Raw genomic sequence first — 72089 nt, 5'->3', positions numbered from 1 at the left:
TGTACCGTACTGCTATATATTATATACTGGTGGTCAGCAAACTGTGCAAAACTGAAATGCACCACAGGTATGGATGGATGGATAGTATACTTGACGACACAGAGGTAGGTAGAGCAGTGGCCTACTGTACCGTACTGCTATATATTATATACTGGTGGTCAGCAAACTGTGCAAAACTGAAATGAACCACAGGTATGGATGGATAGTATACTTGACGACACAGAGGTAGGTAGAGCAATGGCCTACTGTACCGTACTGCTATATATTATATACTGGTGGTCAGCAAACTGTGCAAAACTGAAATGCACCACAGGTATGGATGGATAGTATACTTGACGACACAGAGGTAGGTAGAGCAGTGGCCTTCTGTACCGTACTCCTATATATTATATACTGGTGGTCAGCAAAATTATGCACTGTACTCCTACTATATACTACAATGCAGCACAGATATGGAGCGTTTTTCAGGCAGAGAACGTATAATACTGGTGGTCACTGGTCAGCAAAACTCTGCACTGTACTCCTCCTATATAATACTGCTGGTCCCCAGTCCCCACAATAAAGCAGTGTGAGCACAGATATATGCAGCACACTGAGCACAGATATGGAGCGTTTTGCAGGCAGAGAACGTATAATACTGGTGGTCACTGGTCAGCAAAACTCTGCACTGTACTCCTCCTATATAATACTGCTGGTCCCCAGTCCCCACAATAAAGCAGTGTGAGCACAGATATATGCTGCACACTGAGCACAGATATGGAGCGTTTTGCAGGCAGAGAACGTATAATACTGGTGGTCACTGGTCAGCAAAACTCTGCACTGTACTCCTCTTATATAATACTGCTGGTCCCCAGTCCCCACAATAAAGCAGTGTGAGCACAGATATATGCAGCACACTGAGCACAGATATGGAGCGTTTTTCAGGCAGACAACGTATAATACTGGTGGTCACTGGTCAGCAAAACTCTGCACTGTACTCCTCCTATAATACTGCTGGTCCCCAGAATAAAGATATTTGCACTGCAGCCCCCTGAAACAAAGTGAGAGGACGCCAGCCACGTCCTCTCACTATCATTTTCAATGCACGAGTGAAAAATGGCGGCGACGCGCGGCTCCTTATATAGAATCCGAATCTCGCGAGAATCCGACAGCGGGATGATGACGTTCGGGCGCGCTTGTGTTAACAGAGCAAGGCGGGAGGATCCGAGTCTGCCTCGGACCCGTGTAAAAAGGGTGAAGTTCGGGGGGGTTCGGATTCCGAGGAACCGAACCCGCTCATCACTAGTAATAATGTGGTGGCTATGTATATAATCAGGGGCGGATTGGCTACTTGGACAGATTCCGGACCTCTGAGGAGTGACCCTGCCCTTTTGACAGACCCCTCCCCCTCAACAGACCCAGCCCCCATTAGGGCTGCTTCCATAAATTTCCCGGGCTGGTGTTCGATCCCAATCCGCCCCTGCCGAGGAGACGGACATACTTCGAGAGAAGGAAATACACAAATAGTAGTGAGATTCAAACCAGCTCAAACATAACAAGGCAAACCAAGCTAACTAGCTTGAACAAATCAGCAACAGCTGAACAATAGTACTTAGCCAAGTAACAATGCAGTTCTTAACCAAGTAACAAGGTAGTACCAAACCAAGTAACAACTGCAGGAGAACGAAGTGCTGGGGCGGGCGCCCGGCATCCTCTACGGACTACGAGAAAAGGATTTACCGGTAGGTAATTAAAATCCTATTTTCTCTTACGTCCTAGAGGATGCTGGGGACCACGTTAGTACCATGGGGGGTAATTCTGAGTTGAAAGCAGCAAGAACTTTGTTAGCAGTTGGACAAAACCATGTGCACTGCAGGGGAGGCAGATATAACATGTGCAGAGAGAGTTAGATTTGGGTGTGGTGTGTTCAATCTGCAATCTAAATTGCAGTGTAAAAATAAAGCAGCCAGTATTTACCCTGCACAGAAACAAAATAACCCACCCAAATCTTACTCTCTCTGCAAATGTTATATCTGCCTCCCCTGCAGTGCACATGGTTTTGCCCAACTGCTAACAAACTTACTGCTGCGATCAATTCAGAATTACCCCCCAAGTAACAACGCAGTACAAAACTAAAAACAAAGTCGTACTGAATCAAGTAAACACTGCAGGATAACGAAGCGCTGGGCGGGCGCCCAGCATCCTCTACGGACTACGAGAAAAGGATTTACCAGTAGGTAATTAAAATCCTATTTTCTCTTACGTCCTAGAGGAAGCTGGGGTCCACATTAGTACCATGGGGATGTACCAAAGCTCCCAGAACGGGAGGGAGAGAGCGGAGGCTCCTGCAGAACTGATTGATCAAACTTTAGGTCCTCAGAGGCCAAAGTATCAAATTTGTAGAACTTAGCAAACGTGTTCGACCCTGACCAAGTAGCCGCTTGGCAAAGTTGTAAAGCCGAGACACCCCAGGCAGCCGCCCAGGAAGAACCCACCTTACCAGTAGAGTGGGCCTTAATAGATTTTGGACACAGCAATCCAACTGTAGAATACGCATGCTGGATAGTGAACCTGATCCAGCAAGAAATCGTCTGCTTAGAAGCAGGACCCCCAAGTTTCTTGGGATCATACAGGACAAACAGAGAGTCCGATTTTCTGTGACGAGCAGTCCACTTTTCAAAGCCCTCACAACATCCAAGGACTTAGATGTAATTGAGGAGTCAGTAGCCACTGGCACCACAATAGTTTGGTTGATATGAATAGCCGACACAACCTTTGAAAGAAATTGCTGACGCGTCCTGAGCTCAGCTCTATCTTCATGAAAAATCAAGTAGGGGCTCTCACACGACAAAGCCCCCAACTCCAACACATGTCTAGCAGAAGCTAAGGCCAACAAAGTGACAGCCTTCCATGTGAGAAACTTGACCTCAACCTCCTGTAGAGGCTCGAACCAAGCTGATTGGAGGAACTGCAACACCATGTTAAGATCCCAGGCTGCCGTAGGTGGCACAAAGGGAGGCTGGATGTGCAGAACCCCTTTCAAGAAAATCTGAACCTCAGGGAGGGAAGCTAGCTGTTTCTGGAAAAAATAATGGATAGGGCCGGAATCTGGTCCTTTACAGATCCCAACCTCAGGCCCATATCCACACCTGCATGCAGGAAGAGGAGAAACCATCCCAGTTGAAACTCCACTGTAGTAAACTTCTTGGATTCACACCAAGAGAAATACTTTTTCCAAATGCGATGGTAAAGTTTAGACTTTACTCCTTTCCTAGCCTGTATCAGGGTAGGAATATCTTTGTTCGGAATGCCTTTCCGAGCTAAAATCTGGCGTTCAACCTCCATGCCGTCAAACGTAGCCGCGGTAAGTCTTGTTAAGCAAACAGCACCTGTTGCAGTAGGTCCTCCCGAAGAGGAAGAGGCCTCGGATCTTCCAGCAGAAGACCCAGAAGATCCGCGTACCAAGCCCTTCTTGGACAGTCCGGAGCACTGAGGATTGCCTGAACTCTTGTTCTCCTTATGAGTTTTAGAACTCTTGGAATAAGTGGAAGTGGAGGAAACAAATACACCGACTGGAACACCCACGGAGACACCAGGGCGTCCACCGCCGCGGCTTGCGGGTCCCTTGACCTGGAACAATACCTCCTAAGCTTCTTGTTGAGACGGGAGGCCATCACGTCTATTTGAGGTACACCCCAAAGATCCGTCACCTCCGTGAACACCTCCGGATGGAGCCCCAACTCTCCTGGATGGAGATTGTGTCTGCTGAGGAAGTCCGCTTCCCAGTTGTCTACTCCCGGAATGAAGATTGCTGACAACGCCAACGTGTGTTTTTCTGCCCATAGGAGGATTTTTGTTACCTTTGACATTACAGCTCTGCTCTTCGTTCCGCCCTGACGGTTTATGTAGGCCACCGTCGTTACATTGTCCGACTGTGCTTGAATGGCTCGATCTCGCAGAAGATGAGCCGCTTGGAGAAGACCGTTGTAGACGGCTCTTAGTTCCAAAATGTTTATCGGAAGACTGGATTACAGGCTTGGCCACCTTCCTTGGAAGGTTATCCCCTGAGTGACAGCGGCCCAGCCCCTGAGACTTGCATCCGTGGTTAGGAGGATCCAATCCTGCATCCTGAACCTGGGCCCTCCAGAAGGTGAGGTAATTGCAGCCACCATAGGAGTGAAATCCTTGCTTTCGGCGACAGACGTATTCTCTGGTGCATGTGGAGATGAGAACCCGACCACTTGTCCAGGAGACCCAGTTGGAAAGACCGAGCATGAAACCCTCCGTACTTTAGAGCCTCGTAAGAGGCAACCATCTTCCCCAGAAGGCGAATGCACTGATAAACCGATACCCGGGTGGGCTTCAGGATGTCCCGGACCATTGTTTGAATCACCAATGCTTTCTCCTCTGGTAGAAACACCCTCTGTACTTCCGTGTCGAGAATTATTCCCAGAAAAGACAATCTCCTTGTCGGCTCCAAATGTGATTTTGGAAGGTTCAGGATCCAACCGTGTTCCCTGAGCAGATGAGTCGTGAGAACAACGGACTACAACAACATCTCCCTGGACGATGCCTTTATCAGCAGATCGTCCAGATATGGGATTATGTTCACCCCCTGCCTGCGGAGAACCATCATCTCTGCCATCACCTTGGTGAACACCGTCGGTGCTGTGGAGAGGCCGAATGGTAGTGCCTGGAACTGAAAGTGACTGTCTAACATGCAAATCAGATAAGCCTGATGCGGCGGCCAAATCGGAACGTGGAGTTACGCATCCTTGATATCCAGGGATACCAGGAACTCCCCCCTCCTCCAGATCACCGCTCTCAGAGACTCCATTTTGAATTTGAACTCCCTCAGAAAGGGGTTTAGCGATTTCAAGTTCAAAATTGGCCTGACTGGACCATCTGGTTTCGGTACCACGAAAAGGTTCGAATAATAACCTTTGTTCTGCATATGAGGTGGAACTGGGACAATGACTTGTGACTTTTCCAGTTTTTGGATGGCTTCCTTTAGGACAGCCCTGTCTGTAAATAAAGCTGGCAAGCCTGATTTGAAGAAACGGTGAGGCGGGAGTTCTTGAAACTTCAGTCTGTACCACTGGGACACAATATCCTGTACCCAGGGATCCAGACCGGACGACACCCAGACTTGACTGAAACGTCTGAGCCTCGCCCCCACCGGCCCCTCCTCCAGACTGTGTGGTCCACGTCATGCTGAGGATTTTGATGTACCAGAAGCAGGCTTCTGTTCTTGGGAACCTGCAGTAGCAGGTTTTTTGGATTTTGCCCGACATCCTCTGAAGGTGTTAGAAGGCTTGGTCCTCTTTGTTTTAGCTGTCCGAAAGGACTGCGATGTAGATGAAGAAAAGGGTTTCTTCGTAGCTGGCGAGGCTGAGGGAAGAAAAGGTGACTTACCCGCGGTTGCCGTGGAAATCCACGCATCCAACGCCTCCCCAAATAGAGCCTGACCTGTATAGGGTAGGTTCTCCACACCTCTCCGGGATTGCGCGTCGGCAGACCATTGGCGTAGCCAGAGTCCCCTGCGAGCCGAGACAGACATGGAAGATATCCCTGCAGCCATCGAACCCAGGTCTTTCATGGATTCCAACATAAATCCTACAGAATCCTGTAAGTTACGTAAAAACAATTCAACGTCACTTTTAGCCATTGTATCCAAGTCCTCAAGCAACACGCCTGACTACTTTACAATAGCTTTAGAAATCCATGCACAGGCAATAGTAGGTCGCAGTATCGCCCCTGAAACCATGTATATGGATTTGAGCGTAGTGTAAATTTTGCGATCTGCTGATTCTTTTAATGCGGTAGATCTCGTAACAGGTAAAACCACCTTCTTTGACAGTCTGGAAACAGATGCATCAACTATGGGTGGGTTTTCCCATTTCTTTCTATCCTCAGGGAAGGGAAAAGCAATCGGAACCTTTCTGGGGATCTGGAATTTTTTCTCAGGGTTTTCCCAGGATTTTTCAAAAATAGCCTTTAATTCTTTAGCCGCTGGGAAGATTAGCGAGGCTTTCTTATTATCCGTGAAGTAAGCCTCCTCAACCTGCTCAGGTGTTGTCGCAGCAATATTCAACACATCTCTAATGGCCTCAATCATCAACTGCACTCCTTTTGCAAGAGATGACGCCCCCCCGCAGCACAGCCCCATCTGCCGGTCAGAATCGGTATCCGTGTCATCTTGTATAATCTGGGCAAGAGCACGTTTTTGAGGGTGTACGCTAGAGGCCCCAGAAGGAACAGAACCGGACCAAACCGCCATAGAATTCTGTAAAACCTGAGTTGCAGTCTCAGTCTGTGCTACCCTAGTAGAAATATGAGAAATCATACCCTTAAGAGAGGCTAACCACTCAGGCTCCCTTGCAGGGATCTGTGATAAAACAGTACAATCCTGATTACATGGAATGGGATCATCCTGACAGGAATTATCCTCTGCAGCATGTGACAGAGTCCCTAGACATGGCTTTTAGAGACATCAAAGACCACACACACACACAGACACACACACACACACACACACACACACACACACACACACACACACACACCAGATAGTTTCCCCCTAAGAATGCCAAGAGAGCCACAGAGATTGAAGCCAACCCACACACAGCTCTTTTCTAGATAGAGGGAAGCCACTACCCAGCGCTTACTGTGCACCTTAATAGGCTACACAGCATTTACACAGCCCCCCCCCCCCTCCTCTACAACCCCCTGGTACCGTACAGGATAGCTGGCGTTGATTTGGAGGAACAGCTCTCCCTGTCACCGTCTCCACAGTGATCTGCAGGCAGGAAAAATGGCACTGAACGCTGCTGGGTCCGCTCTGAGAAGCTCCGCCCCCTTTCATGGCGCTGCTTCCCGCTCCAGTTTGTTTACACTGGCCTGAGGATTTTACTGGCATAGGAACTGGGGCCCCTGAAAGACTTCAACACCAGTATAGGGTACAGCGCTGGCTCAGGGCACCCCTCACAGCACCGCACTAAGTACCGATGAGCCTCCGGAGCGCAGTTAGTACTGCACTCCCACCCTGTTGCCGCCATCTTCACAACGGCTCCCCGCTTACTAGGGGGGCTGGTGACTCACTCGCCACTTGAATCTTCTGGCTCTGTAAGGTGGTGGCGGCATGCTGCGGGGGTGAGCGATCACCTGTGGTGGCGAACGATCATTCCCCTCAGGAGCTTAGTGTCCTGTCAGCGGAGATAGTGGCTCAGAGGCCCCAGGGCGGACACTACTCCCCCCTCCAGCCCCCCCTTTAGTCCCACGAAGCAGGGAGGCTTTTGCCAGCAGCCTCCCTGTGCCTATACTCTAATAATATAATAAAACCAGAGACACTCCTATGGAACTCTCCCAGCTGTGACTGGCTCCTCCGGGCATTTTCTAAACTGAGTCTGGTAGGAGGGGCATAGAGGGAGGAGCCAGCCCACACTTTCAAACTCTTAAAGTGCCAATGGCTCCAGGTGGACCCATATATACCCCATGGTACTAATGTGGACCCCAGAATCCACAAGGACGTAAGAGAAAATACATTTAGAAAAAATGTGGGACCACACATCGGCATCGCAAGCTGTATATATAGACTGTGCTATATATGCACTATGTTTTCATGCGATATAGATTATACAGTCTATATCGGTAGGTCATAACGCATTGTGGGGCTGATCTGCGCACAGCAGCGATCAGGCCTCAACAGCGCATGTCAGACAGCCGACAGCTGTCTTTGCCCTGCGATCACATCTGCCTGATTGACAGGCAGAAGTGGTCGCTGGGTGGGCCTCGGTTAGAGGGCGCAGTCCGCACAACACAGGCGTGTCCAGACCGTTGGTGGGGGCGCAGCAGCTGCGTGATGTCACATGCAGCCACTGCGACAAGTAGCTCCCTGCCAGTGCGCAGGAACTGAGTTGTTGCAGAATTCATTAAAAAAAAAAGGGGGTGGGTGGGAAGGCGCTTGGTAAATGGCTACAAGACACCTAGAATGCTATTACTGTTCTCTGGCAGCAGCTCCCCGAGGTCGAGATGCTGATCCTCAACCCAAAAATTCACAGAACAAGAAATACTCAGAGAAGCGCTACCATTAAACAGTATTGATATCATTTATTATTAAAAGATGTTATTGTATATAACTATCACAATTCAGTGAATAATCCAATTATCCTGGAATATTATTCATGTAATAAACACCAAAACTTTAGTAGTTAAAAAATGGTAACATTTATAAGATACATTGTAAAGATTCCCTTAAAAGAACGTAACCACTTGTATTTCTGATAAACACTGCAGCATTTATATTTCACTAATACTTATTGGATTAAGCTCCATGCATGGGCTGATTGGATCACATGAATTCATTTAGATGTTGCTTAGGAAGTCCATCCACAGTGAAGTGATATATTTTTAATTATCCACCATAAAATAATCAACTTGAATATTCACAGTCTCATCCAATTGAAGAGAGGCTTTTTCTGGGTAGCTTAAATGAACATGTTTCCATGTGTATGCAGTGACTTTTAAGATGTAACCGCTATTTGTACAGTCTCATGCAGAAAAGCTTACCCAGGTCTTGCAATATTGGAGAGATTTCCCGTGATCACCTTCCTGATGGTGGGCGCCGGCTGCCCACACCGCTAAGCAGCGGCACAGAGAAGGCTGTCAGTGGCACTGGATGGATGCTGCACTTCACAGAGCCATGTCGGAGCGCGGCTGGTCGGGGCCAAAAGCCGTTCGCTCGTGCTTCCGTAGCGGGAGCCGCTAAGTCACTGATTGCGTGTTGGAAGTTGAATAATAACCAGGATACCGGACAGAACGTCGGGCGGGATGCTTGACGCGTTTCTCAGCCTCGAGAACAGGGCTGTTTCATTAGAAACAGCCCCTGTTCTTGAGGCTGAGAAACGCGTCAAGCATCCCGCCCGACGTTCTGTCCGGTATCCTGGTTATTATTCAACTTCCAACACACCATCAGTGACTTAGCGGCTCCCGCTACGGAAGCACGAGCGAACGGCTTTTGGCCCCGACCAGCCGCGCTCCGACATGGCTCTGTGAAGTGCAGCATCCATCCAGTGCCACTGACAGCCTTCTCTGTGCCGCTGCTTAGCGGTGTGGGCAGCCGGCGCCCACCATCAGGAAGGTGATCACGGGAAATCTCTCCAATATTGCAAGACCTGGGTAAGCTTTTCTGCATGAGACTGTACAAATAGCGGTTCCAGCTTAAAAGTCACTGCATACACATGGAAACATGTTCATTTAAGCTACCCAGAAAAAGCCTCTCTTCAATTGGATGAGACTGTGAATATTCAAGTTGATTATTTTATGGTGGATAATTAAAAATATATCACTTCACTGTGGATGGACTTCCTAAGCAACATCTAAATGAATTCATGTGATCCAATCAGCCCATGCATGGAGCTTAATCCAATAAGTATTAGTGAAATATAAATGCAGCAGTGTTTATCAGAAATACAAGTGGTTACGTTCTTTTAAGGGAATCTTTACAATGTATCTTATAAATGTTACCATTTTTTAACTACTAAAGTTTTGGTGTTTATTACATGAATAATATTCCAGGATAATTGGATTATTCACTGAATTGTGATAGTTATATACAATAACATCTTTTAATAATAAATTATATCAATACTGTTTAATGGTAGCGCTTCCTGAGTATTTCTTGTTGCAGAATTGTCAGGGAGAGTGTAACGTTGTTCAGTAATTGCTCCTTCGATCTCGCCTTTATCAGGAGATCGTCCAAGTACGGGATAATTGTGACTCCCTGCTTGCGCAGGAGATCCATCATTTCCGCCATAACCTTGGTGAAAATCCTCGGAGCCGTGGACAGACCAAACAGCGTCTGAAATTGGTAATGACAATCCTGAACAGCAAACCCCAGATAAGCTTGATGTGGAGGATATATGGGGACGTGCAAGTAGGCATCCTTTATGTCGACCGACACCATAAAATCCCCCTCCTAACTGGAGATCACTGCTCGAAGAGATTCCATCTTGAATTTGAATTATTTCAGATAGAAATTGAGGGATTTTAGGTTCAGAATCGGTCTGACTGAGCCATCCGGCTTCGGGACTACGAACCAGGGACGTGCAGTCAGGGGAGGCACTGGATCCGCTGTCAATCACTATGTGGGCGTCGGTGGCGGCGAAGGTGCGGGCGGCGGAGGTGCGGGATGCAGCGGGCCGGGCGGCGGAGGTGCTGACGGCGGAGATGCGGGCGACGGTAGCGGCGGCAGGACGCAGCATTCAGGAGCATTGTGCAGAGTTTGGCAGCGGAAGCGGTACCCATTTCAAAAATGGCGCCTCAGCGTCATTTTTGAAATTCAAGATGGCCGCTGCGAGCCAATCATGGCTTGCAGCGTCATCGCCCCGCCCCCTCCCGCTGACTTATATAAGTCAGCGCGAGGCAGCGGCTGTCAGTCCGACGGCGGAGGAGGAGCTGTGAAGAGCTCCTGAAGACCGAAGATGCCGTGGAAGTCCTGGTGAAGACGCCGGAGGAAGACGCCAGAAGCCCTGGGGAGGTGGCGCCCCCCCCAGGTGAAGAGGCCGGTAGCCCGGGGAAGGCGGCGGCCATGCAAAAGAGCTTAAAGGCTGCCGCCCCCAGGTGAAGACCCTGTTTAATAAAGGTTTTTTTAAAGAACATGTGGTGTTTTTTTTTATATTTTCTTTACAGGTGGACTACAGGTGCCAGCGGGCCCTTTATGCCCGGGCATGCTGGCACTTGTGGTTCTCCATGTGCCAGCATGCTGGGGCAGGCTTGCTGGGACCTGTAGGCCACCTGTAAAGAACAATATTACTATTCTTTGCAGGTGGACTACAGGTGCCAGTGGGCCCTTTATGTCCGGGCATGCTGGCACTTGTAGCCGTAGATACCAGGTCAGTGAGGCAGTCACCAAACAAGACCCTACCGTTGAACGGCAGAGACTCCTTAGTCTTCTTAGAGTCAGCATCAGCATTCCATTGATGAATCCACAATGCCCTCCTAGCCGAGACTGCCATGGCATTGGCCCTTGATCACAAAAGGCCAATATCCCTCGCAGCTTCCTTTAGATAGGCTGCAGCGTCCCTGATATGACCCAGTGTCAAAAGCACACTATCCCTATCCAGGAAATCCATATCAGATTACAAGTTATCTACCCACTTTTCAATGGCGCTACTCACCCATGCCGATGCCACGGCGGGCCTGAGCAGCGTACCTGTAGTGACATAAATGGATTTTAGTGTATTTTCCTGCTTACGATCCTTTAGGGCTGCCGTGTCAGGAGACGGAAGCGCCACCTTTTTGGACAGACGTGATAGAGCTTTGTCCACCGTGGGGGTTGACTCACACTTTTCCCTGTCCCCAGAGGGGAACGGATATGCCACCGGAATTCTCTTGGGAACCTGTGACTGCTTGTCAGGATTTTCCCAAGTGGAACCATTTCCTACCCACTATTTCCCTGCAGTGAGGGGGTTACTATCAGTGACTACTAAGGCGTGCCTCCACCCAAGCACTTATGTAGTTTAGGCTTGCTTGGGAAAGCCAATGAAGAGCATGTATTAATACCCTTCCCCTAGGTTGCACTTTGACCTGTACCTTCACAACTGTCTGTTCTTCCTTGTGTTTCATATTCACTCCAACGGTCATCAACTGGATTCTCAATTAACCCTGTTGGTAAGTATTTATGGCAAATAAAACACAACCACTTCTCTCACTAATAACTTTGCAATTATATTGTAATAAATCTTTATCTCAGCTTATCTCTTTATATCATAGAATATCCTATATACTCTATACCATACATTTCCAACTGCATGCATTACAAAAAAAAATACTCTTTGAAATAACACCTATAGGTGTTTGAGTGGGGTGTGGTTCATCAAATCGACAGTGTCTAGGTCGACAATGTTTAGGTCGACCACTATAGGTCGACAGTCACTAGGTCGACATGGATGGAAGGTCGACAGGGTTTCTAGGTCGACATGTGCTAGGTCGACAGGTCTAAAGGTCGACATGAGGATTTATTTATTTTTTGTGTCGTTTTCTTCGTAGAGTGACCGGGATCCCAAATTAGTGCACCGCGTCCCCTCGCATGGCTCGCTTCGCTCGCCATGCTTTGGGCATGGTGCCTTCGCTCCGCTACCGCTTCGCTCGGCACACTTTACCGTTCCAATCGTAGTCCACATGGATCGTTAAGTATGTAAAAATTCAAAAAAAGAAAAAAAATGTGAAAAACTCATGTCGACCTTTAGACCTGTCGACCTAGCACATGTCGACCTCGAAACCCTGTCGACCTTCCATCCATGTCGACCTAGTGACTGTCGACCTATAGTGGTCGACCTAAACATTGTCGACCTAGACACTGTCGATCTTCAGACCGGATCCCGTTTGAGTGACCCGGGTACTCTTAGGGTATAGTGCACTATAGAGCCCATAAACCTATGAAAACATCAGCATTTAGTACAGACTATGTAACATCATTACTAAACAATAACCTTTAATTCTCCCTTTAGCTAGTGAAAGGCCTCTTGGCTCAGTCTGGAAAATTATTGCAACAGTTACTGTCCTATATAATGTTACAAATGTTTCTCTGTGGTCTGCTGAGTAGTAGGTACTTCTTAACTTATATGTATCAAACACTAACAATCGGCTTTTTCCCTTCACAGTAGATGTGTATTTGTAGCTATACAATTTTATATGGTACTCCTTGGGACGTTAGTATATCTGATCCCTGGCGGCTGTACCCCCTTAACCAACTGTATTCCTGTGTATTTCCTAACACAAGGGTCCTCTATGTTCCTGCAGAGTTTAAGTGTTTAAGCTGTCCCTTAGGCGATATCCAGGTTAGAAGCAATATATGAAATATAATCACAGTCTTGGTGTACTTGAAGTAGTTTGGCTCATAACAGTAGAGTCTTTTATATGCTGACTACCAGTCTCTTCACCTTGTACTTATGGAACAGGTGAATTGTTCAGCCACTATTTATAAAATGCAGATTAATTTGGACTATCCCTTTACTATTGACTCTGCATTTATTTGCTGTCTTTCTATAAATGCTGCGCTTAATGTCTTGGTCTCCGCTCTTACTGTTTCCTAAGCAGAACTACACCCTTTGTATACATAGCAGTTCCTATCCTTCAAAAATTAATCCTCAGGGCTGCTTAATGTTCCAATTCGCCTGCATCAGTGCTAATTTGATGCTGTGCAACACTGGTAACTGACACTGCTAGAAATATTTATGCAGCGCTACTATAGTCCTTGGGCACAGTTCCACAGGTACATATACATAGCCCTCTAGCACTTTCCAGCTTTCTTAATTTCTTATGATGGAGCAGGAACCAATACTGTACAATCCACGCTGGACTAATGATGCAATAAAATTGGATTCCTCTGTACTATAGTCGGCTCCTCTGTATCTGTTGTCTAGCGCTAGTATAATCAGTGCCACTCCTGTCATAGACTAGAGCGATAGTACTGCTGGTGTACAGTGTACAATGAATATCTGCTTAAATACACTTACACCTCCGCCAATTGATGCTGCAGTAAGGGGCTCTCCCTACTCCTCCTCTCTCATTTGCATAGGCCGCTTCTTCACTGCTTATAGGCGCCTCACTCTGTGGCTCGGCCTGGGGTTAGGGTGTGTGTGGCTGTTGCAAGGCTGCTACTGGCGTCTATGTTGTTATAGCACCGGCCAACTCCGCTTCCCCTCCCACTGCTTCTGCCGCTCAGAGGACTCTAAGAGGGCTCTCCACCGGGTCACACCACCTTCCCCTGCCTGCCTGCCTGGAAGACTCTGCGGGGGCAGTGTGCGGCGGCACAATACCTCAGCGTGATCTCCTCTCCTCCCGATGCCTGGAAGGATAGCTGGCAGGTACCGTGCAGACTCCGGGCTCCTGACCGCGTCTTCTCTGGGCTGCGTCACACTCTCACCGCGCTCCCCCTTGTAAAGTTCAGCCGGTTCTCCCTAGCGGCTGTCACTTGTCTCTTCTCACCGCTCCCTGGGCTGGCTGTGTTCAGCAGTTCCCAGCTGCTTCCAGTCTCCTGCGTCACCGGCACCAACTGACTTTTGTGCACCTGCTCTCCTCCTCGTGCGGTCTCTGCCATTTGACCGTTATAGCAGCGTGAAGGTCAGTTTCTGGAACAGTCTCTCCAGCTGTCCCATAAGTAGTATCATCCCTGTACACCATGTAATCGTTACCAGCCACATACATAGTTAAATATATATATAATGGAAAATACATGAATTCATTTATATACACCATTACATAGTATAATTCAATGGGTCATAGTAACTTGTCATACCTCTAAATAAACTCCCATGGTCTTCCTATGTTAGGGCGCTACACAAGCTTTTTCAAAAAGAGCGTTCAGTTCATGAGAGGGAGGAAACGTCACATCAGGTTTCTTTCCCTTAAACATGCAGACCCTAGTATCAGGAACAGCAGGGTCTTCCGTGATATGTAATACGTCTTTTATCGCCACAATCATGTACTGAATGCTCTTAGCCAGTTTAGGATTTAATCTGGCATCACTATAGTCGACACTGGAATCAGAGTCCGTGTTGGTATCTGTATCCGCTATCTGGGTAAATGAACGCTTCTGTGACCCGAGGGGGTCTGAACTTATGATAATGTATCCTCCATGGATTTTCTCCATGTCTGGTTCAGAGACTCAGATTTATCCAATCTTTTATTCAATCGAGCAACATCAGCATTCAAAACACTCAAAACATTTACCCAATCAGCCGTCGGCGGTGTTGACACGGTCACTCCCACAGCCTTTTCTGTCCCCACTCCAGCCTCCTCCTGGGAAGAGCACTCGGCCTCAGACATGTCGACACACGCTTACTGACACCCACAACACACTGGGCTATAGGGGACAGACCCACAACAAAGCCTGTTAGAGAAAACACAGAGGGCGTTCTGCCAGCTCACAACCCAGCGCCTATCCCGGTTCTGAAGCGTGTAATATACTGCCCAGACCTGTTAGCGCTTCTAATAACAATAAAATAGCACCAAATCAACTGTGCCCCCCCCCCCCCCCCCCCCCCGTTTTGCACCTTTACTTGTACAGCAGTGTGGGAGGCCAGGCTCAGCGTCTCTGCAGCTGTGAAGAGAAAATGGTGCTGGTTAGAGCTGTGAGGGCTAAGCCACGCTCCCTTAATGGTGCGCTTCAGTCCCGCTTATTTTTATATATTTATACTGGCGGGGGGCTGTATTTAGTGCCCAGGCACTGTATGCTCTTATGCCAGTTGCTATTGAGGTTTTATGCTGCCCAGGGCGGCCCCCCCCTGCGCCCTGCAGTGCCGCTTTGTATGTGGGAGCATGGCGCACAGCGCGGTACCTCAAAGCCGTCACTGAAATCTTCTGCCGTCACTGAAGTCTTCTGATCTTCTTCTACTCACCCGGCTTCTGATTCTGCAAGGGGGGTGACGGCGCGGCACCGGGAACGAGCATCTAGGTGTACCTAGCGATCAGACCCTCTGGAGCTAATGGTGTCCAGTGGCCTAAGAAGCAGAGCCTTGAAACTGACAGAAGTAGGTCTGCTTCTCTCCCCTCAGTCCCACGATGCAGGGCAGGTCTCCCTGAAAATAATAAACCCAACATAAAGTCTTTTTTTCTGAGAAACTCTGGAGAGCTCCTCAGTGTGCATCCAGTCTCAATGGGCACAGACTCTAACTGGAGTCTGGAGGAGGGGCATAGAGGGAGGAGCCAGTTCACACCTATTCAAAGTCTTAAAGTGCCCATGGCTCCTGGGGATCTCATCTATACCCCATGGTTCTTGAAGCATCCCCAGCATCCTCTAGGACGTATGAAAAAAGGAATTAGATCATGTGTGTGACATCAGCAGTAAATGGGAAGAAAAATAGGATTTTGGTACTTACCAGGTAAATCCTTTTCTTTGAATCCATAGGGGGGAACTGGAGTACTCTTGGGGATATGGACGGCTTTAGCTGGACAGGCACGGAATATTTAAATTTAGTAACTCTCCTCCCCTCCATACTCCCAGAATACCTCAGTGTTTTTTACTGAGCCGAACAGGAGCGATAGAGAGGATGACAATGGAGAATTACATATAACATTATAACATAACGGACAACAATAAAGTTGACACATAACGTAACTGACAACTAACAGTTAACACCATAACCGATAGAACTTGAACTTTTGAACAAGTCGGTGAGAATGTGTTACCATAAGATCCACTGAACTTACCACAAACCAGGTAAAACTGCTCTGGGTGGGCGTCCAGTGCCCCCTATGGTTTCAAAGAAAAGGATTTACCTGGTAAGTACCAAAATCCTATTTTCTTTTTCATCCACTAGGGGTCACTGGAGTACTCTTGGGACGTACCAAAGCTTCCCCCTTGGGCGGGAGAGCTGTTTGGCACCTGTAACACTAGGCGGCCAAAGCTAGATGCTGATGCCGCAAACGTATCAAACTGGTTAAGGAGCACAAACGTGTGCACTGATGACCATGTAGCCGCACGGCAAAGCTGCGTCGTAGAAGCCCCACGACCAGCTGCCCATGAAGTTCCCACAGAACGTGTGGAATGAGCTGTTACTGATGTAGGTGGCTGTAACCTAGCATGAAGGTAAGCCTGACGTATGGTCAGTTTAATCCATCTGGATAAGGTCTGCTTAGAAGCAGGCCAACCCATCTTGGCAGCATCATAGAGAACAAACAACGTATCCATCTTACGAACTGTAGACGTTCGGGCTACATAAACGCGTAGTGCGCGTACCACATCCAAAATTCCAGAATCTTCTGTTAACACAGGAACTACTATTGGTTGATTGATGTGAAAAGATGACACTACCTTTGGCAAGAAAGAGGGATTCGTCCGAAGTTCCGCTCTGTCATCATTAAACACCAAATACGGTGGCTTGCATGACAAGGCACCCAAATCTGAACCTTAATGGAGCCTAATTTTAGGCCCAAATTCACTCCAGTTTGTAGGAAGTGAAGGAAACGGCCCAGATGGAATTCTTCCGTAGGAGCATTCCTGACCTCACACCAAGAAACATACTTTCGCCATATACGGTGATAATGTTTAGCTGTCACGTCCTTCCTAGCCTTTATCAGAGTAGGAATGACCTCAACCGGAATGCCCTTTTCCGCTAGGATCCGGCGTTCAACCGCCATGCCATCAAACGCAGCCGCGGTAAGTCTTGGAACAGACAGGGCCCCTGTTGTAACTGGTCCTGTCTTAGATGAAGAGGCCACAGATCTTCTGTGAGCATTTCCTGCAGATCCGGATACCAGGCCCTTCGCGGCCAATCTGGAACAATGAGAATTGTCTGTACTCCTCTCATTCTTATTATTCTCAACACCTTGGGGATGAGAAGAAGAGGAGGAAACACATAGACCGACTGGAACACCCACGGTGTCACTAGGGCGTCCATTGCCACCGCCTGAGGGTCTCTTGACCTGGCGCAATACCTCTGCAGCTTTTTGTTGAGGCGGGACGCCATCATGTCTATCTGGGGCAGTCCCCACTGACTTGCAATCTGTGCGAAGACTTCCTGATGAAGTCCCCACTCTCCTGGATGCAGGTCGTGTCTGCTGAGGAAGTCTGCTTCCCAGTTGTCCACTCCCGGAATGAACACTGCTGACAGTGCGCTTACATGATTTTCCGTCCAGTGAAGAATCCTGGGGGCTTCCGCCATTGCCACTCTGCTCCTTGTGCCGCCTTGGCGGTTTACATGAGCCACTGCGGTGATGTTGTCTGACTGGATCAGAACCGGTAGGGCGCGAAGCAAGGTCTCCGCTTGACGAAGGGCGTTGTATATGGCCCTCAGCGCCAGGATGTTAATGTGAAGACAAGTCTCTTGACTTGACCAAAGACCTTGGAAGTTTCTTCCCTGTGTGACTGCTCCCCAACCTCGGAGACTCGCGTCCGTGGTAACCAGAATCCAGTCCTGAATGCCGAACCTGCGACCCTCTAGAAGGTGAGCACTCTGTAACCACCACAGGAGAGATACCCTGGCCCTGGGGGACAGGGTGATCAGCTGATGAATCTGTAGATGTGACCCGGACCATTTGTCTAGTATGTCCCATTGGAAAGTCCTCGCATGGAACCTGCCGAAGGGAATGGCCTCGTAAGATGCCACCATCTTCCCCAGGACCCGAGTGCAGTGATGCACTGACACCTGTTTTGGCTTCAATAGGTTCCTGACCAGAGTCATGAGTTCCTGGGCCTTTTCTATCGGAAGATAAACCCTCTTCTGGTCCGTATCCAGAATCATGCCCAAAAAGGTCAGACGAGTCGTAGGAACCAACTGTGACTTCGGGATATTGAGAATCCAGCCGTGTTGCTGTAACACCTTCAGTGAAAGTGACACGCTGTTCAGCAACTGCTCTCGTGATCTCGCTTTTATGAGATCGTCCAAGTATGGGATAATTGTGACACCCTGCTTGCGCAGGAGCACCATCATTTCCGCATTACCTTGGTGAAAATCCTCGGGGCCGTGGAAAGCCCAAACGGAAAAGTCTGAAATTGGTAATGACAATCCTGTGCCGCAAATCTCAGGTACGCCTGAGGAGGTGGATATATGGGAACATGAAGGTATGCATCCTTTATGTCCAGGGATACCATAAAATCCCCCCCTTCTAGGCTGGCGATGACCGCTCTGAGCGATTCCATCTTGAACTTGAACCTTTTCAAGTATAGGTTCAGGGATTTTAAATTTAAAATGGGTCTGACCGAACCGTCCAGTTTCGGGACTACAAACAGGGTTGAGTAATATCCCCTCCCTTGTTGAAGTAGGGGAACTTTGACCACCACCTGTTGAAGATACAATTTGTGAATTGTATTTAACATTATCTCCCTTTCTGGGGGAGAAGCCGGTAGGGCCGATTTGAAAAATTCACGAGGAGGCACCTCTTCGAATTCCAGCTTGTAACCCTGGGAAACAATTTCTATTGCCCAGGGATCCACCGTGCCCCCACTGGGGCGGACTCCCTTAGCGGAGCCCCAGCATCATGCAATGGATTTAGAGGCCGTGGAGGACTTCTGTTCCTGGGAACTAGCTGTGTTTTGCAGCTTTTTTCCTCTGCCCTTTCCTCTGGCAAGAAAGGACGCACCTCGTACTCTCTTGTTTCTCTGTGACCGAAAGGACTGCATTTGATAATGTGGCGCTTTCTTAGGTTGTGAGGGAATATAAGGCAAAAAATTTGATTTACCTGCCGTAGCTGTGGAGACCAGGTCCGAGAGACCTTCCCCAAACAATTCCTCACCCCTGTAAGGTAAAACCTCCATATGCCTCTTTGAGTCGGCATCACCTGTCCATTGCCGGGTCCATAGGACTCATCTAGCAGATATCGACATAGCGTTGATTCTAGAACCCAGTAGACTAACGTCTCTTTGAGCATCTCTCATATATAAGACAGCATCTTTAATATGTCCTAGGGTCAATAAAATGGTATCCTTATCCAGGGTATCAATCTCCGTCGATAAGGTATCTGTCCACGGTATTACAGCGCTACAAACCTAAGCCGACGCTATCGCCGGTCTGAGTAAGGTACCAGAATGTGCGTAAATGGACTTCAAGGCAACCTCCCGCTTGCGATCAGCAGGATCCCTGAGGGTAGCCGTATCTTGGGATGGCAGCGCTACCTTTTTGGATAGGCGTGTCAACGCTATGTCCACCCTAGGGGAGGATTCCCACCGTATCCTGTCCTTTGCCGGGAAAGGATACGTCATAAGAATCCTTTTGGGAATCTGCAGTTTCTTGTCTGGAGATTCCCACGCTTTTTCACATAACTCGTTCAGCTCATGAGAGGGGGGAAAAGGTTACCTCAGCTTTCTTTCCCTTATACATGTGTACCCTCGTGTCAGGGACAGAGGGATCATCAGTGATATGCAGTACATCCTTTATTGCAAAAATCATATATCGAATACTTTTAGCCAATTTTGGCTGTAACTTTGCATCATCGTAGTCGACACTGGAGTCAGTCAGAATCCGTGTCGGTATCAGTGTCTACTATTTGGGATAGTGGTCGCTTTTGAGACCCCGAAGGTCCCTGCGACATAGGGACAGGCAGGTGTTGATTCCCTGCCTGTTCCCTAGCCTCACCTTTGTCCAATCTTTTGTGCAATAAATTCACATTAGCACTTAAAACATTCCACATATCCATCCAGTCAGGTGTCGGCGTTGTCGACGGAGACACCACATTCATTTGCTGCACCTCCTCCCTAGGAGAGCCTTCTACCTCAGACATGTCGACACACCACACACTCTGGGAATCGTCTTATCTGAAGACAGTTCCCCCACAAGGCCCTTTGGAGACAGAGAGTATGCCAGCACACACCCAGCGCCAAAGACCCAGGAAAAACACTGTGGAGAAAATGGCGTCTGTGAGTGCTGAGGAACAAGCTCCCCCCCCCCCCTACCCCCGCCAGGGGGCTTCGGTCCCGCTAAAATATTGAAAAAACTGGCGGGGGCTCATACATATATATACACACACACACACACACACACACACACACACACACACACACAGTGCCCAGCCCGTATATAATTAGAATTTACTCACCGGTAATTCTATTTCTCGTAGTCCGTAGTGGATGCTGGGAACTCCGTAAGGACAATGGGGAATAGGCGGGCTCCGCAGGAGACTGGGCACTCTAAAGAAAGATTAGGTACTATCTGGTGTGCACTGGCTCCTCCCTCTATGCCCCTCCTCCAGACCTCAGTTAGGGAAACTGTGCCCGGAAGAGCTGACATTACAAGGAAAGGATTTTTGGAATCCAGGGTAAGACTCATACCAGCCACACCAATCACACCGTACAACTTGTGATAACCTTACCCAGTTAACAGTATGAATAACAACTGAGCCTCACTCAACGGATGGCTCATAACAATAACCCTTATTTAAGCAATAACTATATACACGTATTGCAGAAAGTCCGCACTTGGGACGGGCGACCAGCATCCACTACGGACTACGAGAAATAGAATTACCGGTGAGTAAATTCTTATTTTCTCTGACGTCCTAGTGGATGCTGGGAACTCCGTAAGGACCATGGGGATTATACCAAAGCTCCCAAACGGGCGGGAGAGCGCGGATGACTCTGCAGCACCGAATGAGCAAACACAAGGTCCTCCTCAGCCAGGGTATCAAACTTGTAGAACTTTGCACAGGTGTTTGAACCCGACCAAGTAGTCGCTCGGCAAAGCTGTAAAGCCGAGACCCCACGGGCAGCCGCCCAAGAAGAGCCCACCTTCCTTGTGGAATGGGCTTTTACTGATTTTGGATGCGGCAATCCAGCCGCAGAATGAGCCAGCTGAATCGTGCTACAGATCCAGCGAGCAATAGTTTGCTTTGAAGCAGGAGCACCCAGCTTGTTGGGTGCATGCAGGATAAACAGCGAGTCAGTCTTCCTGACTCCAGCCGTTCTGGAAACATATATTTTCAAAGCCCTGACTACGTCCAGCAACTTGGAGTCCTCCAAGTCCCGAGTAGCCGCAGGCACCACAATAGGTTGGTTCAAATGAAACGATGATACCACCTTTGGGAGAAATTGGGGACGAGTCCTCAATTCTGCCCTGTCCATATGGAAGATCAGATATGGTCTTTTACATGACAAAGCCGCCAATTCCGACACACGCCTAGCCGATGCTAAGGCCAACAGCATGACCACTTTCCACGTGAGATACTTTAGTTCCACGTTCTTAAGTGGCTCAAACCAGTGGGATTTCAGGAAATCCAACACAACGTTAAGATCCCAGGGTGCCACTGGTGGCACAAAAGGGGGCTAAATATGCAGCACTCCCTTAACAAACGTCTGAACCTCAGGCAGTGAAGCCAGTTCTTTTTGAAAGAAAATGGATAGGGCCGAAATCTGGACCTTTATGGACCCCAATTTTAGGCCCATAGTCACCACTGACTGTAGGAAGTGCAGGAATCGACCCAGCTGGAATTCCTCTGTAGGGGCCTTCCTGGCCTCACACCAAGCAACATATTTTCGCCATATACGGTGATAATGCTTTGCTGTCACGTCTTTCCTAGCCTTTATCAGTGTAGGAATAACTTCATCCGCAATGCTTTTTTCAGCTAGGATCTGGCGTTCAACCGCCATGCCGTCAAACGCAGCCGCGGTAAGTCTTGGAACAGACAGGGCCCTTGTTGCAGCAGGTCCTGTCTGAGAGGCAGAGGCCATGGGTCCTCTGTGCGCATTTCTTGCAGTTCCGGGTACCAAGTCCTTCTTGGCCAATCCGGAACAATGAGTATTGTTCCTATTCCTCTCTTTCTTACTATTCTCAGTACCTTGGGTATGAGAGGAAGAGGAGGAAACACATATACCGACTGGTACACCCACGGTGTCACTAGGGCGTCCACAGCTATCGCCTGAGGGTCCCTTGACCTGGCGCAATATCTTTTTAGCTTTTTGTTGAGGCGGGATGCCATCATGTCTACCTGTGGCAGTTCCCATCGCTTTGCGATCTGTGTGAAGACTTCTTGATGAAGTCCCCACTCTCCCGGGTGGAGGTCGTGTCTGCTGAGGAAGTCTGCTTCCCAGTTGTCCACTCCCAGAATGAACACTGCTGACAGTGCTTGCACGTGATTCTCCGCCCACCGAAGAATCTTTTTGGCTTCCGCCATTGCCATCCTGCTTCTTGTGCGGCCCTGGCGGTTTACATGGGCGACCGCCGTGATGTTGTCTGACTGAATCAGTACTGGCCGGTTTCGAAGCAGAGGCTCTGCTTGACTCAGGGCGTTGTAAATGGCCCTTAGTTCCAGTATATTTATGTGTAGAGAAGTCTCCAGACTTGACCACAGCCCTTGAAAGTTTCTTCCCTGAGTGACTGCCCCCCACCTTCGGAGGCTTGCATCCGTGGTCACCAGGACCCAGTCCTGTATGCCGAACCTGCGGCCCTCGAGAAGGTGAGCACTCTGCAGCCACCACAGAAGAGACACCCTGGCCCTTGGGGACAGGGTGATCAGCCGATGCATCTGAAGATGCGATCCGGACCACTTGTCCAACAGATCCCACTGAAAGATCCTCGCATGGAACCTGCCGAAGGGAATGGCTTTGTATGAAGCCACCATCTTTCCCAGGACTCGCGTGCAGTGATGCACCGATACCTGTTTTGGTTTCAGGAGGTCCCTGACCAGAGATGCTAAGTCCTGGGCCTTCTCCACCGGGAGAAACACCTTCTTCTGTTCTGTGTCCAGAATCATGCCCAGGAAAAGCAGACGCGTCGTAGGAATCAGCTGCGACTTTGGAACATTCAGAATCCAGCCGTGCTGTAGCAACACTTCCTGAGAGAGTGCTACGCTGATCATCAACTGCTCCCTGGACCTCGCCTTTATGAGGAGATCGTCCAAGTACGGGATAATTATAACTCCCTTCTGCCGAAGGAGTATCATCATTTCGGCCATTACCTTGGTAAATATTCTCGGTGCCGTGGACAGGCCAAACGGCAACATCTGGAACTGGTAATGACAGTCCTGTACCACAAACCTGAGGTACTCCTGGTGAGGTGGGTAAATGGGGACATGCAAGTAAGCATCTTTGATGTCCAGCGACACCATAAAATCCCCCTCTTCCAGGCTTGCAATAACCGCTCTGAGCGATTCCATTTTGAACTTGAATTTCTTTATATAAGTGTTCAAGGATTTTAAATTCAGAATGGGTCTCACCGAACCGTCCGGTTTCGGTACCACAAACATTGTGGAATAGTAACCCCTTCCCTGTTGAAGGAGGGGGACCCTGACAATCACTTGTTGGAGGTACAGCTTGTGAATTGCCGCCAGTACTACCTCCCTTTCCACGGGGGAAGCTGGCAAGGCTGATTTGATGTAACGGCGGGGGGGAGTCGCTTCGAATTCCAGCTTGTATCCCTGAGATACAATTTGTATAGCCCAGAGATCCACCTGTGAGCGAACCCACTGGTTGCTGAAGTTTCGGAGACGCGCCCCCACCGCACCTGGCTCCGCCTGTGGAGCCCCAACGTCATGCGGTGGACTTAGTGGAAGCAGGGGAGGACTTTTGTTCCTGGGAACTGGCTGCATGGTGCAGCTTCTTACCTCTACCCCTGCCTCTGGCAAGAAAGGATGCGCCCCTGACCCTCTTGCCTTTTTGGGAACGAAAGGACTGCATTTGATAATACGGTGCTTTCTTAGGCTGTGAGGAAACCTGAGGCAAGAAAGTCGACTTTCCAGCTGTCGCTGTAGACACGAGGTCCGACAGACCGTCCCCAAACAATTCCTCACCCTTATAAGGCAAAACCTCCATGTTTTTTAGAATCAGCATCTCCTGTCCATTGCCGAGTCCATAAGACCCTCCTGGCAGAAATGGACATAGCATTAATTCTAGAGCCCAGCAGGCAAATGTCCCTCTGTGCATCCCGCATATATAAGACGACGTCTTTGATATGGCCCAGGGTTAGCAAAACAGTATCTCTGTTGAGGGAATCTATGTCGTCTAACAGAGTATCCGTCCACGCTGCTACAGCACTACACATCCAGGCTGAAGCAATAGCAGGTCTCAGTAGAGTACCAGAGTGTGTATACACTGACTTCAGGATAGCTTCCTGCTTTCTATCCGCAGGCTCCTTTAGGGCGGCCGTATCCTGAGACGGCAGGGCCACCTTTTTAAATAGGCGTGTCAGTGCCTTGTCCACCCTAGGGGATGTTTCCCAACGTAACCTGTCCGTTGGCGGGAAAGGGTACGTCATCAGTAACCTCTTAGAAATCACTAATTTCTTATCAGGGGAACTCCACGCTTCTTCACACAATTCATTTAATTCATCAGATGGGGGAAAAGTCACTGGCTGCTTTTTCTCCCCAAACATATAAACCCTCTTGGTATTAACAGGGTTAATCTCAGAAATGTGTAATACATCTTTCATTGCAATAATCATGTATCGGATGGCCTTGGTCATTCTAGACTGTAAATGTGCCTCACCATCGTCGACACTGGAGTCGGACTCCGTGTCGACATCTGAGATAGAGGGCGTTTATGAGCCCCTGACGGTTTCTGAGTCGCCTGGGCAGGCGCGGGCTGAGACCCCGGCTGTCCCAAGGCTGCAGCGTCATCAAACCTTTTATGTAAGGAGTTTACATTGTCATTTAAGACCTTCCACATATCCATCCAATCAGGTGTCGGCCCCGACGGGGGCGACACCACACTTATCTGCCCTTGCTCCGCCTCCACGTAACCTTCCTCATCAAACATGTCGACACAGCCGTACCGACACACCGCACACACACAGGGAATGTTCAGACTGAGGACAGGACCTCACAAAGTCCTTTGGGGAGACAGAGAGTATGCCTGCACACACCACAGCGCTATATAACACAGGGATTCTCACTGATAATAAGTGATTTACCCAATAGCTGCTTTATATGTCTTATTTGCGCCTAAATTTATGTGCCCCCCCCTCTCTTTTTAACCCGTCTTGTACCTGGATACTGCAGGGGAGAGCCTAGGGAGCTGCTTCCAGCGGAGCTGTGAAGAGAAAATGGCGCTGGTGTGCTGAGGAAGAAGGCCCCGCCCCCTCAGTGGCGGGCTTCTGTCCCGCTTTCTGTGTGAAAAAATGGCGGGGGTTTTTACATATATACAGTGCCAGACTGTATATATGTATTTTTATGCCAAAAGGTACTTCAATTGCAGCCCAGGGCGCCCCAGCGCCCTGCACCCTACAGTGACCGGAGTGTGTAAGTGTGCTGGGAGCAATGGCGCACAGCTGCGGTGCTGTGCGCTACCTTAATGAAAATAGGAGTCTTCAGCCGCCGATTTCGTCGTCTTCAAGCTTCTGTTCTTCTGGCTCTGCGAGGGGGACGGCGGCGCGGCTCCGGGAACGGACGATCGAGGACAGGTGCCTGTGTTCGAACCCTCTGGGGCTAATGGTGTCCAGTAGCCTAAGAAGCACAAGCTAGCTGCAAGCAGGTAGGTTTGCTTATCTCCCCTTAGTCCCACGTAGCAGTGAGTCTGTTGCCAGCAGAAGCTCATTGAAAATAAAAAACCTAATAAATACTTTCTTTACTAGTAAGCTCAGGAGAGCCCACTAGGAGCACCCAGCTCTGGCCGGGCACAGATTCTAACTGAGGTCTGGAGGAGGGGCATAGAGGGAGGAGCCAGTGCACACCAGATAGTACCTAATCTTTTCTTTAGAGTGCCCAGTCTCCTGCGGAGCCTGTCTATTCCCCATGGTCCTTACGGAGTTCCCAGCATCCACTTGGACATCAGAGAAAATAAGAATTTACTCACCGGTAATTCTATTTCTCGTAGTCCGTAGTGGATGCTGGGTACTCCGTAAGGACCATGGGGAATAGATGGGCTCCGCAGGAGACTGGGCACTCTTAAAAGAAAGATTAGGTACTATGGCCCTCATTCCGAGTTGATCGGTCGCAAGGCGAATTTAGCAGAGTTACACACGCTAAGCCGCCGCCTACTGGGAGTGAATCTTAGCTTCTTAAAATTGCGACCGATGTATGCGCAATATTGCGATTACTAACTACTTAGCAGTTTCAGAGTAGCTCCAGACTTACTCTGCCTGTGCGATCAGTTCAGTGCTTGTCATTCCTGGTTGACGTCACAAACACACCCAGCGTTCGCCCAGGCACTCCCACCGTTTCCCCGGCCACTCCTGCGTTTTTTCCGGAAACGGTAGCGTTTTCAGCCACACGCCCCTGAAACGCCGTGTTTCCGCCCAGTAACACCCATTTCCTGTCAATCACATTACGATCGCCGGAGCGAAGAAAAAGCCGTGAGTAAAATTACTTTCTTCATAGTAAAGTTACTTGGCGCAGTCGCAGTGCGAACATTGCGCATGCGTACTAAGCGGATTTTCACTGCGATGCGATGAAAAATACCGAGCGAACAACTCGGAATGAGGGCCTATATCTGGTGTGCACTGGCTCCTCCCTCTATGAGTTAATTATAACTCCCTTCTTTCGAAGGACTATCATCATTTCGGCCATTACCTTGGTAAATACCCTCGGTGCCGTGGACAGACCAAACGGCAACGTGTGGAATTGGTAATGACAGTCCTGTACCACAAACCATAAAATCCCCCTCTACCAGGCTTGCAATAACCGCCCTGAGCGATTCCATTTTGAACTTGAACTTCCTTATATAAGTGTTCAAGGATTTCAAATTTAGAATGGGTCTCACCGAACCGTCTGGTTTCGGTACCACAAACATTGTGGAATAGTAACCCCGTCCCTGTTGAAGGAGGGGAACTTTGATTATCACCTGCTGAAGGTACAGCTTGTGAATTGCCGCCAGTACTACCTCCCTTTCCTTGGGAGCAGCTGGCAAGGCTGAATTGAGGTAACGGCGAGGGGGAGACGCCTCGAACTCCAGCTTGTATCCCTGAGATACCACTTGTAGAATCCAGAGATCCACCTGTGAGCGAACCCACTGGTCGCTGAAGTTCCGGAGACGCGCCCCCACCGTACCTGGCTCCACCTGTGGAGCCCCAGCGTCATGCGGTGGACTTAGTGGAAGCAGGGGATGATTTTTGTTCCTGGGAACTGGCTGTCTGGTGCAGCTTTTTCCCTCTACCCCTGCCTCTGGGCAGAAAGGTCGCGCCTCTGACCCGCTTGCCTTTCTGAGGCCGAAAGGACTGTACTTGATAATACGGTGCTTTCTTAGGCTGTGAGGGAACCTGAGGTAAAAAAGTCGACTTCCCAGCTGTTGCTGTGGATACGAGGTCCGAGAGACCGTCCCCAAACAATTCCTCACCCTTATAAGGCAAAACCTCCATGTGCCTTTTAGAATCAGCATCACTTGTCCACTGCCGAGTCCATAATACTCTCCTGGCAGAAATGGACATTGCATTAATTCTAGATTCCAGCCGGCAAATGTCCCTCTGTGTATCCCTCATATATAAGACGACGTCTTTAATATGCTCTATGGTTAGCAAAATAGTATCCCTGTCAAGAGAATCAATGTTATCTGACAGGGTATCAGACCAAGCAGCTGCAGCACTACACATCCATGCTGAAGCAATTGCAGGTCTCAGTATAGTACCTGAGTGTGTATACACAGACTTCAGGATAGCCTCCTGCTTTCTATCTGCAGGCTCCTTTAAGGCGGCCGTGTCCTGAGACGGCAGTGCCACCTTTTTTGATAAGTGTGTGAGCGCCTTGTCCACCCTAGGGGATGTTTCCCAACGTAACCTGTCCGTTGGCGGGGAAGGGTACGCCATTAGTAACCTCTTAGAAATCACTAATTTCTTATCTGGGGAACACCACGCTTCTTCACACAATTCATTTAACTCATCAGATGGGGGAAAAGTCACTGGCTGCTTTTTCTCCCCAAACATAATACCCTTTTTAGTGGTAACCGGGTTAATGTCAGAAATGTGCAACACATTTTTCATTGCCGTAATCATGCATCGGATGGCCCTTGTGGACTGTACATTTGTCTCATCCTCGTCTACACTGGAGTCAGATTCCGTGTCGACATCTGTGTCTGCCATCTGAGGTAGCGGGCGTTTTTGAGCCCCTGATGGCCTCTGAGACGCCTGGGCAGGCGCGGGCTGAGATGCCGGCTGTCCCAAAGCTGTTACGTCATCGAACCTTTTATGCAAGGAGTTGACACTGTCGGTTAATACCTTCCACATATCCATCCACTCTGGTGTCGGCCCCGCAGGGGGCGACATCACACTTATCGGCTCCTGCTCCGCCTCCACGTAAGCATCCTCCTCAAACATGTCGACACAGCCGTACCGACACACCGCACACACACAGGGAATGCTCTGACTGAGGACAGGACCCCACAAAGTCCTTTGGGGAGACAGAGAGAGTATGCCAGCACACACCAGAGCGCTATATAACAGAGGGATTTACACTAACACAAAGTGAATTTTCCCCCAATAGCTGCTTATATCACCTTTCGCGCCTAAATTTATGTGCCCCCCCCCCCCCTCTCTTTTTTACCCTTCTTGTAGTGTATACTGCAGGGGAGAGCCTGGGGAGCGTCCTTCCAGCGGAGCTGTGAAGAAAAAATGGCGCCGGTGTGCTGAGGGAGATAGCCCCGCCCCCTCCGCGGCGGGCTTCTCCCGCTTTTTTAATAATGTTTATGGCGGGGGATTAGGCACATATACAGTTTATAACTGTATTATGTGCACATTTGCCAAAAAGGTGTACTTATTGCAGCCCAGGGCGCCCCCCCCCCCCAGCGCCCTGCACCCACCAGTGACCGGAGCGTGTGGTGTGCTGTGGGAGCAATGGCGCACAGCTGCAGTGCTGTGCACTACCTTATTGAAGACCGGACTCTTCAGCCGCCGATTTTCTCCTGTTCTTCTGTCTTCTGGCTCTGCAAGGGGGACGGCGGCGCGGCTCCGGGAACGGACGATCGAGGTCGGGCCCTGTGTTCGATCCCTCTGGAGCTAATGGTGTCCAGTAGCCTTAGAAGTACAAGCTAGCTGCAAGCTGGTAGGTTTGCTTCTCTCCTCTCAGTCCCTCGTAGCAGTGAGTCTGTTGCCAGCAGATCTCACTTAAAATAAAAAACCTAACAAATACTTTCTTTTCTAGTAAGCTCAGGAGAGCCCACTAGGTGCATCCAGCTCTGGCCGGGCACAGATTCTAACTGAGGTCTGGAGGAGGGGCATAGAGGGAGGAGCCAGTGCACACCAGATATAGTACCTAATCTTTCATTTAAGAGTGCCCAGTCTCCTGCGGAGCCCGTCTATTCCCCATGGTCCTTACGGAGTACCCAGCATCCACTAGGACGTCAGAGAAAATAAGAATTTACTCACCGGTAATTCTATTTCTCGTAGTCCGTAGTGGATGCTGGGTACTCCGTAAGGACCATGGGGAATAGACGGGCTCCGCAGGAGACTGGGCACTCTAAAAAGAAAGATTAGGTACTATATCTGGTGTGCACTGGCTCCTCCCTCTATGCCCCTCCTCCAGACCTCAGTTAGGGAAACTGTGCCCGGAAGAGCTGACATTACTAGGAAAGGATTTGGAATCCAGGGTAAGACTCATACCAGCCACACCAATCACACCGTACAACTTGTGATAACTATACCCAGTTAACAGTAGTGATGAGCGGATTCGGTTTTAACCGAATCCGCTCATCACTAGTTAACAGTATGAACAATCGCTGAGCCTCATTCAACAGATGGCTCAGAACAATAACCCTATAGTTAAGCAATAACTATATACAAGTATTGCAGAAGTCCGCACTTGGGACGGGCTCCCAGCATCCACTACGGACTACGAGAAATAGAATTACCGGTGAGTAAATTCTTATTTTCTCTGACGTCCTAGTGGATGCTGGGTACTCCGTAAGGACCATGGGGATTATACCAAAGCTCCCAAACGGGCAGGAGAGTGCGGATGACTCTGCAGCACCGAATGAGCAAACTCAAGGTCCTCCTCAGCCAGGGTATCAAACTTGTAGAATTTTGCAAACGTGTTTGACCCCGACCAGGTAGCAGCTCGGCCAAGTTGTAAAGCCGAGACCCCTCAGGCAGCCGCCCAAGAAGAGCCCACCTTCCTCGTGGAATGGGCTTTGACTGATTTAGGATGCGGCAGTCCAGCCGCAGAATGTGCAAGTTGAATCGTGCTACAGATCCAGCGAGCAATAGTCTGCTTTTAGAAGCAGGAGCACCCAGCTTGTTGGGTGCATGCAGGATAAACAGCGAGTCAGTTTTTCTGACTCTAGCCGTCCTGGAAACATAGATTTTCAGGGCCCGGACTACGTCCAGCAACTTGGAATCCTCCAAGTCCCGAGTAGCCGCAGGCACCACAATAGGTTGGTTCAAATGAAACGCTGATACCACCTTAGGGAGAAATTGGGTACGAGTCCTCAATTCTGCCCTGTCCATATGGAAGATCGGATAAGGCCTTTTACATGACAAAGCCGCCAATTCTGACACACGCCTAGCCGAAGCCAAGGCCAAAAGCATGACCACTTTCCACGTGAGATACTTCAACTCCACGGTCTGAAGTGGCTCAAAACAATGTGATTTTAGGAATCCAACACTACGTTGAGATCCCAAGGTGCCACTGGAGGCACAAAAAAGGGGCTGAATATGCAGCACTCCCTTAACAACGTCTGAACTTCAGGCAGCGTCTTTCCTAGCCTTTAACAGCGTAGGAATCACTTCATCTGGAACGCCCTTTTCCGTTAGGATCCGGCGTTCAACCGCCAAGCCTTTAAACGCAGCCTCGGTAAGTCTTGGAACAGACAGGGCCCCTGCAGTAACAGGTCCTGTCTGAGAGACAGAGGCCATGGGTCCTCCGAGATCATTTCTTGTAGTTCTGGGTACCAAGTTCTGCTTGGCCAAACCGGAACTACGAGTATAGTTCTTACTCCTTTCTTACTTACTATCCTCCGTACCTTGGGTATGAGAGGAAGAGGAGGGAACACATAAACCGACTGGTACACCCACGGTGTCACTAGTGCGTCCACAGCTATCTCCTGAGGGTCTCTTGACCTGGCGCAATACTTTTTTAGCTTTTTGTTGAGGCGGGACACCCTCATGTCCACCTGTGGCCGTTCCCAACGGTCTACAATCTGCGTGAAGACTTCTGGATGAAGTCCCCACTCTCCCGGGTGGAGGTCGTGCCTGCTGAGGAAGTCTGCTTCCTAGTTTTCCACACCCGGAATGAACACTGCTGACAGTGTTAGCACGTGATTCTCCGCCCATCGGAGAATCCTTGTGGCTTCTGCCAACTGCCTGCTGCCTGCTTCTTGAGCCGCCTTGTCGGTTTACATGGGCGACAGCCGTGATGTTGTCTGACTGAATCAGCACCGGCTGGTTTTGAAGCAGGGGTTCTGCTTGACTTAGGGCATTGTAAATGGCCCTTAGGTCCAGAATATTTATGTGTAGGGAAGTCTCCTGACTCGACCATTGTCCTTAGAAGTTTCTTCCCTGAGTGACTGCTCCCCAACCTCGGAGGCTTGCATCCGTGGTCACCAGGACCCAGTCCTGAATGCCGAATCTGCGGCCCTCGAGAAGATGAGCACTCTGCAGCCACCACAGCAGAGACACCTTGGCCCTCGGAGACAGGGTGATCAGCCGATGCATCTGAAGATGCGATCCTCACTTGACTAACAGGTCCCACTGAAAGTTCCTTGCATGGAACCTGCCGAAGGGAATTGCTTCGTAAGAAGCTACCATCTTTCCCAGGACTCGCGTGCAATGATGCACCGACACCTGTTTTGGTTTCAGGAGGTCTCTGACCAGAGATGACAACTCCTTGGCCTTCTCCTCCGGGAGAAACACCTTCTTCTGTTCTGTGTCCAGAAATATGCCCAATATCAGCAGACGCGTCGTAGGAACCAGCTGCGACTTTGGGATATTCAGAATCCAGCCGTGCTGTTGTAGCACTTCCTGAGATAGTGCTACACCGATCAACAACTGCTCCTTGGACCTCGCCTTTATAAGGAGATCGTCCAAGTACGGGATAATTATAACTCCCTTCTTTCGAAGTAGTATCATCATTTCGGCCATTACCTTGGTGCAGTGGCGTAACTAGAAATTTTTCTCCCCCAAGCCAAAAAATCCTTCGCCCCCCCCCCCCCCCTCATACACCCCGTAATTGCCTGCGGCGCGCGCTGGCGAAAAGGGTGTGTGGCTTTGTCGAAATGGGCGTGGCTTTGCGTGGAGGGCGTGGCATTGCAGGAAAAGACTACCTTATACCCCAGTTTTGCAACCTGCACGCCCAGACGTTGGCCACCACAGGAAAGAAAAATAATCCTGATTCATGCCCCTTACATTATTTGTCATTTTTCCTCCTTATAGTAATGCCCAGTATACATTATTCCACATACTGCAATGGCCCTTAGACATTATTCCACACACAATCAGTGATCGCGCTGAACCAAAATAAAAGTGGGTCCCAGGGACCCTTCACTTTTAAAAATTGGGGTCCTACCGGTCTTTTTCTGGGTCCCATCGGAATGAAGGTTCTTATTAATTTTAATCTTGTTTGGACACTACAAAAGTGTTGAAAGATGGGGGGGATGGGGTGACAATGCTGCTGGGCTGTGTAGCATGCAGGACACCCTGCACCAGAGCTGTAACTAGACATTTTGGTGCCCTTAGGCAGAAAGTGAATTGGTGTTAGACCACTTAGACCACAAAGAACAGGTAGTGCGCGCCGTAGGCGCGGTGCAAAATTTTAGGGGCGTGGCTTCATAGGGAAGGGGCGTGGCCACATAATAGTGTCAATTCACATTACACCACACAGTAGTGGCGCTTATACACATTGCACCAGGTAGAACCTCCTATGCACACTGATCCAGGTAGATCACGTCATACACTTTGCTCCAGGTACAGCACGTCATACACTTTGCACCAGGTACAGCACGTCATACACTTTGCACCAGGTACAGCACGTCATACACTTTGCACCAGGTAGAGCACGTTATCATACACATTGCCGCTAGGTAGAGCACGTTATCATACACAGTGCGCCAGGTAGAACACGTTATACACACTGCGCCAGGTAGAGCACGTTATCATACACATTGCGCCAGGTAGAGCATGTTATCATACACATTGCCGCTAGGTAGAGCAAGTTATCATACACATTGCATCAGGTAGAGCATGTTATCATACACATTGCCGCTAGGTAGAGCAAGTTATCATACACATTGCCGCTAGGTAGAGCAAGTTATCATACACATTGCGTCAGGTAGAACACGTTATTATACACATTGCGCCAGGTAGAACACGTTATTATACACATTGCGCCAGGTAGAACACGTTATTATACACAATGCGCCTGGTAGAGCACTGAGGCACATTGCAGTAACCACTCACTTATCACCTCCAGTTGCACGAAGGGGCCGTTTGACACAAGTGGTTCCGCCCCCAGCAGCAACTCACTGACACTAACCATTTTTTCTGACAGCACAGTGCAGTGAGTGCACTGGCACAAGTAGCCAGCCTGCGCCTGTAGTAGCCGCAGCCTGGAGGAGCTCTATGTGAAATCGCAAGCAGAGGCTGTTCTCTGGCAAGAAGGAGCTCGTCCAATCGCTTCCCCTGACGGGCTGGCCACTGCTAAATATACCGATAATCAGTTCCAACTGTGTCAAAGTAGTGGAGCCCCAGGTGCAATGGGAAAGTCAGTGTCACTGCACAGTTGTACTGATATACTGGTATATTTAGCAGTGGCCAGCCCGTCAGGGGAAGCGATCGGAGGAGCTCCTTCTTGCCAGCCTCTGCTTGCGATTTCACAGATAGCTCCTTCATGCTGCGGCGCCGGCTGGCTACTTGTGCCAGTGCACTCACTGCACTGTGCTGTCAGAAAAATGGTGTCAGTGAGGCCCTGACACTCTGAGCGGCCTCACATTGCACACACGGAGCTTGCAGCCCCCGGACATCCCGCATCTGCACCAGCTACTCCAGGTGAAGCGGGGCGATGCAGCACTGTCTACCGCTTACCTACAGCGGGAGCTGCGCAGCCCGGACGGCTCCTGCTGGAAGGTAGTTGTCGGGTCTCGGTGGGGCGTTGAGCGGATCCCGGGTAGGGGGGTGGCGGCGGGCAGATCCGGAGCTGTACTCCCAGTCGCAGAGGAGGGTGCTGGCGGCAGAGCGGCAGTGGAGCCGGATGAGCGGGGCCAGTCTGTCAGCCCTGCAGCACAGATTCATGTGCTGGCGGGGAGCAGGATTCAAAGCGGGAGATGCTGCAGGCTGTGATTGGATGGAGACTACAGGAGGTGATTGGCCGAGGAAACAGCCAGTCACCTCCTGCATTCCGCTGACAGGCTTAACACATGCAAACACATATTCAGATGAGCGCGTCCTGTGGGACCCGCTCATCTTCTAAATGTGAGTCCCGGGCGGCTGTTTCTGGGTAAAATACGCGCCATGGCGCGTTTTTGCGATCACTGACAATAATGCACATGACACAATATGCACACACCGTAATGCCCCCTACACATTATGCCATACACCGTAATGCCCCCGACACATTATGCCACACACCGTAATGCCCCCGACACATTATGCCACACACTGTAATGCCTGTGACACATTATGACAGGAATTGCAATGCCAGTTATACATTATGCTACACACTGCAATGCCCCTGATACATTATAGCACACACAATGTCTGTGACACAGTATGACACACACCACAATGATCCTGAGACATTATACCACATACCACAATGCCCGTGATATAGTATACAACACACCGTAATGCCTGATACATTATGACACACACCGCAATGTCCGTGATACATTATGCCACACACCGTAATGCCCATTACACATTAAGTTCTACAGTAAGGCTTCCAATTACTTTTAAATTACCTCCTCGTTGCCAGGGGTTTCATGCTCTTGGTTCCATGCACGGTGCCAGGGGTTTTCATGCTCAGGGTGTCATGCTCGTTGCCAGGGGTTTCATGCACTGGGTGTCCTGCTCGTTGCTAGGGGGTAGTGTTTGTTGCTAGGGCCGTGCTCCCAGTGCCACATATGCTCCCAGTGCCAGATATTCCCCCACAGTGCCAGGTATATGCACCCAGTGCCAGATATTCCCCCACAGTGCCAGGTATATGCACCCAGTGCCAGATATTCCCCCACAGTGCCAGGTATATGCCCCCCTCCCCAGTGCCAGATATTCCCCCACAGTGCCTGCTTCCCCCCCAGTGCCAGATATTCCCCCCCAGTGCCAGGTATATGCCCCCAGTGCCAGATATCCCCCCCTCCAGTGCCAGGTATATGCCCCCAGTGCCAGGTATATGACCCCCCCGTGCCAGATATTCCCCCCCCCCCAGTGCCAGGTATATGCCCCCAGTGCCAGATATTCCCTCACAGTGCCAGGCATATGCCCCCAGTGCCAGATATTCCCTCCCAGTGCCTGCTTCCCCCCCCAGTGCCAGGTATATGCCCCCCCAGTCACGGGTATATGCCCCCAGTGCCGGGTATATGCCCCCCCAGTGCCAGGTATATTCCCCCAGTGCCAGGTATATGCCCCCCCAGTGCCAGGTGGACAGACCCAACGGCAACGTCTGGAATTGGTAATGGCAGTTCTGTACCACAACCTTGAGGTACTCCTGGTGAGGTGGGTAAATGGGGACATGTAGGTAAGCATCCATGATGTCCAGTGACACCATAAAATCCCCCTCTTCCAGGCTTGCAATAACCGCCCTGAGCGATTCTATTTTGAACTTGAACTTCCTTATATAAGTGTTCAAGGATTTTAAGTTTAGAATGGGTCTCACCGAACCGTCTGGTTTCGGTGTCACAAACATTGTGGAATAGTAACCTCGTCCCTGTTGAAGGAGAGGAACTTTGATTATCACCTGCTGGAGGTACAGCTTGTGAATTGCCGCCAGTACTACCTCCCTTTCCTTGGGAGTAGCAGGCAAGGCTGATTTGAGGTAACGGCGAGGGGGAGACGTCTCGAACTCCAGCTTGTATTCCTGAGATACCTGTAGAACCCAGAGATCCACCTGTGAGTGAACCCACTGGTCGCTGAAGTTCCGGAGACGGGCCCCCACCGCACCTGGCTCCACCTGTGGAGCCCCAGCGTCATGCGGTGGACTTAGTGGAAGCAGGGGAGGATATTTGTTCCTGGGAACTGGCTGTCTGGTGCAGCTTTTTCCCTCTACCCCTGCCTCTAGGCAGAAAGGACGCGCCTCTGACCTGCTTGCCTTTCTGAGGCCGAAAGGACTGTACTTGATAATACGGTGCTTTCTTAGGCTGTGAGGGAACCTGAGGTAAAAAAGTCGATTTCCCAGCTGTTGCTGTGGACACGAGGTCCGAGAGACCGTCCCCAAACAATTCCTCACCCTTATAAGGCAAAACTTCCATGTGCCTTTTAGAATCAGCATCACCTGTCCACTGCCGAGTCCATAATACTCTCCTGGCAGAAAATAAGATTTTACTCACCGGTAAATCTATTTCTCGTAGTCCGTAGTGGATGCTGGGACTCCGTAAGGACCATGGGGAATAGCGGCTCCGCAGGAGACTGGGCACAACTAAAGAAAGCTTTAGGACTACCTGGTGTGCACTGGCTCCTCCCACTATGACCCTCCTCCAGACCTCAGTTAGGATACTGTGCCCGGAAGAGCTGACACAATAAGGAAGGATTTTGAATCCCGGGTAAGACTCATACCAGCCACACCAATCACACCGTATAACTCGTGATACTATACCCAGTTAACAGTATGAAATATAACTGAGCCTCTCAACAGATGGCTCAACAATAACCCTTTAGTTAGGCAATAACTATAAACAAGTATTGCAGACAATCCGCACTTGGGATGGGCGCCCAGCATCTACTACGGACTACGAGAAATAGATTTACCGGTGAGTAAAATCCTATTTTCTCTGACGTCCTAAGTGGATGCTGGGACTCCGTAAGGACCATGGGGATTATACCAAAGCTCCCAAACGGGCGGGAGAGTGCGGATGACTCTGCAGCACCGAATGAGCAACTCTAGGTCCTCCTCAGCCAGGGTGTCAAACTTGTAGACTCTTGCAAAAATGTTTGAACCCGACCAAGTAACAGCTCGGCAAATTTGTAAAGCCGAGACCCCTCGGGCAGCCGCCCAAGAAGAGCCCACTTTCCTCGTGGAATGGGCTTTTACAGATTTAGGGTGCGGCAGTCCAGCCGCAGAATGTGCAAGTTGAATCGTGCTACAGATCCAGCGAGCAATAGTCTGCTTAGAAGCAGGAGCACCCAGCTTGTTGGGTGCATACAGGATAAATAGCGAGTCAGTTTTCCTGACTCCAGCCGTCCTGGAAACATATACTTTTCAGGGCCCTGACTACGTCCAGTAACTTGGAATCCTCCAAGTCCCAAGTAGCCGCAGGCACCACAATAGGTTGGTTCACATGAAAAACTGATACCACCTTAGGAAGGAATTGGGAACGAGTCCTCAATTCCGCCTTATCCATATAAAATACAGATAAGGGCTTTTGCATGACAAAGCCGCCAATTCTGATACACGCCAAGGCCCACAGCATGACCACTTTCCACGTGAGGTATTGTAGCTCCACGGATTTAAGTGGCTCAACCCAATGCGACTTCAGGAAATCCAACACCACGTTGAGATCCCACGGTGCCACTGGAGGCACAAACGGGGGCTGACTATGCAGCACTCCCTTAACAAAAGTCTGAACTTCAGGCAGTGAAGCCAGTTCTATTTTGGAAGAAAATCGATAGAGCCGAAATCTGGACCTTAATGGAACCCAATTTTAGGCCCATAGTCACCTCTGACTGTAGGAAGTGCAGAAATCGACCTAGCTGAAATTCCTCCTTTGGGGCCTTCCTGGCCTCACAGCACGCAACATATTTCCGCCATATGCGGTGATAATGGTTTGCGTTCACTTCTTTCCTAGCTTTAATTAGCGTAGGGATAACTTCCTCCGGAATGCCCTTTTCCTTCAGGATCCGGCGTTCAACCGCCATGCCGTCAAACGCAGCCGCGGTACGTTTTGGAACAGACAGGCCCCCTGCTGCAGCAGGTCCTGTCTGAACGGCAGAGGCCATGGGTCATCTGAGATCATTTCTTGGAGTTCTGGGTACCAAGCTCTTCTTGGCCAATCCGGAACAATGAGTATAGCTCTTACTCCTCTCCTTCTTATTATTCTCATTACCCTGGGTAAGAGAGGCAGAGAAAGGAACACATACACCGACTGGTACACCCACGGTGTTACCAGAGCGTCCACAGCTATCGCCTGAGGGTCCCTTGACCTGGCGCAATATCTTTGTAGCTTTTTGTTGAGGTGGGACGCCATCATGTCCACCTGTGGTCTTTCCCAACGGTGTACAATCATTTGGAAGACTTCTGGATAAAGTCCCCACTCTCCCGGGTGGAGGTCGTGTCTGCTGAGAAAGTCTGCTTCTCAGTTGTCCACTCCGGGAATGAACACTGCTGACAGTGCTAACACATGATTTTCCGCCCATCGGAGAATCCTTGTGGCTTCTGCCATCGCCATCCTGCTTCTTGTGCCGCCCTGTCGGTTTACATGAGCGACCGCCGTGATGTTGTCTGACTGGATCAGCACCGGCCGGTGTTGAAGCAGGGGTCTAGCCTGACTTAGGGCATTGTAAATGGCCCTTAGTTCCAGAACATTTATGTGTAGGGAAGTCTCCTGACTTTTCCATATGCCTTGGAAGTTTCTTCCCTGTGTGACTGCCCCCCAGCCTCGAAGGCTGGCATCCGTGGTCACCAGGACCCAGTCCTGTATGCCGAATCTGCGGCCCCCTAGAAGATGAGCACTCTGCAGCCACCACCACAGCGACACCCTGGCCCTTGGAGACAGGGTTATCCGCCGATGCATCTGAAGATGCGACCCGGACCACTTGTCCAACAGATCCCACTGGAAGATCCTTGCATGGGACCTGGCGAATGGAATTTCTTCGTAAGAAGCTACCATCTTTCCCAGGGCTCGCGTGCATTGATGCACCGACACCTGTATTTGTATTAGGAGGTCTCTGTCTAGAGACGCCAACTCCTTGGACTTCTCCTCCGGGAGAAACCCTTTTTATCCTGTTCTGTGTCCAGAACCATACCCAGGAACAGTAGACGCGTCGTAGGAACCAGCTGCGACTTTGTAATATTCAGAATCCAGCCGTGCTGTTGTAGCACTTCCCGAGATAGTGCTACTCCGACGAACAACTGCTCCCTGGACCTCGCCTTTATAAGGAGATCGTCCAAGTACGGGATAAGTACTTCGGCCATTACCTTGGTAAATACCCTCGGTGCCGGGGACAGACCAACGGCAACGTCTGGAATTGGTAATGACAATCCTGTACCACAATTTTGAGGTACTCCTGGTGAAGAGGGTAAATAGGGACATGCAGGTAAGCATCCTTGATGTCCAGGGATACCCTGAAATTCTCCAGGCTTGCAATAATCGCCCTGAGCGATTCCATTTTGAACTTGAACCTTCGTATATAAGTGTTCAAGGATTTCAATTTTAGAATGGGTCTCACCGAACTGTCTGGTTTCGGTACCACAACATTTTGGAATAGTAACCCCGGCCTTGTTGAAGGAGGGGTACCTTGATTTCACCTGCTGGAAGTACAGCTTGTGAATTGCCGCCAGTACTACCTTTCTCCGAGGGCAGCAGGCAAGGCTGATGTGAGGTAACGGCGAGGGGGAGTCGCCTCGAACTCCAGCCTGTATCCCTGTGATACTACTTGCAGAACCTAGGGATCCACCTGTGGGCAAGCCCACTGGTCCCTGAAGTTCCCGAGACGCGCCCCCACCGCACCTGTCTCCACCTGTGGAGCCCCAGCGTCATAAGGTGGACTCAGAGGAAGCGGGGGAAGATTTTTGATCCTGGGAACTGGCTGTCTGGTGCAGCTTTTTACTTCTTCCCTTGTCTCTGTGTAGAAAGGAAGCGCCTTTGACCCGCTTGCTTTTCTGAAGCCGAAAGGACTGTACCTGAAAATACGGTGCTTTCTTAGGCTGTGAGGAAACCTGAGGTAAAAAAATTTCTTCCCAGCTGTTGCTGTGGATACGAGGTCCCAGAGACCATCCCCAAACAATTCCTCACCCTTATAAGGCAGAATCTCCATGTGCCTTTTAAAGGCAGCATCACCTGTCCACTGCCGGGTCTCTAATACCCTCCTGGCAGAATGGACATTGCATTAATTTTGGATGCCAGCCGGCAAATATCCCTCTGTGCATCCTTCATATAAGACGACGTCTATAATATGCTCTATGTTAGCAAAATATTATCCCTGTCTAGGGTATTAATATTATCTGACAGGGTATCAGACCACGCTGCAGCAGCACTATTTATGCTGAGGCAATTGCAGGTCTCAGTATAGTACCTGAGTGTGTATATACAGACTTCAGGATAGCCTCCTGCTTTTTATCAGCAGGCTCCTTCAAGGTGGCCGTATCCTAAGACGGCAGTGCCACCGTTTTTGACAAATGTGTGAGCGCCTTATCCGCCCTAGGGGATATCTCCCAACGTGACCTATCCTCTGGCGGGAAAGGGTACGCCATCAGTAACTTTTTAGAAATTACCAGTTTCTTATCGGGGGAACCCACGCTTCTTTACACACTTCATTCACTCATCTGATGGGGGAACAAAACACTGGCTGCTTTTTCTCCCCAAAAGTAAAACCCCTTTTATGTGGTACTTGGGTTCATGTCAGAAATGTGTAACACATTTTTCATTGCCGAGATCATGCAACGGATGTTCCTAGTGGATTGTGTATATATATCTCAACCTCGTCGACACTTGAGTCAGACCCCGTGTCGACATCTGTGTCTGCCATCTGAGGTAACGGGCGTTTTTTGAGCCCCTGATGGCCTTTGAGACGCCTGGGCAGGCGCGGGCTGAGAAGCCGGCTGTCCCACAGCTGTTACGTCATCCAGCCTTTTATGTAAGGAGTTGACATTGTCGGTTAATACCTTCCACCTATCCATCCGCTCTGGTGTCGGCCCCACAGGGGGCGACATCCCATTTATCGGCCTCTGCTCCGCCCCCACATAACCTTCCTCATCCAACATGTCGACACAGCCGTACCGACACACCGCACACACACAGGGAATGCTCTGACTGAGGACAGGACCCCACAAAGTCCTTTGGGGAGACAGAGAGTATGCCAGCACACACCAGAGCGCTATATAATGCAGGGATTAACACTATAACTGAGTGATTTTTCCCCCAATAGCTGCTTGTATACATATATTGCGCCTAAATTTAGTGCCCCCCCTCTCTTTTTAACCCTTTGAGCCTGAAAACTACAGGGGAGAGCCTGGGGAGCTATCTTCCAGCTGCACTGTGAAGATAAAATGGCGCCAGTGTGCTGAGGGAGATAGCCCCGCCCCTTTTTCGGCGGACTTTTCTCCCGCTTTTTCATGGATTCTGTCAGGGGTAATTTATCACATATATAGCCCTGGGACTATATATTGTGATGATTTGCCAGCCAAGGTGTCTTATATTGCCCTCAGGGCGCCCCCCCCCCCAAGCGCCCTGCACCCATCAGTAACCGGAGTGTGAGGTGTGCATGAGGAGCAATGGCGCACAGCTGCAGTGCTGTGCGCTACCTTGTTGAAGACAGAAGTCTTCTGCCGCCGATTTTCCGGAACACTTCTTGCTTCTGGCTCTGTAAGGGGGCCGGCGGCGCGGCTCCGGGACCGAACACCAAGGTCGGGTCCTGCGGTCGATCCCTCTGGAGCTAATGGTGTCCAGTAGCCTAAGAAGCCCAAACTACCACCAGTTAGGTAGGTTCGCTTCTTCTCCCCTTAGTCCCTCACTGCAGTGAGTCTGTTGCCAGCAGATCTCACTGTAAAATAAAAAAACTAAAATATACTTTCTTTCTAGGAGCTCAGGAGAGCCCCTAGTGTGCATCCAGCTCAGCCGGGCACAAGATTCTAACTGAGGTCTGGAGGAGGGTCATAGTGGGAGGAGCCAGTGAACACCAGGTAGTCCTAAAGCTTTCTTTAGTTGTGCCCAGTCTCCTGCGGAGCCGCTATTCCCCATGGTCCTTACGGAGTCCCAGCATCCACTTAGGACGTCAGAGAAATGGACATTGCATTAATTCTAGATGCCAGCCGGCAAATGTCCCTCTGTGCATCTCTCATATATAAGACTACGTCTTTAATATGCTCTATAGTTAGCAAAATAGTATCCCTGTCAAGGGAATCAATGTTATCTGACAGGGAATCAGACCATGCTGCTGCAGCACTACACATCCATGCTGAAGCAATAGCAGGTCTCAGTATAGTACCTGAGTGTGTATACACAGACTTCAGGATAGCCTCCTGCTTTCTATCTGCAGGCTCCTTTAAGGCGGCCGTATCCTGAGACGGCAGTGCCACCTTTTTTGATAAGCGTGTGAGCGCCTTGTCCACCCTAGGGGATGTCTCCCAGCGTAACCTATCCGTTGGCGGGAAAGGGTACACCATTAGTAACCGCTTAGAAATCACTAGTTTCTTATCTGGGGAACACCACGCTTCTTCACACAATTCATTTAACTCATCAGATGGGGGAAAAGTCACTGGCTGCTTTTTCTCCCCAAACATAATACCCTTTTTTGTGGTAACCGGGTTAATGTCAGAAATGTGCAACACATTTTTCATTGCCGTAATCATACATCGGATGGCCCTTGTGGATTGTACATTTGTCTCATCCTCGTCGACACTGGAGTCAGACTCCGTGTCGACATCTGTGTCTGCCATCTGAGGTAGCGGGCGTTTTTGAGCCCCTGATGGCCTCTGAGACGTTTGGGCAGGCGCGGGCTGAGATGCCGGCTGTCCCAAAGCTGTTACGTCATCGAACCTTTTATGCAAGGAGTTGACACTGTCGGTTAATACCTTCCACATATCCATCCACTCTGGTGTCGGCCCCGCAGGGGGTGACATCACACTTATCGGCTCCTGCTCCGCCTCCACGTAAGCATCCTCCTCAAACATGTCGACACAGCCGTACCGACACACCGCACACACACACAGGGAATGCTCTGACTGAGGACAGGACCCCACAAAGTCCTTTGGGGAGACAGAGAGAGTATGCCAGCACACACCAGAGCGCTATATAACAGAGGAGTTTACACTAACACAAAGTGAATTTTCCCCCAATAGCTGCTTATATCACCTTTTGCGCCTAAATTTATGTGCCCCCCCCTCTCTTTTTTACCCTTCTTGTAGTGTATACTGCACGGGAGAGCCTGGGGAGCCTCCTTCCAGCGGAGCTGTGAAGAAAAAATGGCGCCGGTGTGCTGAGGGAGATAGCCCCGCCCCCTCCGCGGCGGGCTTCTCCCACTTTTTTAATATTGTTTATGGCGGGGGATTAGGCACATATACAGTTTATAACTGTATTATGTGCACATTTGCCAAAAAGGTGTACTTATTGCAGCCCAGGGCGCCCCCCCCCCCCTCCCCCAGCGCCCTGCACCCACCAGTGACCGGAGCGTGTGGTGTGCTGTGGGAGCAATGGCGCACGGCTGCAGTGCTGTGCGCTACCTTATTGGAGACCGGAGTCTTCAGCCGCCGATTTTCTCCTGTTCTTCCGTCTTCTGGCTCTGCAAGGGGGACGGCGGCGCGGCTCCGGGAACGGACGATCGAGGTCGGGCCCTGTGTTCGATCCCTCTGGAGCTAATGGTGTCCAGTAGCCTTAGAAGCACAAGCTAGCTGCAAGCAGGTAGGTTTGCTTCTCTCCCCTCAGTCCCTCGTAGCAGTGAGTCTGTTGCCAGCAGATCTCACTTAAAATAAAAAACCTAACAAATACTTTCTTTTCTAGTAAGCTCAGGAGAGCCCACTAGGTGCATCCAGCTCTGTCCGGGCACAGATTCTAACTGAGGTCCACTAGGACGTCAGAGAAAATAAGAATTTACTCACCGGTAATTCTATTTCTCGTAGTCCGTTGTGGATGCTGGGTACTCCGTAAGGACCATGGGGAATAGACGGGCTCCGCAGGAGACTGGGCACTCTTAAAAGAAAGATTAGGTACTATATCTGGTGTGCACTGGCTCCTCCCTCTATGCCCCTCCTCCAGACATCAGTTAGGGAAACTGTGCCCGGAAGAGCTGACATTACTAGGAAAGGATTTGGAATCCAGGGTAAGACTCATACCAGCCACACCAATCACACCGTACAACTTGTGATAACTATACCCAGTTAACAGTATGAACAATCGCTGAGCCTCATTCAACAGATGGCTCAGAACAATAACCCTATAGTTAAGCAATAACTATATACAAGTATTGCAGAAGTCCGCACTTGGAACGGGCTACCAGCATCCACTACGGACTACGAGAAATAGAATTACCGGTGAGTAAATTCTTATTTTCTCTGACGTCCTAGTGGATGCTGGGTACTCCGTAAGGACCATGGGGATTATACCAAAGCTCCCAAACGGGCGGGAGAGTGCGGATGACTCTGCAGCACCGAATGAGCAAACTCAAGGTCCTCCTCAGCCAGGGTATCAAACTTGTAGAATTTTGCAAACTTGTTTGACCCCGACCAGGTAGCAGCTCGGCCAAGTTGTAAAGCCGAGACCCCTCGGGCAGCCGCCCAAGAAGAGCCCACCTTCCTCGTGGAATGGGCTTTGACTGATTTAGGATGCGGCAGTCCAGCCGCAGAATGTGCAAGTTGAATCGTGCTACAGATCCAGCGAGCAATAGTCTGCTTTTAGAAGCAGGAGCACCCAGCTTGTTGGGTGCATGCAGGATAAACAGCGAGTCAGTTTTTATGACTCTAGCCGTCCTGGAAACATAGATTTTCAGGGCCCGGACTACGTCCAGCAACTTGGAATCCTCCAAGTCCCGAGTAGCCGCAGGCACCACAATAGGTTGGTTCAAATGAAACGCTGATGCCACCTTAGGGAGAAATTGGGTACGAGTCCTCAATTCTGCCCTGTCCATATGGAGGATCAGATAAGGCCTTTTACATGACAAAGCCGCCAATTCTGACACACGCCTAGCCGAAGCCAAGGCCAAAAGCATGACCACTTTCCACGTGAGATACTTCAACTCCATGGTCTGAAGTGGCTCAAAACAATGTGATTTTAGGAATCCAACACTACGTTGAGATCCCAAGGTGCCACTGGAGGCACAAAAAAGGGGCTGAATATGCAGCACTCCCTTAACAACGTCTGAACTTCAGGCAGCGTCTTTCCTAGCCTTTAACAGCGTAGGAATTAGAGATGAGCGGGTTCGGTTTCTCTGAATCCGAACCCGCACGAACTTCATGTTTTTTTTCACGGGTCCGAGCGACTCGGATCTTCCCGCCTTGCTCGGTTAACCCGAGCGCGCCCGAACGTCATCATGACGCTGTCGGATTCTCGCGAGGCTCGGATTCTATCGCGAGACTCGGATTCTATATAAGGAGCCGCGCGTCGCCGCCATTTTCACACGTGCATTGAGATTGATAGGGAGAGGACGTGGCTGGCGTCCTCTCCGTTTAGAATAGATTAGAGAGACACTTGATTTACTAATTTTGGGGAGCATTAGGAGTACTCAGTAGTGTACAGTGCAGAGTTTTGCTGATAGTGACCAGTGAGTGACCACCAGTTTTATTTATAATCCGTTCTCTGCCTGAAAAAAGCGATACACAGCACACAGTGACTCAGTCACATACCATATCTGTGTGCACTGCTCAGGCTCAGGCCAGTGTGCTGCATCATCTATTATCTATATATAATATTATATATATCTGTCTGACTGCTCAGCTCACACAGCTTATAATTGTGGGGGAGACTGGGGAGCACTACTGCAGTGCCAGTTATAGGTTATAGCAGGAGCCAGTGAGTGACCACCAGACACACAGTGCAGTTTATTTAATATATCCGTTCTCTGCCTGAAAAAAGCGATACACACAGTGACTCAGTCAGTCACATACCATATCTGTGTGCACTGCTCAGGCTCAGGCCAGTGTGCTGCATCATCTATATATATTATATATCTGTCTGACTGCTCAGCTCACACAGCTTATAATTGTGGGGGAGACTGGGGAGCACTACTGCAGTGCCAGTTATAGGTTATAGCAGGAGCTAGGAGTACATAATATTATATTAAAATTAAACAGTGCACACTTTTGCTGCAGGAGTGCCACTGCCAGTGTGACTAGTGACCAGTGACCTGACCACCAGTATATATAATATTAGTAGTATACTATCTCTTTATCAACCAGTCTATATTAGCAGCAGACACAGTACAGTGCGGTAGTTCACGGCTGTGGCTACCTCTGTGTCGGCACTCGGCAGCCCGTCCATAATTGTATATACCACCTAACCGTGGTTTTTTTTTCTTTCTTTATACATACATACTAGTTACGAGTATACTATCTCTTTATCAACCAGTCTATATATTAGCAGCAGACACAGTACAGTGCGGTAGTTCACGGCTGTGGCTACCTCTGTGTCGGCACTCGGCAGCCCGTCCATAATTGTATATACCACCTAACCGTGGTTTTTTTTTCTTTCTTTATACATACATACTAGTTACGAGTATACTATCTCTTTATCAACCAGTCTATATATTAGCAGCAGACACAGTACAGTGCGGTAGTTCACGGCTGTGGCTACCTCTGTGTCGGCACTCGGCAGCCCGTCCATAATTGTATATACCACCTAACCGTGGTTTTTTTTTCTTTCTTTATACATACATACTAGTTACGAGTATACTATCTCTTTATCAACCTGTCTATATTAGCAGCAGACACAGTACAGTGCGGTAGTTCACGGCTGTGGCTACCTCTGTGTCGGCACTCGGCAGCCCGTCCATAATTGTATATACCACCTAACCGTGGTTTTTTTTTCTTTCTTTATACATACATACTAGTTACGAGTATACTATCTCTTTATCAACCAGTCTATATATTAGCAGCAGACACAGTACAGTGCGGTAGTTCACGGCTGTGGCTACCTCTGTGTCGGCACTCGGCAGCCCGTCCATAATTGTATATACCACCTAACCGTGGTTTTTTTTTCTTTCTTTATACATACATACTAGTTACGAGTATACTATCTCTTTATCAACCAGTCTATATATTAGCAGCAGACACAGTACAGTGCGGTAGTTCACGGCTGTGGCTACCTCTGTGTCGGCACTCGGCAGCCCGTCCATAATTGTATATACCACCTAACCGTGGTTTTTTTTTCTTTCTTTATACATACATACTAGTTACGAGTATACTATCTCTTTATCAACCAGTCTATATATTAGCAGCAGACACAGTACAGTGCGGTAGTTCACGGCTGTGGCTACCTCTGTGTCGGCACTCGGCAGCCCGTCCATAATTGTATATACCACCTAACCGTGGTTTTTTTTTCTTTCTTTATACATACATACTAGTTACGAGTATACTATCTCTTTATCAACCAGTCTATATATTAGCAGCAGACACAGTACAGTGCGGTAGTTCACGGCTGTGGCTACCTCTGTGTCGGCACTCGGCAGCCCGTCCATAATTGTATATACCACCTAACCGTGGTTTTTTTTTCTTTCTTTATACATACATACTAGTTACGAGTATACTATCTCTTTATCAACCAGTCTATATATTAGCAGCAGACACAGTACAGTGCGGTAGTTCACGGCTGTGGCTACCTCTGTGTCGGCACTCGGCAGCCCGTCCATAATTGTATATACCACCTAACCATGGTTTTTTTTTCTTTCTTTATACATACATACTAGTTACGAGTATACTATCTCTTTATCAACCAGTCTATATATTAGCAGCAGACACAGTACAGTGCGGTAGTTCACGGCTGTGGCTACCTCTGTGTCGGCAGTCGGCAGCCCGTCCATAATTGTATACTAGTATCCAATCCATCCATCTCCATTGTTTACCTGAGGTGCCTTTTAGTTGTGCCTATTAAAATATGGAGAACAAAAATGTTGAGGGTCCAAAATTAGGGAAAGATCAAGATCCACTTCCACCTCGTGCTGAAGCTGCTGCCACTAGTCATGGCCGAGACGATGAAATGCCAGCAACGTCGTCTGCCAAGGCCGATGCCCAATGGCATAGTACAGAGCATGTCAAAACCAAAACACCAAATATCAGAAAAAAAAGGACTCCAAAACCTAAAATAAAATTGTCGGAGGAGAAGCGTAAACTTGCCAATATGCCATTTACCACACGGAGTGGCAAGGAACGGCTGAGGCCCTGGCCTATGTTCATGGCTAGTGGTTCAGCTTCACATGAGGATGGAAGCACTCAGCCTCTCGCTAGAAAACTGAAAAGACTCAAGCTGGCAAAAGCACCGCAAAGAACTGTGCGTTCTTTGAAATCCCAAATCCACAAGGAGAGTCCAATTGTGTCGGTTGCGATGCCTGACCTTCCCAACACTGGACGTGAAGAGCATGCGCCTTCCACCATTTGCACGCCCCCTGCAAGTGCTGGAAGGAGCACCCGCAGTCCAGTTCCTGATAGTCAGATTGAAGATGTCAGTGTTGAAGTACACCAGGATGAGGAGGATATGGGTGTTGCTGGCGCTGGGGAGGAAATTGACCAGGAGGATTCTGATGGTGAGGTGGTTTGTTTAAGTCAGGCACCCGGGGAGACACCTGTTGTCCGTGGGAGGAATATGGCCGTTGACATGCCAGGTGAAAATACCAAAAAAATCAGCTCTTCGGTGTGGAGGTATTTCACCAGAAATGCGGACAACAGGTGTCAAGCCGTGTGTTCCCTTTGTCAAGCTGTAATAAGTAGGGGTAAGGACGTTAACCACCTTGGAACATCCTCCCTTATACGTCACCTGCAGCGCATTCATAATAAGTCAGTGACAAGTTCAAAAACTTTGGGTGACAGCGGAAGCAGTCCACTGACCAGTAAATCCCTTCCTCTTGTAACCAAGCTCACGCAAACCACCCCACCAACTCCCTCAGTGTCAATTTCCTCCTTCCCCAGGAATGCCAATAGTCCTGCAGGCCATGTCACTGGCAATTCTGACGAGTCCTCTCCTGCCTGGGATTCCTCCGATGCATCCTTGCGTGTAACGCCTACTGCTGCTGGCGCTGCTGTTGTTGCCGCTGGGAGTCGATGGTCATCCCAGAGGGGAAGTCGTAAGCCCACTTGTACTACTTCCAGTAAGCAATTGACTGTTCAACAGTCCTTTGCGAGGAAGATGAAATATCACAGCAGTCATCCTACTGCAAAGCGGATAACTGAGGCCTTGGCATCCTGGGTGGTGAGAAACGTGGTTCCGGTATCCATCATTACTGCAGAGCCAACTAGAGACTTGTTGGAGGTACTGTGTCCCCGGTACCAAATACCATCTAGGTTCCATTTCTCTAGGCAGGCGATACCGAAAATGTACACAGACCTCAGAAAAAGAGTCACCAGTGTCCTAAAAAATGCAGCTGTACCCAATGTCCACTTAACCACGGACATGTGGACAAGTGGAGCAGGGCAGGGTCAGGACTATATGACTGTGACAGCCCACTGGGTAGATGTATGGACTCCCGCCGCAAGAACAGCAGCGGCGGCACCAGTAGCAGCATCTCGCAAACGCCAACTCTTTCCTAGGCAGGCTACGCTTTGTATCACCGCTTTCCAGAATACGCACACAGCTGAAAACCTCTTACGGCAACTGAGGAAGATCATCGCGGAATGGCTTACCCCAATTGGACTCTCCTGTGGATTTGTGGCATCGGACAACGCCAGCAATATTGTGTGTGCATTAAATCTGGGCCAATTCCAGCACGTCCCATGTTTTGCACATACCTTGAATTTGGTGGTGCAGAATTTTTTAAAAAACGACAGGGGCGTGCAAGAGATGCTGTCGGTGGCCAGAAGAATTGCGGGACACTTTCGGCGTACAGGCACCACGTACAGAAAACTGGAGCACCACCAAAAACTACTGAACCTGCCCTGCCATCATCTGAAGCAAGAAGTGGTAACGAGGTGGAATTCAACCCTCTATATGCTTCAGAGGTTGGAGGAGCAGCAAAAGGCCATTCAAGCCTATACAATTGAGCACGATATAGTAGGTGGAATGCACCTGTCTCAAGTGCAGTGGAGAATGATTTCAACGTTGTGCAAGGTTCTGATGCCCTTTGAACTTGCCACACGTGAAGTCAGTTCAGACACTGCCAGCCTGAGTCAGGTCATTCCCCTCATCAGGCTTTTGCAGAAGAAGCTGGAGGCATTGAAGAAGGAGCTAAAAGGGAGCGATTCCGCTAGGCATGTGGGACTTGTGGATGCAGCCCTTAATTCGCTTAACAAGGATTCACGGGTGGTCAATCTGTTGAAATCAGAGCACTACATTTTGGCCACCGTGCTCGATCCTAGATTTAAAGCCTACCTTGGATCTCTCTTTCCGGCAGACACAGGTCTGCTGGGGTTGAAAGACCTGCTGGTGACAAAATTGTCAAGTCAAGCGGAACGCGACCTGTCAACATCTCCTCCTTCACATTCTCCCGCAACTGGGGGTGCGAGGAAAAGGCTCAGAATTCCGAGCCCACCCGCTGGCGGTGATGCAGGGCAGTCTGGAGCGACTGCTGATGCTGACATCTGGTCCGGACTGAAGGACCTGACAACGATTACGGACATGTCGTCTACTGTCACTGCATATGATTCTCTCAACATTGATAGAATGGTGGAGGATTATATGAGTGACCGCATCCAAGTAGGCACGTCACACAGTCCGTACTTATACTGGCAGGAAAAAGAGGCAATTTGGAGGCCCTTGCACAAACTGGCTTTATTCTACCTAAGTTGCCCTCCCACAAGTGTGTACTCCGAAAGAGTGTTTAGTGCCGCCGCTCACCTTGTCAGCAATCGGCGTACGAGGTTACATCCAGAAAATGTGGAGAAGATGATGTTCATTAAAATGAATTATAATCAATTCCTCCGCGGAGACATTGACCAGCAGCAATTGCCTCCACAAAGTACACAGGGAGCTGAGATGGTGGATTCCAGTGGGGACGAATTGATAATCTGTGAGGAGGGGGATGTACACGGTGATATATCGGAGGGTGAAGATGAGGTGGACATCTTGCCTCTGTAGAGCCAGTTTGTGCAAGGAGAGATTAATTGCTTCTTTTTTGGGGGGGGTCCAAACCAACCCGTCATATCAGTCACAGTCGTGTGGCAGACCCTGTCACTGAAATGATGGGTTGGTTAAAGTGTGCATGTCCTGTTTTGTTTATACAACATAAGGGTGGGTGGGAGGGCCCAAGGACAATTCCATCTTGCACCTCTTTTTTCTTTTCTTTTTCTTTGCATCATGTGCTGATTGGGGAGGGTTTTTTGGAAGGGACATCCTGCGTGACACTGCAGTGCCACTCCTAGATGGGCCCGGTGTTTGTGTCGGCCACTAGGGTCGCTAATCTTACTCACACAGTCAGCTACCTCATTGCGCCTCTTTTTTTCTTTGCGTCATGTGCTGTTTGGGGAGGGTTTTTTGGAAGGGACATCCTGCGTGACACTGCAGTGCCACTCCTAGATGGGCCCGGTGTTTGTGTCGGCCACTAGGGTCGCTAATCTTACTCACACAGCTACCTCATTGCGCCTCTTTTTTTCTTTGCGTCATGTGCTGTTTGGGGAGGGTTTTTTGGAAGGGACATCCTGTGTGACACTGCAGTGCCACTCCTAGATGGGCCCGGTGTTTGTGTCGGCAACTAGGGTCGCTAATCTTACTCACACAGCTACCTCATTGCGCCTCTTTTTTTCTTTGCGTCATGTGCTGTTTGGGGAGGGTTTTTTGGAAGGGCCATCCTGCGTGACACTGCAGTGCCACTCCTAGATGGGCCCGGTGTTTGTGTCGGCCACTAGGGTCGCTAATCTTACTCACACAGCTACCTCATTGCGCCTCTTTTTTTCTTTGCGTCATGTGCTGTTTGGGGAGGGTTTTTTGGAAGGGACATCCTGCGTGACACTGCAGTGCCACTCCTAGATGGGCCCGGTGTTTGTGTCGGCCACTAGGGTCGCTTATCTTACTCACACAGCGACCTCGGTGCAAATTTTAGGACTAAAAATAATATTGTGACTTGTGAGGTATTCAGAATAGACTGAAAATGAGTGTAAATTATGGTTTTTGAGGTTAATAATACTTTGGGATCAAAATGACCCCCAAATTCTATGATTTAAGCTGTTTTTTAGTGTTTTTTGAAAAAAACAGCCGAATCCAAAACACACCCGAATCCGACAAAAAAAATTCGGTGAGGTTTTGCCAAAACGCGTTCGAACCCAAAACACGGCCGCGGAACCGAACCCAAAACCAAAACACAAAACCCGAAAAATTTCAGGCGCTCATCTCTAGTAGGAATCACTTCATCTGGAACGCCCTTTTCCGTTAGGATCCGGCGTTCAACCGCCAAGCCTTCAAACGCAGCCGCGGTAAGTCTTGGAACAGACAGGGCCCCTGCAGTAACAGGTCCTGTCTGAGAGACAGAGGCCATGGGTTCTCCGAGATCATTTCTTGTAGTTCTGGGTACCAAGTTCTGCTTGGCCAAACCGGAACTACGAGTATAGTTCTTACTCCTTTCTTACTTACTATCCTCCGTACCTTGGGTATGAGAGGAAGAGGAGGGAACACATAAACCGACTGGTACACCCACGGTGTCACTAGTGCGTCCACAGCTATCTTCTGAGGGTCTCTTGACCTGGCGCAATACTTTTTTAGCTTTTTGTTGAGGCGGGACGCCCTCATGTCCACCTGTGGCCGTTCCCAATGGTCTACAATCTGCGTGAAGACTTCTGGATGAAGTCCCCACTCTCCCGGGTGGAGGTCGTGCCTGCTGAGGAAGTCTGCTTCCTAATTTTCCACACCCGGAATGAACACTGCTGACAGTGTTAGCACGTGATTCTCCGCCCATCGGAGAATCCTTGTGGCTTCTGCCAACGCCATCCTGCTTCTTGTGCCGCCTTGTCGGTTTACATGGGCGACAGCCGTGATGTTGTCTGACTGAATCAGCACCGGCTGGTTTCAAAGCAGGGGTTCTGCTTGACTTAGGGCATTGTAAATGGCCCTTAGGTCCAGAATATTTATGTGTAGGGAAGTCTCCTGACTTGACCATTGTCCTTAGAAGTTTCTTCCCTGAGTGACTGCTCCCCAACCTCGGAGGCTTGCATCCGTGGTCACCAGGACCCAGTCCTGAATGCCGAATCTGCGGCCCTCGAGAAGATGAGCACTCTGCAGCCACCACAGCAGAGACACCCTGGCCCTCGGAGACAGGGTGATCAGCCGATGCATCTGAAGATGCGATCCTCACTTGACTAACAGGTCCCACTGAAAGTTCCTTGCATGGAACCTGCCGAAGGGAATTGCTTCGTAAGAAGCTACCATCTTTCCCAGGACTCGCGTGCAATGATGCACCGACACCTGTTTTGGTTTCAGGAGGTCTCTGACTAGAGATGACAACTCCTTGGCCTTCTCCTCCGGGAGAAACACCTTCTTCTGTTCTGTGTCCAGAAACATGCCCAATATCAGCAGACGCGTCATAGGAACCAGCTGCGACTTTGGGATATTCAGAATCCAGCCGTGCTGTTGTAGCACTTCCTGAGATAGTGCTACACCGATCAACAACTGCTCCTTGGACCTCGCCTTTATAAGGAGATCGTCCAAGTACGGGATAATTATAACTCCCTTCTTTCGAAGTAGTATCATCATTTCGGCCATTACCTTGGTACACACCCTCGGTGCCGTGGACAGACCCAACGGCAACGTCTGGAATTGGTAATGGCAGTTCTGTACCACAACCTTGAGGTACTCCTGGTGAGGTGGGTAAATGGGGACATGTAGGTAAGCATCCATGATGTCCAGTGACACCATAAAATCCCCCTCTTCCAGGCTTGCAATAACCGCCCTGAGAGATTCTATTTTGAACTTGAACTTCCTTATATAAGTGTTCAAGGATTTTAAGTTTAGAATGGGTCTCACCGAACCGTCTGGTTTCGGTGTCACAAACATTGTGGAATAGTAACCTCGTCCCTGTTGAAGGAGAGGAACTTTGATTATCACCTGCTGGAGGTACAGCTTGTGAATTGCCGCCAGTACTACCTCCCTTTCCTTGGGAGTAGCAGGCAAGGCTGATTTGAGGTAACGGCGAGGGGGAGACGTCTCGAACTCCAGCTTGTATTCCTGAGATACCTGTAGAACCCAGAGATCCACCTGTGAGTGAACCCACTGGTCGCTGAAGTTCTGGAGACGGGCCCCCACCGCACCTGGCTCCACCTGTGGAGCCCCAGCGTCATGCGGTGGACTTAGTGGAAGCAGGGGAGGATATTTGTTCCTGGGAACTGGCTGTCTGGTGCAGCTTTTTCCCTCTACCCCTGCCTCTGGGCAGAAAGGACGCGCCTCTGACCTGCTTGCCTTTCTGAGGCCGAAAGGACTGTACTTGATAATACGGTGCTTTCTTAGGCTGTGAGGGAACCTGAGGTAAAAAAGTCGATTTCCCAGCTGTTGCTGTGGACACGAGGTCCGAGAGACCGTCCCCAAACAATTCCTCACCCTTATAAGGCAAAACTTCCATGTGCCTTTTAGAATCAGCATCACCTGTCCACTGCCGAGTCCATAATACTCTCCTGGCAGAAAATAAGATTTTACTCACCGGTAAATCTATTTCTCGTAGTCCGTAGTGGATGCTGGGACTCCGTAAGGACCATGGGGAATAGCGGCTCCGCAGGAGACTGGGCACAACTAAAGAAAGCTTTAGGACTACCTGGTGTGCACTGGCTCCTCCCACTATGACCCTCCTCCAGACCTCAGTTAGGATACTGTGCCCGGAAGAGCTGACACAATAAGGAAGGATTTTGAATCCCGGGTAAGACTCATACCAGCCACACCAATCACACCGTATAACTCGTGATACTATACCCAGTTAACAGTATGAAATATAACTGAGCCTCTCAACAGATGGCTCAACAATAACCCTTTAGTTAGGCAATAACTATAAACAAGTATTGCAGACAATCCGCACTTGGGATGGGCGCCCAGCATCTACTACGGACTACGAGAAATAGATTTACCGGTGAGTAAAATCCTATTTTCTCTGACGTCCTAAGTGGATGCTGGGACTCCGTAAGGACCATGGGGATTATACCAAAGCTCCCAAACGGGCGGGAGAGTGCGGATGACTCTGCAGCACCGAATGAGCAACTCTAGGTCCTCCTCAGCCAGGGTGTCAAACTTGTAGACTCTTGCAAAAATGTTTGAATCCGACCAAGTAACAGCTCGGCAAATTTGTAAAGCCGAGACCCCTCGGGCAGCCGCCCAAGAAGAGCCCACTTTCCTCGTGGAATGGGCTTTTACAGATTTAGGGTGCGGCAGTCCAGCCGCAGAATGTGCAAGTTGAATCGTGCTACAGATCCAGCGAGCAATAGTCTGCTTAGAAGCAGGAGCACCCAGCTTGTTGGGTGCATACAGGATAAATAGCGAGTCAGTTTTCCTGACTCCAGCCGTCCTGGAAACATATACTTTTCAGGGCCCTGACTACGTCCAGTAACTTGGAATCCTCCAAGTCCCAAGTAGCCGCAGGCACCACAATAGGTTGGTTCACATGAAAAACTGATACCACCTTAGGAAGGAATTGGGAACGAGTCCTCAATTCCGCCTTATCCATATAAAATACAGATAAGGGCTTTTGCATGACAAAGCCGCCAATTCTGATACACGCCAAGGCCCACAGCATGACCACTTTCCACGTGAGGTATTGTAGCTCCACGGATTTAAGTGGCTCAACCCAATGCGACTTCAGGAAATCCAACACCACGTTGAGATCCCACGGTGCCACTGGAGGCACAAACGGGGGCTGACTATGCAGCACTCCCTTAACAAAAGTCTGAACTTCAGGCAGTGAAGCCAGTTCTATTTTGGAAGAAAATCGATAGAGCCGAAATCTGGACCTTAATGGAACCCAATTTTAGGCCCATAGTCACCTCTGACTGTAGGAAGTGCAGAAATCGACCTAGCTGAAATTCCTCCTTTGGGGCCTTCCTGGCCTCACAGCACGCAACATATTTCCGCCATATGCGGTGATAATGGTTTGCGTTCACTTCTTTCCTAGCTTTAATTAGCGTAGGGATAACTTCCTCCGGAATGCCCTTTTCCTTCAGGATCCGGCGTTCAACCGCCATGCCGTCAAACGCAGCCGCAGTACGTCTTGGAACAGACAGGCCCCCTGCTGCAGCAGGTCCTGTCTGAACAGCAGAGGCCATGGGTCCTCTGAGATCATTTCTTGGAGTTCTGGGTACCAAGCTCTTCTTGGCCAATCCGGAGCAATGAGTATAGCTCTTACTCCTCTCCTTCTTATTATTCTCATTACCCTGGGTAAGAGAGGCAGAGAAAGGAACACATACACCGACTGGTACACCCACGGTGTTACCAGAGCGTCCACAGCTATCGCCTGAGGGTCCCTTGACCTGGTGCAATATCTTTGTAGCTTTTTGTTGAGGCGGTACGCCATCATGTCCACCTGTGGTCTTTCCCAACGGTGTACAATCATTTGGAAGACTTCTGGATGAAGTCCCCACTCTCCCGGGTGGAGGTCGTGTCTGCTGAGAAAGTCTGCTTCTCAGTTGTCCACTCCGGGAATGAACACTGCTGACAGTGCTAACACATGATTTTCCGCCCATCGGAGAATCCTTGTGGCTTCTGCCATCGCCATCCTGCTTCTTGTGCCGCCCTGTCGGTTTACATGAGCGACCGCCGTGATGTTGTCTGACTGGATCAGCACCGGCCGGTGTTGAAGCAGGGGTCTAGCCTGACTTAGGGCATTGTAAATGGCCCTTAGTTCCAGAACATTTATGTGTAGGGAAGTCTCCTGACTTTTCCATATGCCTTGGAAGTTTCTTCCCTGTGTGACTGCCCCCCAGCCTCGAAGGCTGGCATCCGTGGTCACCAGGACCCAGTCCTGTATGCCGAATCTGCGGCCCCCTAGAAGATGAGCACTCTGCAGCCACCACCACAGCGACACCCTGGCCCTTGGAGACAGGGTTATCCGCCGATGCATCTGAAGATGCGACCCGGACCACTTGTCCAACAGATCCCACTGGAAGATCCTTGCATGGGACCTGGCGAATGGAATTTCTTCGTAAGAAGCTACCATCTTTCCCAGGGCTCGCGTGCATTGATGCACCGACACCTGTATTTGTATTAGGAGGTCTCTGTCTAGAGACGCCAACTCCTTGGACTTCTCCTCCGGGAGAAACCCTTTTTATCCTGTTCTGTGTCCAGAACCATACCCAGGAACAGTAGACGCGTCGTAGGAACCAGCTGCGACTTTGGAATATTCAGAATCCAGCCGTGCTGTTGTAGCACTTCCCGAGATAGTGCTACTCCGACGAACAACTGCTCCCTGGACCTCGCCTTCATAAGGAGATCGTCCAAGTACGGGATAAGTACTTCGGCCATTACCTTGGTAAATACCCTCGGTGCCGGGGACAGACCAACGGCAACGTCTGGAATTGGTAATGACAATCCTGTACCACAATTTTGAGGTACTCCTGGTGAAGAGGGTAAATAGGGACATGCAGGTAAGCATCCTTGATGTCCAGTGATACCCTGAAATTCTCCAGGCTTGCAATAATCGCCCTGAGCGATTCCATTTTGAACTTGAACCTTCGTATATAAGTGTTCAAGGATTTCAATTTTAGAATGGGTCTCACCGAACCGTCTGGTTTCGGTACCACAACATTTTGGAATAGTAACCCCGGCCTTGTTGAAGGAGGGGTACCTTGATTTCACCTGCTGGAAGTACAGCTTGTGAATTGCCGCCAGTACTACCTTTCTCCGAGGGCAGCAGGCAAGGCTGATGTGAGGTAACGGTGAGGGGGAGTCGCCTCGAACTCCAGCCTGTATCCCTGTGATACTACTTGCAGAACCTAGGGATCCACCTGTGGGCAAGCCCACTGGTCCCTGAAGTTCCCGAGACGCGCCCCCACCGCACCTGTCTCCACCTGTGGAGCCCCAGCGTCATGCGGTGGACTCAGAGGAAGCGGGGGAAGATTTTTGATCCTGGGAACTGGCTGTCTGGTGCAGCTTTTTCCTTCTTCCCTTGTCTCTGTGCAGAAAGGAAGCGCCTTTGACCCGCTTGCTTTTCTGAAGCCGAAAGGACTGTACCTGAAAATACGGTGCTTTCTTAGGCTGTGAGGAAACCTGAGGTAAAAATTTTTCTTCCCAGCTGTTGCTGTGGATAGGAGGTCCCAGAGACCATCCCCAAACAATTCCTCACCCTTATAAGGCAGAATCTCCATGTGCCTTTTAAAGGCAGCATCACCTGTCCACTGCCGGGTCTCTAATACCCTCCTGGCAGAATGGACATTGCATTAATTTTGGATGCCAGCCGGCAAATATCCCTCTGTGCATCCTTCATATAAGACGACGTCTATAATATGCTCTATGTTAGCAAAATATTATCCCTGTCTAGGGTATTAATATTATCTGACAGGGTATCAGACCACGCTGCAGCAGCACTATTTATGCTGAGGCAATTGCAGGTCTCAGTATAGTACCTGAGTGTGTATATACAGACTTCAGGATAGCCTCCTGCTTTTTATCAGCAGGCTCCTTCAAGGTGGCCGTATCCTAAGACGGCAGTGCCACCTTTTTTGACAAACGTGTGAGCGCCTTATCCACCCTAGGGGATATCTCCCAACGTGACCTATCCTCTGGCGGGAAAGGGTACGCCATCAGTAACTTTTTAGAAATTACCAGTTTCTTATCGGGGGAACCCACGCTTCTTTACACACTTCATTCACTCATCTGATGGGGGAACAAAACACTGGCTGCTTTTTCTCCCCAAAAATAAAACCCCTTTTATGTGGTACTTGGGTTCATGTCAGAAATGTGTAACACATTTTTCATTGCCGAGATCATGCAACGGATGTTCCTAGTGGATTGTGTATATATATCTCAACCTCGTCGACACTGGAGTCAGACCCCGTGTCGACATCTGTGTCTGCCATCTGAGGTAACGGGCGTTTTTTGAGCCCCTGATGGCCTTTGAGACGCCTGGGCAGGCGCGGGCTGAGAAGCCGGCTGTCCCACAGCTGTTACGTCATCCAGCCTTTTATGTAAGGAGTTGACATTGTCGGTTAATACCTTCCACCTATCCATCCACTCTGGTGTCGGCCCCACAGGGGGCGACATCCCATTTATCGGCCTCTGCTCCGCCTCCACGTAACCTTCCTCATCCAACATGTCGACACAGCCGTACCGACACACCGCACACACACAGGGAATGCTCTGACTGAGGACAGGACCCCACAAAGTCCTTTGGGGAGACAGAGAGTATGCCAGCACACACCAGAGCGCTATATAATGCAGGGATTAACACTATAACTGAGTGATTTTTTCCCCCAATAGCTGCTTGTATACATATATTGCGCCTAAATTTAGTGCCCCCCTCTCTTTTTAACCCTTTGAGCCTGAAAACTACAGGGGAGAGCCTGGGGAGCTATCTTCCAGCTGCACTGTGAAGATAAAATGGCGCCAGTGTGCTGAGGGAGATAGCCCCGCCCCTTTTTCGGCGGACTTTTCTCCCGCTTTTTCATGGATTCTGGCAGGGGTAATTTATCACATATATAGCCCTGGGACTATATATTGGGATGATTTGCCAGCCAAGGTGTCTTATATTGCCCTCAGGGCGCCCCCCCCCCCAAGCGCCCTGCACCCATCAGTAACCGGAGTGTGAGGTGTGCATGAGGAGCAATGGCGCACAGCTGCAGTGCTGTGCGCTACCTTGTTGAAGACAGAAGTCTTCTGCCGCCGATTTTCCGGAACACTTCTTGCTTCTGGCTCTGTAAGGGGGCCGGCGGCGCGGCTCCGGGACCGAACACCAAGGTCGGGTCCTGCGGTCGATCCCCCTGGAGCTAATGGTGTCCAGTAGCCTAAGAAGCCCAAACTACCACCAGTTAGGTAGGTTCGCTTCTTCTCCCCTTAGTCCCTCGCTGCAGTGAGTCTGTTGCCAGCAGATCTCACTGTAAAATAAAAAACCTAAAATATACTTTCTTTCTAGGAGCTCAGGAGAGCCCCTAGTGTGCATCCAGCTCAGCCGGGCACAAGATTCTAGCTGAGGTCTGGAGGAGGGTCATAGTGGGAGGAGCCAGTGCACACCAGGTAGTCCTAAAGCTTTCTTTAGTTGTGCCCAGTCTCCTGCGGAGCCGCTATTCCCCATGGTCCTTACGGAGTCCCAGCATCCACTTAGGACGTCAGAGAAATGGACATTGCATTAATTCTAGATGCCAGCCGGCAAATGTCCCTCTGTGCATCTCTCATATATAAGACTACGTCTTTAATATGCTCTATAGTTAGCAAAATAGTATCCCTGTCAAGGGAATCAATGTTATCTGACAGGGAATCAGACCATGCTGCTGCAGCACTACACATCCATGCTGAAGCAATAGCAGGTCTCAGTATAGTACCTGAGTGTGTATACACAGACTTCAGGATAGCCTCCTGCTTTCTATCTGCAGGCTCCTTTAAGGCGGCCGTATCCTGAGACGGCAGTGCCACCTTTTTTGATAAGCGTGTGAGCGCCTTGTCCACCCTAGGGGATGTCTCCCAGCGTAACCTATCCGTTGGCGGGAAAGGGTACACCATTAGTAACCGCTTACAAATCACTAGTTTCTTATCTGGGGAACACCACGCTTCTTCACACAATTCATTTAACTCATCAGATGGGGGAAAAGTCACTGGCTGCTTTTTCTCCCCAAACATAATACCCTTTTTTGTGGTAACCGGGTTAATGTCAGAAATGTGCAACACATTTTTCATTGCCGTAATCCTACATCGGATGGCCCTTGTGGATTGTACATTTGTCTCATCCTCGTCGACACTGGAGTCAGACTCCGTGTCGACATCTGTGTCTGCCATCAGAGGTAGCGGGCGTTTTTGAGCCCCTGATGGCCTCTGAGACGTTTGGGCAGGCGCGGGCTGAGATGCCGGCTGTCCCAAAGCTGTTTCGTCATCGAACCTTTTATGCAAGGAGTTGACACTGTCGGTTAATAGCTTCCACATATCCATCCACTCTGGTGTCGGCCCCGCAGGGGGCGACATCACACTTATCGGCTCCTGCTCCGCCTCCACGTAAGCATCCTCCTCAAACATGTCGACACAGCCGTACCGACACACCGCACGCACACACACAGGGAATGCTCTGACTGAGGACAGGACCCCACAAAGTCCTTTGGGGAGACAGAGAGAGTATGCCAGCACACACCAGAGCGCTATATAACAGAGGGATTTACACTAACACAAAGTGAATTTTCCCCCAATAGCTGCTTATATCACCTTTTGCGCCTAAATTTATGTGACCCCCCCCTCTCTTTTTTACCCTTCTTGTAGTGTATACTGCAGGGGAGAGCCTGGGGAGCATCCTTCCAGCGGAGCTGTGAAGAAAAAATGGCACCGGTGTGCTGAGGGAGATAGCCCCGCCCCCTCCGCGGCGGGCTTCTCCCACTTTTTTAATAATGTTTATGGCGGGGGATTAGGCACATATACAGTTTATAACTGTATTATGTGCACATTTGCCAAAAAGGTGTACTTATTGCAGCCCAGGGCGCCCCCCCCCCCCAGCGCCCTGCACCCACCAGTGACCGGAGCGTGTGGTGTGCTGTGGGAGCAATGGCGCACAGCTGCAGTGCTGTGCGCTACCTTATTGAAGACCGGAGTCTTCAGCCGCCGATTTTCTCCTGTTCTTCCGTCTTCTGGCTCTGCAAGGGGGACGGCGGCGCGGCTCCGGGAACGGACGATCGAGGTCGGGCCCTGTGTTCGATCCCTCTGGAGCTAATGGTGTCCAGTAGCCTTAGAAGCACAAGCTAGCTGCAAGCATGTAGGTTTGCTTCTCTCCCCTCAGTCCCTCGTAGCAGTGAGTCTGTTGCCAGCAGATCTCACTTAAAATAAAAAACCTAACAAATACTTTCTTTTCTAGTAAGCTCAGGAGAGCCCACTAGGTGCATCCAGCTCTGGCCGGGCACAGATTCTAACTGAGGTCCACTAGGACGTCAGAGAAAATAAGAATTTACTCACCGGTAATTCTATTTCTCGTAGTCCGTAGTGGATGCTGGGTACTCCGTAAGGACCATGGGGAATAGACGGGCTCCGCAGGAGACTGGGCACTCTTAAAAGAAAGATTAGGTACTATATCTGGTGTGCACTGGCTCCTCCCTCTATGCCCCTCCTCCAGACCTCAGTTAGGGAAACTGTGCCCGGAAGAGCTGACATTACTAGGAAAGGATTTGGAATCCAGGGTAAGACTCATACCAGCCACACCAATCACACCGTACAACTTGTGATAACTATACCCAGTTAACAGTATGAACAATCACTGAGCCTCATTCAACAGATGGCTCAGAACAATAACCCTATAGTTAACAATAACTATATACAAGTATTGCAGAAGTCCGCACTTGGGACGGGCTCCCAGCATCCATTACGGACTACGAGAAATAGAATTACCGGTGAGTAAATTCTTATTTTCTCTGACGTCCTAGTGGATGCTGGGTACTCCGTAAGGACCATGGGGATTATACCAAAGCTCCCAAACGGGCGGGAGAGTGCGGATGACTCTACAGCACCGAATGAACAAACTCAAGGTCCTCCTCAGCCAGGGTATCAAACTTGTAGAATTTTGCAAACGTGTTTGACCCCGACCAGGTAGCAGCTCGGCCAAGTTGTAAAGCCGAGACCCCTCGGGCAGCCGCCCAAGAAGAGCCCACCTTCCTCGTGGAATGGGCTTTGACTGATTTAGGATGCGGCAGTCCAGCCGCAGAATGTGCAAGTTGAATCGTGCTACAGATCCAGCTAGCAATAGTCTGCTTTTAGAAGCAGGAGCACCCAGCTTGTTGGGTGCATGCAGGATAAACAGCGAGTCAGTTTTTCTGACTCTAGCCGTCCTGGAAACATAGATTTTCAGGGCCCGGACTACGTCCAGCAACTTGGAATCCTCCAAGTCCCGAGTAGCCGCAGGCACCACAATAGGTTGGTTCAAATGAAACGCTGATACCACCTTAGGGAGAAATTGGGTACGAGTCCTCAATTCTGCCCTGTCCATATGGAAGATCAGATAAGGGCTTTTACATGACAAAGCCGCCAATTCTGACACACGCCTAGCCGAAGCCAAGGCCAAAAGCATGACCACTTTCCACGTGAGATACTTCAACTCCATGGTCTGAAGTGGCTCAAAACAATGTGATTTTAGGAATCCAACACTACGTTGAGATCCCAAGGTGCCACTGGAGGCACAAAAAAGGGGCTGAATATGCAGCACTCCCTTAACAACGTCTGAACTTCAGGCAGCGTCTTTCCTAGCCTTTAACAGCGTAGGAATCACTTCATCTGGAACGCCCTTTTCCGTTAGGATCCGGCGTTCAACCGCCAAGCCTTCAAACGCAGCCGCGGTAAGTCTTGGAACAGACAGGGCCCCTGCAGTAACCGGTCCTGTCTGAGAGACAGAAGCCATGGGTCCTCCGAGATCATTTCTTGTAGTTCTGGGTACCAAGTTCTGCTTGGCCAAACCGGAACTACGAGTATTGTTTTTACTCCTTTCTTACTTACTATCCTCCGTACCTTGGGTATGAGAGGAAGAGGAGGGAACACATAAACCGACTGGTACACCCACGGTGTCACTAGTGCGTCCACAGCTATCTCCTGAGGGTCTCTTGACCTGGCGCAATACTTTTTTTAGCTTTTTGTTGAGGTGGGACGCCCTCATGTCCACCTGTGGCCGTTCCCAACGGTCTACAATCTGCGTGAAGACTTCTGGATGAAGTCCCCACTCTCCCGGGTGGAGGTCGTGCCTGCTGAGGAAGTCTGCTTCCTAGTTTTCCACACCCGGAATGAACACTGCTGACAGTGTTAGCACGTGATTCTCCGCCCATCGGAGAATCCTTGTGGCTTCTGCCAACGCCATCCTGCTTCTTGTGCCGCATTGTCGGTTTACATGGGCGACAGCCGTGATGTTGTCTGACTGAATCAGCACCGGCTGGTTTCGAAGCAGGGGTTCTGCTTGACTTAGGGCATTGTAAATGGCCCTTAGGTCCAGAATATTTATGTGTAGGGAAGTCTCCTGACTTGACCATTGTCCTTAGAAGTTTCTTCCCTGAGTGACTGCTCCCCAACCTCGGAGGCTTGCATCCGTGGTCACCAGGACCCAGTCCTGAATGCCGAATCTGCGGCCCTCGAGAAGATGAGCACTCTGCAGCCACCACAGCAGAGACACCCTGGCCCTCGGAGACAGGGTGATCAGCCGATGCATCTGAAGATGCGATCCTCACTTGACTAACAGGTCCCACTGAAAGTTCCTTGCATGGAACCTGCCGAAGGGAATTGCTTCGTAAGAAGCTACCATCTTTCCCAGGACTCGCGTGCAATGATGCACCGACACCTGTTTTGGTTTCAGGAGGTCTCTGACCAGAGATGACAACTCCTTGGCCTTCTCCTCCGGGAGAAACACCTTCTTCTGTTCTGTGTCCAGAAACATGCCCAATATCAGCAGACGCGTCGTAGGAACCAGCTGCGACTTTGGGATATTCAGAATCCAGCCGTGCTGTTGTAGCACTTCCTGAGATAGTGCTACACCGATCAACAACTGCTCCTTGGACCTCGCCTTTATAAGGAGATCGTCCAAGTACGGGATAATTATAACTCCCTTCTTTCGAAGTAGTATCATCATTTCGTCCATTACCTTGGTACACACCCTCGGTGCCGTGGACAGACCCAACGGCAACGTCTGGAATTGGTAATTGCAGTTCTGTACCACAACCTTGAGGTACTCCTGGTGAGGTGGGTAAATGGGGACATGTAGGTAAGCATCCATGATGTCCAGTGACACCATAAAATCCCCCTCTTCCAGGCTTGCAATAACCGCCCTGAGCGATTCTATTTTGAACTTGAACTTCCTTATATAAGTGTTCAAGGATTTTAAGTTTAGAATGGGTCTCACCGAACCGTCTGGTTTCGGTGTCACAAACATTGTGGAATAGTAACCTCGTCCCTGTTGAAGGAGAGGAACTTTGATTATCACCTGCTGGAGGTACAGCTTGTGAATTGCCGCCAGTACTACCTCCCTTTCCTTGGGAGTAGCAGGCAAGGCTGATTTGAGGTAACGGCGAGGGGGAGACGTCTCGAACTCCAGCTTGTATTCCTGAGATACCTGTAGAACCCATAGATCCACCTGTGAGTGAACCCACTGGTCGCTGAAGTTCCGGAGACGGGCCCCCACCGCACCTGGCTCCACCTGTGGAGCCCCAGCGTCATGCGGTGGACTTAGTGGAAGCAGGGGAGGATATTTGTTCCTGGGAACTGGCTGTCTGGTGCAGCTTTTTCCCTCTACCCCTGCCTCTGGGCAGAAAGGACACGCCTCTGACCTGCTTGCCTTTCTGAGGCCGAAAGGACTGTACTTGATAATACGGTGCTTTCATAGGCTGTGAGGGAACCTGAGGTAAAAAAGTCGATTTCCCAGCTGTTGCTGTGGACACGAGGTCCGAGAGACCGTCCCCAAACAATTCCTCACCCTTATAAGGCAAAACTTCCATGTGCCTTTTAGAATCAGCATCACCTGTCCACTGCCGAGTCCATAATACTCTCCTGGCAGAAAATAAGATTTTACTCACCGGTAAATCTATTTCTCGTAGTCCGTAGTGGATGCTGGGACTCCGTAAGGACCATGGGGAATAGCGGCTCCGCAGGAGACTGGGCACAACTAAAGAAAGCTTTAGGACTACCTGGTGTGCACTGGCTCCTCCCACTATGACCCTCCTCCAGACCTCAGTTAGGATACTGTGCCCGGAAGAGCTGACACAATAAGGAAGGATTTTGAATCCCGGGTAAGACTCATACCAGCCACACCAATCACACCGTATAACTCGTGATACTATACCCAGTTAACAGTATGAAATATAACTGAGCCTCTCAACAGATGGCTCAACAATAACCCTTTAGTTAGGCAATAACTATAAACAAGTATTGCAGACAATTCACACTTGGGATGGGCGCCCAGCATCCACTACGGACTACGAGGAATAGATTTACCGGTGAGTAAAATCCTATTTTCTCTGACGTCCTAAGTGGATGCTGGGACTCCGTAAGGACCATGGGGATTATACCAAAGCTCCCAAACGGGCGGGAGAGTGCGGATGACTCTGCAGCACCGAATGAGCAAGGGTGTCAAACTTGTAGACTCTTGCAAAAATGTTTGAACCCGACCAAGTAACAGCTCGGCAAATTTGTAAAGCCGAGACCCCTCGGGCAGCCGCCCAAGAAGAGCCCACTTTCCTCATGGAATGGGCTTTTACAGATTTAGGGTGCGGCAGTCCAGCCGCAGAATGTGCAAGTCGAATCGTGCTACAGATCCAGCGAGCAATAGTCTGCTTAGAAGCAGGAGCACCCAGCTTGTTGGGTGCATACAGGATAAATAGCGAGTCAGTTTTCCTGACTCCAGCCGTCCTGGAAACATATACTTTTCAGGGCCCTGACTACGTCCAGTAACTTGGAATCCTCCAAGTCCCAAGTAGCCGCAGGCACCACAATAGGTTGGTTCACATGAAAAACTGATACCACCTTAGGAAGGAATTGGGAACGAGTCCTCAATTCCGCCTTATCCATATAAAATACAGATAAGGGCTTTTGCATGACAACGCCGCCAATTCTGATACACGCCAAGGCCCACAGCATGACCACTTTCCACGTGAGGTATTGTAGCTCCACGGATTTAAGTGGCTCAACCCAATGCGACTTCAGGAAATCCAACACCACGTTGAGATCCCACGGTGCCACTGGAGGCACAAACGGGGGCTGACTATGCAGCACTCCCTTAACAAAAGTCTGAACTTCAGGCAGTGAAGCCAGTTCTATTTTGGAAGAAAATCGATAGAGCCGAAATCTGGACCTTAATGGAACCCAATTTTAGGCCCATAGTCACCTCTGACTGTAGGAAGTGCAGAAATCGACCTAGCTGAAATTCCTCCTTTGGGGCCTTCCTGGCCTCACAGCACGCAACATATTTCCGCCATATGCGGTGATAATGGTTTGCGTTCACTTCTTTCCTAGCTTTAATTAGCGTAGGGATAACTTCCTCCGGAATGCCCTTTTCCTTCAGGATCCGGCGTTCAACCGCCATGCCGTCAAACGCAGCCGCGGTACGTTTTGGAACAGACAGGCCCCCTGCTGCAGCAGGTCCTGTCTGAACAGCAGAGGCCATGGGTCCTCTGAGATCATTTCTTGGAGTTCTGGGTACCAAGCTCTTCTTGGCCAATCCGGAGCAATGAGTATAGCTCTTACTCCTCTCCTTCTTATTATTCTCATTACCCTGGGTAAGAGAGGCAGAGAAAGGAACACATACACCGACTGGTACACCCACGGTGTTACCAGAGCGTCCACAGCTATCGCCTGAGGGTCCCTTGACCTGGCGCAATATCTTTGTAGCTTTTTGTTGAGGCGGGACGCCATCATGTCCACCTGTGGTCTTTCCCAACGGTGTACAATCATTTGGAAGACTTCTGGATGAAGTCCCCACTCTCCCGGGTGGAGGTCGTGTCTGCTGAGAAAGTCTGCTTCTCAGTTGTCCACTCCGGGAATGAACACTGCTGACAGTGCTAACACATGATTTTCCGCCCATCGGAGAATCCTTGTGGCTTCTGCCATCGCCATCCTGCTTCTTGTGCCGCCCTGTCGGTTTACATGAGCGACCGCCGTGATGTTGTCTGACTGGATCAGCACCGGCCGGTGTTTAAGCAGGGGTCTAGCCTGACTTAGGGCATTGTAAATGGCCCTTAGTTCCAGAACATTTATGTGTAGGGAAGTCTCCTGACTTTTCCATATGCCTTGGAAGTTTCTTCCCTGTGTGACTGCCCCCCAGCCTCGAAGGCTGGCATCCGTGGTCACCAGGACCCAGTCCTCTATGCCGAATCTGCGGCCCCTAGAAGATGAGCACTCTGCAGCCACCACCACAGCGACACCCTGGCCCTTGGAGACAGGGTTATCCGCCGATGCATCTGAAGATGCGACCCGGACCACTTGTCCAACAGATCCCACTGGAAGATCCTTGCATGGGACCTGGCGAATGGAATTTCTTCGTAAGAAGCTACCATCTTTCCCAGGGCTCGCGTGCATTGATGCACCGACACCTGTATTTGTATTAGGAGGTCTCTGTCTAGAGACGCCAACTCCTTGGACTTCTCCTCCGGGAGAAACCCTTTTTATCCTGTTCTGTGTCCAGAACCATACCCAGGAACAGTAGACGCGTCGTAGGAACCAGCTGCGACTTTGGAATATTCAGAATCCAGCCGTGCTGTTGTAGCACTTCCCGAGATAGTGCTACTCCGACGAACAACTGCTCCCTGGACCTCGCCTTTATAAGGAGATCGTCCAAGTACGGGATAAGTACTTCGGCCATTACCTTGGTAAATACCCTCGGTGCCGGGGACAGACCAACGGCAACGTCTGGAATTGGTAATGACAATCCTGTACCACAATTTTGAGGTACTCCTGGTGAAGAGGGTAAATAGGGACATGCAGGTAAGCATCCTTGATGTCCAGTGATACCCTGAAATTCTCCAGGCTTGCAATAATCGCCCTGAGCGATTCCATTTTGAACTTGAACCTTCGTATATAAGTGTTCAAGGATTTCAATTTTAGAATGGGTCTCACCGAACCGTCTGGTTTCGGTACCACAACATTTTGGAATAGTAACCCCGGCCTTGTTGAAGGAGGGGTACCTTGATTTCACCTGCTGGAAGTACAGCTTGTGAATTGCCGCCAGTACTACCTTTCTCCGAGGGCAGCAGGCAAGGCTGATGTGAGGTAACGGCGAGGGGGAGTTGCCTCGAACTCCAGCCTGTATCCCTGTGATACTACTTGCAGAACCTAGGGATCCACCTGTGGGCAAGCCCACTGGTCCCTGAAGTTCCCGAGACGCGCCCCCACCACACCTGTCTCCACCTGTGGAGCCCCAGCATCATGCGGTGGACTCAGAGGAAGCGGGGGAAGATTTTTGATCCTGGGAACTGGCTGTCTGGTGCAGCTTTTTCCTTCTTCCCTTGTCTCTGTGCAGAAAGGAAGCGCCTTTGACCCGCTTGCTTTTCTGAAGCCGAAAGGACTGTACCTGAAAATACGGTGCTTTCTTAGGCTGTGAGGAAACCTGAGGTAAAAAAATTTCTTCCCAGCTGTTGCTGTGGATACGAGGTCCCAGAGACCATCCCCAAACAATTCCTCACCCTTATAAGGCAGAATCTCCATGTGCCTTTTAAAGGCAGCATCACCTGTCCACTGCCGGGTCTCTAATACCCTCCTGGCAGAATGGACATTGCATTAATTTTGGATGCCAGCCGGCAAATATCCCTCTGTGCATCCTTCATATAAGACGACGTCTATAATATGCTCTATGTTAGCAAAATATTATCCCTGTCTAGGGTATTAATATTATCTGACAGGGTATCAGACCACGCTGCAGCAGCACTATTTATGCTGAGGCAATTGCAGGTCTCAGTATAGTACCTGAGTGTGTATATACAGACTTCAGGATAGCCTCCTGCTTTTTATCAGCAGGCTCCTTCAAGGTGGCCGTATCCTAAGACGGCAGTGCCACCTTTTTTGACAAACGTGTGAGCGCCTTATCCACCCTAGGGGATATCTCCCAACGTGACCTATCCTCTGGCGGGAAAGGGTACGCCATCAGTAACTTTTTAGAAATTACCAGTTTCTTATCGGGGGAACCCACGCTTCTTTACACACTTCATTCACTCATCTGATGGGGGAACAAAACACTGGCTGCTTTTTCTCCCCAAAAATAAAACCCCTTTTATGTGGTACTTGGGTTCATGTCAGAAATGTGTAACACATTTTTCATTGCCGAGATCATGCAACGGATGTTCCTAGTGGATTGTGTATATATATCTCAACCTCGTCGACACTGGAGTCAGACCCCGTGTCGACATCTGTGTCTGCCATCTGAGGTAACGGGCGTTTTTTGAGCCCCTGATGGCCTTTGAGACGCCTGGGCAGGCGCGGGCTGAGAAGCCGGCTGTCCCACAGCTGTTACGTCATCCAGCCTTTTATGTAAGGAGTTGACATTGTCGGTTAATACCTTCCACCTATCCATCCACTCTGGTGTCGGCCCCACAGGGGGCGACATCCCATTTATCGGCCTCTGCTCCGCCTCCACGTAACCTTCCTCATCCAACATGTCGACACAGCCGTACCGACACACCGCACACACACAGGGAATGCTCTGACTGAGGACAGGACCCCACAAAGTCCTTTGGGGAGACAGAGAGTATGCCAGCACACACCAGAGCGCTATATAATGCAGGGATTAACACTATAACTGAGTGATTTTTTCCCCCAATAGCTGCTTGTATACATATATTGCGCCTAAATTTAGTGCCCCCCTCTCTTTTTAACCCTTTGAGCCTGAAAACTACAGGGGAGAGCCTGGGGAGCTATCTTCCAGCTGCACTGTGAAGATAAAATGGCGCCAGTGTGCTGAGGGAGATAGCCCCGCCCCTTTTTCGGCTGACTTTTCTCCCGCTTTTTCATGGATTCTGGCAGGGGTAATTTATCACATATATAGCCCTGGGACTATATATTGGGATGATTTGCCAGCCAAGGTGTCTTATATTGCCCTCAGGGCGCCCCCACCCCCAAGCGCCCTGCACCCATCAGTAACCGGAGTGTGAGGTGTGCATGAGGAGCAATGGCGCACAGCTGCAGTGCTGTGCGCTACCTTGTTGAAGACAGAAGTCTTCTGCCGCCGATTTTCCGGAACACTTCTTGCTTCTGGCTCTGTAAGGGGGCCGGCGGCGCGGCTCCGGGACCGAACACCAAGGTCGGGTCCTGCGGTCGATCCCCCTGGAGCTAATGGTGTCCAGTAGCCTAAGAAGCCCAAACTACCACCAGTTAGGTAGGTTCGCTTCTTCTCCCCTTAGTCCCTCGCTGCAGTGAGTCTGTTGCCAGCAGATCTCACTGTAAAATAAAAAACCTAAAATATACTTTCTTTCTAGGAGCTCAGGAGAGCCCCTAGTGTGCATCCAGCTCAGCCGGGCACAAGATTCTAGCTGAGGTCTGGAGGAGGGTCATAGTGGGAGGAGCCAGTGCACACCAGGTAGTCCTAAAGCTTTCTTTAGTTGTGCCCAGTCTCCTGCGGAGCCGCTATTCCCCATGGTCCTTACGGAGTCCCAGCATCCACTTAGGACGTCAGAGAAATGGACATTGCATTAATTCTAGATGCCAGCCGGCAAATGTCCCTCTGTGCATCTCTCATATATAAGACTACGTCTTTAATATGCTCTATAGTTAGCAAAATAGTATCCCTGTCAAGGGAATCAATGTTATCTGACAGGGAATCAGACCATGCTGCTGCAGCACTACACATCCATGCTGAAGCAATAGCAGGTCTCAGTATAGTACCTGAGTGTGTATACACAGACTTCAGGATAGCCTCCTGCTTTCTATCTGCAGGCTCCTTTAAGGCGGCCGTATCCTGAGACGGCAGTGCCACCTTTTTTGATAAGCGTGTGAGCGCCTTGTCCACCCTAGGGGATGTCTCCCAGCGTAACCTATCCGTTGGCGGGAAAGGGTACACCATTAGTAACCGCTTACAAATCACTAGTTTCTTATCTGGGGAACACCACGCTTCTTCACACAATTCATTTAACTCATCAGATGGGGGAAAAGTCACTGGCTGCTTTTTCTCCCCAAACATAATACCCTTTTTTGTGGTAACCGGGTTAATGTCAGAAATGTGCAACACATTTTTCATTGCCGTAATCCTACATCGGATGGCCCTTGTGGATTGTACATTTGTCTCATCCTCGTCGACACTGGA

The sequence above is a fragment of the Pseudophryne corroboree genome, chromosome 4, assembly GCF_028390025.1.
Source record: "Pseudophryne corroboree isolate aPseCor3 chromosome 4, aPseCor3.hap2, whole genome shotgun sequence".
NCBI classification, from domain to species: domain Eukaryota; kingdom Metazoa; phylum Chordata; class Amphibia; order Anura; family Myobatrachidae; genus Pseudophryne; species Pseudophryne corroboree.
Note: the sequence above shows the minus strand (reverse complement) of the source record.